The sequence below is a fragment of the Brassica napus genome, chromosome C5, assembly GCF_020379485.1.
Source record: "Brassica napus cultivar Da-Ae chromosome C5, Da-Ae, whole genome shotgun sequence".
NCBI lineage: Eukaryota > Viridiplantae > Streptophyta > Magnoliopsida > Brassicales > Brassicaceae > Brassica > Brassica napus.
Window position 1 is genome coordinate 26,182,739 of NC_063448.1, and position 60,948 is coordinate 26,243,686.

General features: G+C 36.1%; 4 protein-coding genes and 1 long non-coding RNA gene across 11 annotated transcripts in view; 2 read left to right on the forward strand and 3 right to left on the reverse strand.

The window, feature by feature from the left end:
• Positions 1 to 1,762, reverse strand: part of LOC111206041 (zinc finger A20 and AN1 domain-containing stress-associated protein 2) — a 1,780-nt gene extending 18 nt beyond the window's left edge. Inside the window, exons 1-2 of one of the 6 annotated variants that reach the window (XR_002658319.2) lie at positions 1,524 to 1,762; positions 1 to 799 (exon numbers count right to left, since the gene is read on the reverse strand). The exon at positions 1 to 799 is cut by the window's left edge and continues 18 nt beyond it. Coding sequence is in view for 1 of the 6 variants with exons in the window: in XM_022702333.2 (XP_022558054.1) it covers positions 447 to 804; positions 1,534 to 1,577 (402 nt within the window). In the remaining 5 variants the exon portion in view is untranslated. Of the gene's footprint in view, positions 805 to 1,520 lie in introns of all 6 variants that reach the window. The other 5 variants (XR_002658318.2, XR_002658320.2, XR_002658317.2 and 2 more) reach the window with 5 other exon arrangements.
• A 495-nt stretch (positions 1,763 to 2,257) lies between these two features.
• LOC111206571 lies at positions 2,258 to 4,631 on the forward strand. 2 transcript variants are annotated; one of them, XM_022703811.2, is made up of 4 exons: positions 2,258 to 2,614; positions 2,858 to 3,619; positions 3,695 to 3,856; positions 4,032 to 4,631. In XM_022703811.2, the coding sequence occupies exons 1-2, from the start codon at positions 2,258 to 2,260 to the stop codon at positions 3,521 to 3,523; spliced, it is 1,023 nt and encodes a 340-aa protein (XP_022559532.2). In that variant the 3' UTR covers positions 3,524 to 3,619; positions 3,695 to 3,856; positions 4,032 to 4,631. The 2 variants fall into 2 exon arrangements, with proteins under 2 accessions (XP_022559532.2, XP_022559533.2); XM_022703812.2 differs by having other exon boundaries at positions 4,141 to 4,631.
• Positions 4,632 to 4,780: 149 nt separating this feature from the next.
• Positions 4,781 to 6,098, reverse strand: LOC111206149. The gene is made up of 2 exons (XM_022702521.2): positions 5,028 to 6,098; positions 4,781 to 4,918 (listed from the first exon to the last, which is right to left on the reverse strand). The coding sequence occupies exons 1-2, from the start codon at positions 5,235 to 5,237 to the stop codon at positions 4,781 to 4,783; spliced, it is 348 nt and encodes a 115-aa protein (XP_022558242.1). The 5' UTR covers positions 5,238 to 6,098.
• An 18,986-nt stretch (positions 6,099 to 25,084) lies between these two features.
• LOC111206225 (AP2-like ethylene-responsive transcription factor PLT2) lies at positions 25,085 to 31,658 on the reverse strand. The gene is made up of 8 exons (XM_048758676.1): positions 31,008 to 31,658; positions 30,329 to 30,776; positions 30,146 to 30,228; positions 29,968 to 29,976; positions 29,791 to 29,879; positions 29,611 to 29,684; positions 29,388 to 29,515; positions 25,085 to 26,120 (listed from the first exon to the last, which is right to left on the reverse strand). Exons 1-8 carry the CDS (start codon positions 31,144 to 31,146, stop codon positions 25,393 to 25,395), a joined length of 1,698 nt encoding a protein of 565 aa, XP_048614633.1. The 5' UTR covers positions 31,147 to 31,658; the 3' UTR covers positions 25,085 to 25,392.
• A 10,051-nt stretch (positions 31,659 to 41,709) lies between these two features.
• On the forward strand, positions 41,710 to 59,795 carry LOC111206473. The gene is made up of 3 exons (XR_007323497.1): positions 41,710 to 46,710; positions 48,592 to 48,673; positions 48,745 to 59,795. It is a non-coding gene; the product is annotated as an uncharacterized LOC111206473 (long non-coding RNA).
• Positions 59,796 to 60,948: the final 1,153 nt, after the last annotated feature.

A 60,948-nucleotide genomic window follows, 5' to 3' on the forward strand; every position in this document is an offset into this window, starting at 1 on the left:
TTTTACATATGATGCAGAAAATCAAATATGATACAGACACAAAGGAGAAAGCCTAACAAACATTAACCTCATAAATAATAAGGGAAACACATCATACCACATTTTTTAAGAGCACATTTCTCTGCTTGCAAACAAAAGATAATAAAAAAGTTTCATACCAAAAGAGAATGGAAGAAGCTAAAGATCAACACACTTTTGGCTCTTCAACCATTTATAAAAACCTTTTTTAACATGGACACACCTTCAACCAGAGAGACAGGAAAAAGGAAACCGAATGTCGAGTTTCAGATCTTGTCATGCCTCTCTGCCTTCACAAACGGGTTTGCTTTAGTATGTGAATCACCAATCGGGTCAGCTTCTTGCGCAGCAGCATGGTAATTTAAGGAGCAGTTGTGTACGTCTGCATAGCGGTGTGTCCCGCAGTTGAATCCAGTCAAACCAACCGTTTATTGCAAGTAGTACATCAGCTTGGTCCTTCCTTTTGGTTTTGCTACAGCTTCTAGTGCTACAACCTCTGCAACGTCTTGCACATAGGATGGCTGTACAGACACAACCATTGGCTCAACGGATTTGGTTTCAGCATCAACCAACGCAGCAGTAAAGGTTTCCTTTATGATGTTACTGGGTGATGATGTTCCAAACATTGATGATGCAAACTTAGCCCCTTGTTCCTGTTGGAACAACACAGCCTTGTGACACTTTGAACACATGTTGTTTGTGGCAGAACTTCCAAAGAAACCACAGTTGTTAACACACAGCTCGGGACCTTCGGATGGGCTTTGGTTGTCATGGTCTATTTCTGCACTTAAAAACAGTCATCCTCAGTTTCAGTACATTCATGTTCACACCAAAGCCTAATAACACAAACAGATCCTACTAAAACCTGATTCACAATCATAACCATACGATACCCAGCCATACTGCAATAACTAAGCTACCTTGGAGCTAATTTCATTAAAGCACACCTTATTCCACAAAAATGAAGTGTAGGAGAATCATTTAGAAACAGTGAAGCATCTAAACTCCTATATATCCAACACAACCTTTCTTAACAGAAATAAAAACGATAAAAATAGCTTTTAACCATACAAAACCCACAAATCAAATCATTAAACAGGCGAGAATCGCAAAAATAATAATAATACAAAGCCCATATAGCTCATCTCATTTCCACTCAACACTACCTTCCTTCACATTATTGATAATAAGTTAGCGTTTCATATCAGAACAAAGGTTGAAACTTTTTCCAGCAATTCAATTCAAACCCCAAAGACAAACAAAACCCACATGAAAATACTACGTACCGATCAAATCATTAAACATTTTGATATGAGCCATAATTATTTAAAAAAAAAAAGCTATTAACCTGACACCCCAAGAAGCCTTTGATCGATTGGTTACTAAACAAATGAAAAGAGAGACAAAACCCCACCACGTAAGAAAAGCCTCCAAAACACAAAAGGGGAAATCGAAATTGAAACTGAAAAAATCATAAAGCAAAATAGAAAGGACGAAGAGACCACTTTACAGTACATATCTTTCTGAAGAAGATCGCCTCTGCTTAAGAGATCCAGCATAAGCTGAGAAGTAAGAGGAGGGGCAACAAGGTCGGCTTTTCTAGTTTCTATAGCAGATTAGATCTGGAATATGCAATTGCACGCTTCAGTTTTGTTTTATTTTCTGGATATCAGTTCAACGGAACAAGTGCTTGCCTACCCCTGGATCTCATGAATCAATCCAGCAAAGACATGTTATAAAACATGGAATGAAAATAATATTGTTTAAGTGGAAAAGTAAGTAAAAGACCACAACACCTTAGGAAAATTGAGATATTTACGAGTATAATCTAGTTCTATCCGGTTCCAATTAGACATATTTCGTGTTGTGACCCAAACCAAACAGAAACTGTTAGTTATTTTTAAACCGAAGGAAACCCAGACGGAATTCGAAAAACAGACCGATTCCATCCCCGCTAATCTAAATGCCCAAATTAAATTGAGTAAAGAACCCTGATTTTATATTCCACTTGCACAAAGGCAAATCGATTTCTCCCAAAAATCCTCTCTTAGTTGGAAAAGAGAATCATCGAGAGAGAGGTGAATCGAGATGGTTGAAACAAGACGGGGTAAGAGGAAGGAGAATCCGACGATTGTTCAGACAAACGAAGCGGAGAAGAAGAATCGAAAGAAGAAAAAGAAGACGGAGACGCCAGAGGAGCCAACGACAGTGACAGATGGGGTTCTGTTGAAACCGATAAATGTACTCGTGGAAGCTGCGGCGGCTGTTGGTAAAGAAGGGTCTCAACCGAGCAAATGTTCTCCAACTTCATCTAGTGGAGCATCACCATCGGAAGAGGAGGAGGAAGAAGACGCAAGTGAGCAGGAACTTCCAAGTGAGCATGCGGGAGATGATGAAAAGAAAGAGGAGGGCTCTGATGAAGAAACTGAAGGAGAGGCGGGTGGTTCTGAAATTGAGTGAGCTGGTTGCCTATGGAGAGGAGAATGACGGTGAGGATGAAGTCGGATCCGCTGATGTCCCAGAGGATAAGGAATTGGAAGGTGTAGTAGAAGGTGATAAGGATGTGGACGAGGAGGGGAAGGAGGACGACGACGAGGTAATAATTTAGGATTTTGAATCGTAGTTTTGTTTTAATTGGTAATGTTTTGGTGAAGGAAAGAAAGATGTGTATAACTAGGAATTATGGTATAACTATACGTAATATTAGTATAACTTGGTGAAACATTGAGAAAATTGATAAAATTAGTAATAGGTAGGTATACGAGTGAATACTATATTAAATTGGTAAAACTATTTGGATTACTTGTATAACTAACGGAGAACTAAATGTAACTTGCAGGAATTTGAGCCCACCAAGGCAATCAAACCAAGTAGAATGTTCTTCTATCATACAGAGTACAAGAAACAGATAAAGCTAGAGAAAAGGTGTTTGATAGTAGACGTTATTCAGACGTTTAAGACTCTGAAACCGGAGCCAAGCAATGCGGAGAAGAGGTGGTTTGAGGAGCATCCACAGTTCCGTCACTTGTTCCATATGAAACTGGACGCAAATGCAAAGAAGAAGAGCTCAAACCACAAGGTTCAGGAATTGTGGATGTTGTTACTGCGTACTACCGATGTCGCGAGGAGAAGAGAAGTGTGGTTCATTGTAAATGGTGTTCCCATCCGTTATGGGCTGAGGGAACACACATTGATATCAGGCCTAAACTGCCGCAACTATCCTCTCGGATACAAGCAGTTTGGTGATAGGAAATTTGTAAAGCGTCATTTCAAGGAGGGAGAACCAATAAGGTTGGAGGATGTGAAAGCAAAGCTGGTGGAAATGGGACCCCATAGAGATAGGCTGAAGATGATGGTTCTATTCTTTTTAGGAAGTGTTATTTGTGCGCAAACGAAAGTTGGGCCAGGAGCCAATGATGTATTGGAATTTTTTCAAAGAGATGTGGATGATCTCTTGACTTCTGCAAGACGTTTCCATGGGAGAGATACTCCTTTGATTATATAGTCAAGGAGATCTCGCACACAATGGATCATTTTGGAGGATTGGTGAAAGAGAAGACGCTATATATGGCCACTTTCAGATTTTTGTATTCCACTAGAGGTAAGAAATAGAACATTATGACATTATCAGGTTATTTATTGTATTGTTAACTCTTTAAAAATGTTGTTTGTGTAGCTTCTCACTTTCAAGACAATTCCTAAGTTGGGAATGAGGTTTAGACAACCAGTTGAAGAACTTGATGAAGAGTGTCCGAGGGTGTGCCAGTCAACGTTCAAAAAAACTGAAATGAAAGGGAAACCTCTTGCCAGTGTTAATTGGGAACTGGATAGTGTTAAGGTAAGTGTTTCCTCCTACAAATTTCATTCATAATTGGGAATTTAAGAAAAATTTGTGAAACTGGGATAATTTGGTTAAACTGTTTGAGGAAAACTACGGAAAGATGAATAAAACTAGGATGATTTGGTAAAACTGTTTGAGGTAAACTGGAATAACGGTCAATTTTTTATGTTAGTCACAAGATATTCACAGCATCCTGCCTACCAGAAATAATGAAGAAAAAGCTCTTTTGGCCGATCTCACAGAACCATAGGATGACGTTGATGTGTCTGATCTTGCTGTAGAGAGCTGGGAAAAGCGTATCAGTGAAGGATATCCAGTTTTTTTTCAAGACATATATGAAGAAGACACTGAGGCGCGAAAGGTAAATGCAGAAGAGGCAGTCCTTGAAGGCATTGGTCGAGAGGAAGAGGTGGCAGAGCAGAAGAAGTTGTTGGAGGATGTGATAAAAAAACTGGAAACTATTGGAGATCAGCTAGAGGTAGTGGTGAAGACGCAAGATAAATTTGAGGAAAGGTTGGACGCGCGTGAGTCCGCTGTGAAGGAAGCTCAGAAGGGGAAGGAGAAGGAGAAGAGGAAGTGAAGAAAAGAAAAATAAGGAACTTGTTTTGTTGTTTCGGCTTGTAAAAGTATTTTTAACTCTATGCTTTTCCTGGATATTTAGGAAGTTGTTTAGTGGATGTTACAATTACGGGATCGTTTTAGGACGTTAGAATTTCAAATTCATGATGTTGCAATTTGAATTTCATAATAGATCATGGAAGAGTTAACAACATGATTAACACATAATAGATATTAGATTAGGTCTTAATACAAGTCTTAAACAAGGAACCAGCAAGGGAAAGTTTTAAACAAACAAGGAACAAAAAGAAGACAAACAAACAAGGAACTAGACGGAACCAGACCAGACATGGAACAACATTATTATGGATGGGTAACACGCTTAAGCTGGTCCTTGAGCTTGTCAATCTGTGCATACATCTCATCCACACGACTCAGCATGCCCTTAACATCTTCCTCCATGGCGAATACCCATGAATGACAGAAGTGGAATCCATCATTCTGCATATGGAAAGCAAATTGAAACACTAGTTAATAACCGAAACCAATCAAGGAATCATCACTCATATTCATACAAATAAAATCAAAACCCTAATTAGATGAAATGTACCTCAAACTTGGCGCAAGTGAAGTACCTCCTTCCAGGCAGAGTATCAAAGTCACCGGGAAACTTTATAGCCGGAGAAAACTTGTTGACGATTCTTTCTCCACAGAAACATCTGGTCAGAATCCCGTGATGGGCGTCGTTGATGTACCCACGCATGTCGTTTTCTCTCTTTGCTTTCTTCATGTCACGGTACTCCTCGTCTGGATGCGTCATGATTCAGCGAAAACAAGAGAAAGTTGGATTCTTTTTTAGAGAGGGAATTCAAAGAGAGACGGATGGATAAGAAAAAGTGAGCTGTTCCGGTTGGGATTGGGGAGACAGTTATTTCGATATAGGAAAAATAAAAAGAAACAAATGTTTTAAGTGTTTAAGCGGGAAAACAATTTTCATTTCCCTCCACTCTATTTGTTCTTAGTTATACAAAAGATACTAGTTATACTAAATTTGGTCATAGTTATACCTTTGGTGGTTTCTAATTTATTTAGTTTTACTAATCAATATAATCAGATATTTTAGTTTTACTCTCCAATATTGTTTTCTAAAATGGTACTTATATTGTTGTATACAATAATAATTTGCAAATACATATAACTCGAACATCTCATTTCTATGTAGTTATTCATGACAAAAGTGTGATTGGAGTGGTAAGGTTTTATAATGCACATATATGACATTTCTTAATTTTTCAATTACAATTATCACATTTGTTTGGACGATAAGTTATTGTTGAGAACTCAAATGTAAAACTATGATAACCGAGTTTAGATATAGATAATACTAATGTCATTTGAAAACAAATAAGAGAGGTATAATAGTCAAGTTTTGCGCAGTTGTCCGAAACAAACACAAGACAAACAAACAACTTCATGCAGGGGGAGGACCACCATTTCCAAATAACAACCAATTAAAAAAAAAGTTTTGCCTTGCCCGCCTTTTGTTCTGGGTCCTTTTACGCATTTTTCCACAAGAAGGTGATATCACTCAAATTACCCTAAAGAGTGATTTATACTCTCTCAAATAAGAGGTCGAGTTGTAATACTTGGGATCGAATTCACAGGGAGGTAGAAAACCTAAGGAATCTAATATGATTTGTTAAGCAAGAATGTTTTTAGAGTTTTTAAATATAAATTGCAGTTTTTTATATTGAACAAGTATTTGTTCAATAGCAGGTTTGAGGTTTTGGTGCTTAAAAAAGAAATAGCTAGACTTAGGGTTTTTATTCAGAAAACTTGGGATTATAATCCTACAGATGCCTAATGAGTTGCATGCATGATAATGTAAAGCTCAACTACTTGATCAACAAGTCAATCAGCTCTCGCATGTATTGACTTGTCTATTAACTAGATCTAATGATCTCAACTGTTTTTATTTTGATCAATAGAAAGTGTCGATCGATAATCCTATAGGGATATCGATCGATACACCTTTTGCACCGTCGATCGATTATTCAAGTGTAATATCGATCGACGCACTCTGGTCAAGCTTTATGCGTAGGTTGAATGAAGGCTCATTAAGCTCACTAGATCAGCTCTCGCCTTGCTCATAGCAAGAAACATAGTTCTATTAGAATGTTTTCAGGATGAGAATAAAGCTCTCGCTTTTATCAATCAATCCAAGGGCAGGTTCTAGGTAGCTAATCTAGACACATGCATTAATGAACAATCCTAAAGATGGTTATCACAACTCAGCAATCTATAGTTGGGGCTAATCCCTCCTAACCTATTTAAACCCTAAAATCTAACAATGGAACTACTCAGACATGGCTAAGCAATTCATAACAGCAGTTAAGTATAAAAACTTCATTAGAATAGTAAATAGATATTAATGGAGTTTCAATCACAAATTATAACTTTGGATCTTCTCTCCAATCTATTTAAATCATAAAAACCTTTGCTGTGAAAATAGTAAAACAATGAAAGCACACTTTGCCTCTAACATGGCGGCAAAGCTTATATAATTAGGGTAAAACTCGTCAGGGGTAATCTTGTAAAATGGTGAAGTCTTGGGCTTCAAGTCGGCTGTGACCAAACGGGCTTTCTGCGGGCTTCACTGTCGATCGATACACAGATGTGATCGATTCTTACTCTCCGATATCGACCGATTGTCGAGCTCGATGGTCATCTCGGGTGCTTGCTCCAAATATCTCCAAAATGCTCCAAAATTATCACTTATCTCCAAAACACTCCTTATCTTATAAATATAATAAATAGACTCTATAATATAATATTTATTAGTAAAAATACCTATAAACTATGGATGAAAATGGGTCAAATTCATAGTCTATCAACTCCCCCAGACTTATCCTTTTGCTTATCCTCAAGCAAAACAAACAGGCAGTCTCTCTGAAAGGGGTTTTAAAAACAGCAGGGACTCACATGATTTAAAACTTAGAATCATCACCTCTACAATATTGCAATCCACATCTAAGAAGTCCTAATCACAAAAGTACATTATACCATATCCTAGCTTAGCAACCAAATTCATCTAGCCAACAACTTAGCAAATCTTGTCTTTCATTCCCCTCTACCAACCTCATTTCTCAGCATAAAATAAAAAGGAAGGCTTTACCTTGGGAGTATCGACCACAGGATGCAAGGATTCTCAAACAAGTATCTGGACCTGCAGGTAAACTTTAGTTTCAATCATCTCTCTCTACTAATTTTCTCTCTTAGTCAAAGTCTGCTTATATGCAAGATCATTGACCAAGATTGGACAGGCTTCCATGAATCAAGCCTTAATGGTGGTTGCCACCAAGTCATGTTCACTTCTTTTTGACATATATCCTAGGATTATTTATGAAGCAAGCCTTAATGGTTTTAGCCACCAACTCCTGTTCTAATCCTTTACCTATGAAATTCTTATGAAGCAAGCCTTAATGGTTGTAGCCACCAAGTCTTGTTTGAATTCCTTCTTAATAAATCTCTATATATTATAATAATAAATATTTTTTTATTCTATTTATAATGTATATTTCGAAAATAGAGAGAGAAATGGTGATAAATCTATATACACAAGGCTTTACCTTCCAGACTTGTTTTGAAGAATCTGATCCCATGTATACCAAGCCCCAAGACAAGCAGTTGTGTCAAGTTTAGTGTTGGAGGTCAGCTTTGGTTCCTTCAAAACAATCTCAGCAAGAGTGGATAGTTGACAGGTTGATCCACTTTAGTATCTTTAGTATTATCTGCAATCAGTAAGTCTAGAATGGTGCTAAAGAGTGGTTAGATATCTAGCAAAATCTATAAGTTCATAATCCCCTTCTTGACTCAATAATAACTTAATTTGAAAACATTTTAATAGACTAATAAGTAGATAAATATCAGTAAACCTTTCCCCAGACTTAAACTACAATGTTCCCAGTGTAAATTCAGTCGGAGCTATGGTAAGAAATAAATCATAAGGACTCAATGTAACAAGTAAGAACGATATACCAGACCGAAATGAATGTTGACCGATGTAAGGATGTTGATATCGGTCGACGCAGGTAAGGCAATGTCGACATTTTGCATCGGTCGATACTGATGGCAATGGTCTACTCGGATCTTCTTTTTATTTTTTTTTATTTTTATGACCTGCAATAATTAAAAACCAACATAAATAGTATATCAATAAAAACTTAATAAATATTACCTAATAGTGGGTTGCCTCCCACTCAGCACTTTGTTATAGTCATTTAGCTTGACTTTGGAGGTGATTTGGCTAGTAGTGTTGAGAACTGGGACTTGTTGGAAAACAAGTATCCATCTCTTCTTTGCGCTTGTTGAACCATGTACGAGTGAAGTCTCTCATTGCTTCATCTCCTCTGTGCCATTTATCTTTCATTGCTGCAGTTGTGTTTTCAATCCTCTGCAGTCTTTCACCAAGACTCTCAAGGGTGAACTGATGTCCAAGACTCTCAAGGGTGAACTGATGTCTGGTAAGTGCGGCGTAAGTGTCGGCTGAGATCTCCTCTCCAAGGTAATGTGTGTTGGACATGTCGGATGTCATCTTTGGTACTAGCCGGCCTCGGTTTGTAGCGTTGTCGACCGATGTTCGGTTGTGAATGTCTGTCGATAGGTTGGTGCGTCTGTCGATCGATAGTGATGCTTCTGGCCGATGGGCAATGTAACTCTGTATCTCCACCAACTCCCCTTGTATAGTTTCAACCTTGGAGGTCAAAGCACTAATGCTAAGATCCATTGGGAAATAGATGTCATCACATCTCCCATCAAGCCTCTCCTCTGTAGTTTCCAGACCTCTATAGATCCCTTCTACCAACTGATCTATCTCTTCTCTGGTGTGGAAATCTGGTTGAGACTTCATCGTATGTGGGCGTGGCGGACTGTTATCGATCGATGTTGTCAAGCGGTTGTCGATCGATGTGTGATGGTGCCTGTCGATCGATGTAGGTGGTCTGATGTCAATCGATGGTGGTTGTCTTCTGTCGATCGATGGAGATCGAGCAACGTCGGTCGTGTGTTGAATTCTGGCTATGTCTTGCTTCATATCCTCCATGCAAGTAGTTAGCCAACTGATACTATCATTCAATGGATAGTAGACACCATCAAGCTTCATCTGGAAGGCTTCTTTGTTCCTCTCATGTTCCCCACAGACTCCATAGAACATCTCATTGATCTCGTCCTTGGTGTAGATCTCTGGTACCAACTTTGTATGTGTGAATGAGCTAGCATGTTCAGGAAGACATATGTAAGCTGGCTCATCTCTTGAAGCTCTTTCCAGAAGTCTTCTGATATCCTTGGTGTGAACAGGAATTGTGCGTCCATCTAGATCTTTGGCGTACCTCTGATCATCTCTGTAGACTCCATACTCATCTTTCTCCTCCCAGTAGAATTTCCTGTTACCAAGAGGTCATAAGCTCTTCTGCCAAATTCTGGCTGTCTGTCGACCGATGTTGGGACGTCAACTTCGATCGATGGTTGAGTTGTATGTCGAGATCGTTGTATGAAGCTATTGTCTATGCCACCAGCTGTGTCATAGCACTCCTTTGTAGCCTTCTGTTCTGGATTGATGCGTTGATGCATGAACAGATTGTCTGCTCCATTGGTTGTATGAAGGATATCTGCAATATCTTCTCGAGATACGTGTAGTGTGCGTCCGTCTGTTGATTTTGCGTAGCCATAAAGGTTCCTGAAAATACCAAATTCGTCTGGAGTTAGATACTGGTTATCTAATTTATCTTTTTCGCTTACAGTGGTTTTCGGTATTGGACGGTTATCGATCGATGTTGCAACGTTGTTGTCGATCGATTGTTGGTGACGTATGTCGATCGATTGTTGATTACGAGTGCCGATTGGATGGCTGATACGAGTTCTTTCCCAAGCAGCTTCTTCTGAATCTGATCTGTTTCATCGCGTCTTTGCATGTTGAGCAGCTCCTCGTCTGTGAAACTATCTTGTAGGTTATCTGCTCCTGGTGTGTAGGTTGATGTTTCTACTGCAAAGCTCGCGTGGTGATGTTCATCTGCCCAACTGCAAATCGAGTAGTTTCCTTCTCGCGCACGGTTGAAGTAAGTGTCGACCGATTTGTAGTAGGCAGTATCGGTCGATGCTTGCTTTCGGCATCGTTGTTGAGGTTGAGTGTCGATCGATAGCCAGCTCGTCATGTCGATCGATGGTGCATTCTTTTTCCAAGAGGAATGATGTAAGAGTCTATCTTCCTCATCAAGGATGGCTCTGTACTCAGTAGCTCGTTCCTCCTCATAGTCTTCATCATACTCGTATGTATGCATATTTTGTCTGGTGTAAGCGGCAATATTGGGGTTGTAGTAGTCGTTCTCTCAATCATCTGGACGACTATCGACCGATTCGTCATGTGGTATGTCGGTCGATTTCTGATGACCACTGTCGATCAATGTTGCTGTGTGAGTCTCGGTCGACGCTGAGTATTCAGTTTAGTACTCGTTTCCACAGCGGCAAGCTGTAATGATTCCTGGATCATTGATTCTTCTGGAGATCGTCTGTGGCTTCTTGACTGGGATAGGGTCGTAGTGGGCATTGGGATCGATGAGTGTTAGACACAACTGGTTGGTTTGCAAGTTGCACACTGCTCCCACTGTTGACAAGAAAGCTCTCCCAAGTAGCAGAGAAGAGTTCCAGTTTAACTTGAAGTCCAAGACATGGAAATCAACTGGAACTAGGGCATTACCAATCTGCACCTCTAGGTCTCTCACAATTTCTCCTGATTTCCTTTGGGAACAATCCACAAAAGTGAGCAATTCCTGCGAAGGCTCCACCTGCAGACCCAGATGGTCTGCCATAACCCTTGGTAGGATGCTGACTGATGCTCATGTGTCGCACAAGGCATGTGGGAACTCAATACCCTTCACCGTGCATGGTATTGCAAATTACCCAGGATCACTCTTCTTCTTCAATGCAATCCTCATCCTCATCATTTCTCTAGCTTCACAAAACATTCTCCTGATGTCTCTTCTTTCTCTCTGGTTTCTTTGAAGAACATCCACAATCTGTGGGTATAATAAGCCTCCTCGAATGGCTTATGTAGAGGAATCTTGAAGACTCTCTTTCGGAAATTTTTCTTTTCCTTTTCATTAGACCCCCTCTTCAGATGTTTCGCCACTCTTTCATTTCTTCTCCTTAGGGTTCTTCCAGTAGAAACCCTATCATCTTCCATAGGATCTTCTCCATCATCTGAAGGTGTCATGACGGGCTCTGGTGGGTATTATGAAGGTTTGGGTTTGGGCCTGAGTGCATTAAGTCGTGCAACATCTATCTTCGGCATCTGCACTCGGTAGGTAATAGGGGCTCGTCGATCGATAGGCGGTGAAGGTTGTCGATCGATATTGGCCTCTGAGTGTCGATCGATGTTGTTGTTGGCATGTCGATTGATTCAGACGTTATCAGGGCTGGGCGGATGTGGGTGTTTTGCTGCAAACTCCTCGTGAGTTAGAATCTTCACGGCATTGCAAGACGTGGTTGACTCCGTAGGCGTTGTCGATCGATGCTCAGGAATTTCTGTTGATCCATTTGGGTTGGTGTATGTCGATCGATGTTCGGTGTCTGGCGTCGATCGACACCAATGCGATCCGCCGAAACTCATCAAACTCTCTACCTCGAAATCACCTTCTTGCAGCTTCTCTTCCTTCACCACTTGCCAAAAATCATCCTCAATGATGGCATTCACGTGGTGTTTCATCACATCATCCCCTACTCCTCTTGTTGAGGCTTCCTGCCTCCTAACAGCATCTCCTGTCTGCACAACCTGCATCTCCATCTTCTTCACATGAGTGCTCAAAGTCTCAAACGTTGTGTTCAGGATGGTGTAGACAGAATCTATCTTCCCATTGAAAGTCCACTGTCATTCGCTGTTGTGCTTCAAGAACCCTATCGAGCGTCTCTTCAATCTTGCTTTCTTGAGTAGGGGGCGGTGGCTTCTGGTAGTAGGAACTTCCATAATTCCTGTTGTTGTTGTAGTTGTTGTAGGGTTTCTGGTACTGTGAGTTTTGGTTGAAGTTACTCCTATTTCCATAGGAGTTTCTGTTTCCACCCTGGTTTCCAGAACCTTGGAATCCAGTTCCACCAATGTAGTTCACCACTTCTTCATCTGCTCTACCTTCTACAGCTTCTGCATCTTCAACAAAGCTAACATGCTTCCTGAGAAGCTTGTGAACACTCTCCAGTTTTGCCTTCACTTCATCCATCTGATCATTCTCAAGGATGGTGGCAGATCTTTTCCTCTCAAAATTAGTGTTCTTGGTGTTGTTGCTGGATGCTAGGTTTTCAATCACCTTGACTGCCTCTTCTGGATTCCTGGTGTTGAAGTTTCCATTGCTGGAAGCATCAAGACCCATCTGGTACTGCACCGCGATGCCTTTGTAGAAAGTACTGAGTAGTTGTACTTCATTGAATCTGTGGTGTGGACAGTCTCTCTGGTAAGACTTGAATCTGATCCAAGAGCCTCTGAATGATTCCGCAGGCTCCTGAGTGAATGTAGCAATCTTGCTCCTCAAGTCTTCAGCACGCGCCTCATCAAAGAAATTGCATAAGAATGCATTCTTGATGTCGCTCCAGGATTTAAGAGATCATGGTTGTAACTGCTTGAACCAATGCAGAGCTTCTCCAGCAAGTGAGTACATGAACAGCTTGCATAACAGGTAGTCTTCAGAGACTCCCTCGGCTCTAATAGCAGAAATCATATCCTCGAACCTCTCCAGACGGTCCATAGGATGCTCGTGGGATAATCCATGGTAGGGCAGCTGTCCCAAAAGCGTGTAGTACTGCACTTTCAACTCAAAATCTCTCTCAATGGTGGGAGGAAGGATGGCTGATCTGTTGGTGTAGTATCGATCTGGACGGTTGTAGTCAGCCAACATCTTGGGTTGCGCAGCCTCATCTACAGGTAATGTAGTACCTGTAGCAGTAGCATCAGGCTCAGGGATTGCAGCCCCTTGAGCATATATTCTCTGACCTGCTGCATTACGCAGATGACCCTCCTGGTCATGCAGGTCTTCATTGTTGTCGCGTACAAGTATCAAAGGCGCAACCATACCTCGCGGCTCAGTATCGATCGATGTCCGAGATGGAATGTCGATCGATGTCGGATGAAGGATGTCGGTCGACAAAAGGTGAGTGTTGTCGGTCGACAGTGGTGAGCGAGTATCTGTCGACGAGACTGGTGTCTGGGTCGACGGTGGTTGAGCGGAATCGAGCAACACAGAAGTGTTGTTGTCGGTCGATAAGGAGCGCGCTGCCTTGCGGATCGCCTATTTATTAATTTTTGTTAAGTTTGAGTGGTATCAAATTTGGCGCCGTTGACGGGGAGCTTTGATCGCCTATTTATCTAATTTTTGTTAAGTTTCTGACATAAAATATTTCTTGGATTTAAAGGTACATGCCCAACAGTACCAGAAGCAACAAGGAAACTCAACTGATCGACCGACAACAACACTTATGTGCCGCTCGATTCCGCTTAACCACCGTCGACCCAGACACCAGTCCTGTCGACAGATACTCGCTCACCACTGTCGACCGACAACACTCACCTTTTGTCGACCGACATCCTTCATCCGACATCGATCGACATTCCATCTCGGACATCGATCGATACTGAGCCGCGAGGTATGGTTGCGCCTTTGATACTTGTACGCGACAACAATGGAGACCTGCATGACCAGGAGGGTCATCTGCGTAATGCAGCAGGTCAGAGAATATATGCTCAGGGGGCTGCAATCCGTGAGCCTGATGCTACTGCTACAGGTACTACTTTACCTGTAGATGAGGCTGCGCAACCCAAGATGTTGGCTGACTACAACCGTCCAGATCGATACTACACCAACAGATCAGCCATCCTTCCTCCCACCATTGAGAGGGATTTTGAGTTGAAAGTGCAGTACTACACGCTTGTGGGACATCTATCCTACCATGGATTATCCCACGAGCATCCTATGGACCATCTGGAGAGGTTCGAGGATCTGATTTCTGCTATTAGAGTCGAGGGAGTCTTTGAGGACTACCTGTTATGCAAGCTCTTCATGTACTCACTTGCTGGAGAAGCTCTGCATTGGTTCAAGCAGTTACAACCATGATCTCTTAAATCCTGGAGCGAAATCAAGAATGCATTCTTACGCAAATTCTTTGATGAGGCGCGTGCTGAAGACTTGAGGAGCAAGATTGCTACATTCACTCAGGAGCCTGCGGAATCATTCAGAGGCTTTTGGATCAGATTCAAGTCTTACCAGAGAGACTGTCCACACCACGGATTCAATGAAGTACAACTACTCAGTACTTTCTACAAAAGCATCGCGGTGCAGTACCAGATGGCTCTTGATGCTTCCATCAATGGAAACTTCAACACCAGGAATCCAGAAGAGGCAGTCAAGGTGATTGAAAACCTAGCATCCAGCAACAACACCAAGAACACTGATTTTGAGAGGAAAAGATCTGCCACCATCCTTCAGAATGATCAGATGGATGAAGTGAAGGCAAAACTGGAGAGTGTTCACAAGCTTCTCAGGAAGCATGTTAGCTTTATTGAAGATGCAGAAGCTGTAGAGGGTAGAGCAGATGAAGAAGAGGTGAACTACATTGGTGGAACTGGATTCCAAGGTTCTGGAAACCAAGGTGGAAACAGAAACTCCTATGGAAATAGGAGTAACTTCAACCAAAACTCACAGTACCAGAAACCCTACAACAACTACAGCAACAACAGGAATTATGGAAGTTCCTACTACCAGACGCTACCGCCACCTACTCAAGAGAGCAAGATTGAAAAGATGCTCGATAGGGTTCTTGAGGCACAGCAGCGAATGATAGTGGACTTCAATGGGAAGATAGATTTTGTCTACACCAACCTGACCACAAAGTTTGAGACTTTGAGCACTCATGTGAAGAAGATGGAGATGCAGGTTGTGCAGACAGGAGATGCTGTTAGGAGGCAGGAAGCCTCAACAAGAGGAGTAGGGGATGATGTGATGAAACACCATGTGAATGCCATCATTGATGATGATTTTTGGCAAGTGGTGAAGGAAGAGAAGGTGATTTCGAGGTAGAGAGTTTGATGAGTTTCGGCGGATCGCATTGGTGTCGATCGACGCCAGACACCAAACATCGATCGACATACACCAACCCAAATCGATCAACAGGAATTCCTGAGCATCGATCGACAACACATACGGAGTCAACCGCGTCTTGAAATGCCATGAAAATTCTAACTCACGAGGAGTTCGCATCAAAACACACACATCCATCCAGCCCTGAAAACGTATGAATCGATCGACATGCCAACAACACCATCGATCGACACTCAGAGGCCAATATCGATCGACAACCTTCACCGCCTATCGATCGACGATCCCCTATTACCTACCGAGTGCAGATGCCGAAGATAGATGTTGCACGACTTAACGCACTCAGGCCCAAACCCAAACCTTCAGAATACCCACCAGAGCCCGTCAGGACAATTTCAGATGATGGAAAAGATCCTATGGAAGAGGATAAGGTTTCTACTGGAAGAACCCTAAGAAGAAGAAAGGAAAGAGTGGTGAAACATCTGAAGAGGAGGGCTAATGAAAAGGAAAAGGAAAATTTCTGAAAGAGAGTCTTCAGGATTCCTCTACATAAGCCATTCGAGGAGGCTTATTATACCCACAGATTGTGGATGTTCTTCAGAGAAACCAGAGAGAAAGAAGAAGACATCAGGAGAATGTTCTGTGAAGCTAGAGAAAAGATGAGGATGAGGATTACATTGAAGAAGAAGAGTGATCCTGGGCAATTTGCAATACCATGCACGGTGAAGGGTATTGAATTCCCACCTGCCTTGTGCGACACAGGAGCATCAGTCAGCATCCTACCTAGGGTTATGGTAGACCATCTAGGTTTGTAGGTGGAGCCTTCGCAGGAATTGTTCACTTTTGTGGATTGTTCCCAAAGGAACTCAGGAGGAATTGTGAGAGACCTAGAGGTGCAGATTGGTAATGCCCTAGTTCCAGTTGATTTCCATGTCTTAGACATCAGGTTAAATTGGAACTCTTCTCTGCTACTTGGGAGAGCTTTCTTGTCAACAGTGGGAGCAATGTAGAACTTGCAAACCAACCAGTTGTGTCTAACACTCATCGATCCCAATGCCCACTACGACCCTATCCCAGTCAAGAAGCCACAGACGATCTCCAGAAGAATCAATGATCCAGGAATCATTGCAGCTTGCCAATTTGGAAACGAGTACGAACCTGAATACTCAGCATCGATCGAGACTCACAAAGCAACATCGATCGACAGCGGTCATCAGAAATCGACCGACATACCACATGACGAATCGGTCGATAGTCTTCCAGATGATTGGGAGAACGACTACTACAATCCCACTATTGCAACTTACACACGGCAAAATATGCATACAGACGAGTATGATGAAGACTATGAGGAGGAACGAGCTACTGAGTACAGAGCCATCCTTGATGAGGAAGATAAACTCTTACATCATTCCTCTTGGAAAAAGAATGCACCATCGATCAACATGACGAGCTGGCCATCGATCGACACTCAACCTCAACAACGATGCCGAAAGCATGCATCGACCGACACTGCCTACTACAAATCGGTCGACACTAACTTCAACCGCACGCGAGAATGAGACTTGGCAGTTGGGCAGATGAACATCACCATGAGAGCTTTGCAGTAGAAACAGCAACCTACACACCAGGAGCAGATAACCTACAAGATAGTTTCACATACGAGGAGCTGCTCAACATGCAAAGACGCGATGAAACAGATCAGATTCAAGCAGAAGATGCTTGGGAAAGAACTCGTTTCAGCCATCCGATCGACGCTCGTAATCAACAATCGATCGACATACGTCACCAACAATCGATCGACAACAACGTTGCAACATCGATCGATAACCGTCCAATATCGAAAACTACTGTAAGCAAAAAAGATAAATTAGATAACCAGTATCTAACTCCAGGCAAATTTGGTATTTTCAGGGTCCTTGATGGCTACGCAAAAGCAACAGACAGACGCACACTACACGTATCTCGAGAAGATATCGCAGATATCCTTCAGACAGCCAATGGAGCAGGCAATTTGTCATGCATCAACGCAGCAATCCAGAACAGAAGGCTACAAAGGAGTGCTATGACACAGCTGGTGGCATAGACAACGGCTTCATACAACGATCTCGCCATAGAACTCAACCATCGATCAACGTTGACGTCCCAACATCGGTCGACAAACACCCAGAATTCGGTAGAAGAGCTTATGACCTCTATGGTAACAGGAAATTCTACTGGGAGGAGAAAGATGAGTATGGAGTCTACAGAGATGATCGGAGGTACGCCAGAGATCTAGAACGACGCACCATTCCTGTTCACACCAAGGATATCAGAAGACTCCTGGAAAGAGCTTCAAGAGATGAGCTTACATATGTCTTCCTGAACATGCTAGCTCATTCACACAGACAAAGTTTGTACCAGAGATCTACACCATGGACGAGATCAATGAGATGTTCTATGGAGTCTGTGGGGAACATGAGAGGAACAAAGAAGCCTTCCAGATGAAGCTTGATGGTGTCTACTATCCATTGAATGATAGTATCAGTTGGCTAACTACTTGCATGGAGGAGATGAAGCAAGACATAGCCATAATTCAACACGCGACCGACGTTGGTCGACCTCCATCGATCGACAGAAGACAAACACCATCGATTGACATCATACCACCAACATCGATCGACAGGCACCATCACACATCGATCGACAACCGCTTGACAACATCGATCGACAACCGCTTGACAACATCGATCGATAACAGTCCGCCACGCCCACATACGATGAAGTCTCAACCAGATTTTCACACCAGAGAAGAGATAGATCAGTTGGTAGAAGGGATCTATAGAGCTCTGGAAACTACAGAGGAGAGGCTTGATCGGAGATGTGATGACATATATTTCCCAATGGATCTTAGCATTAGTTCTTTGACCTCCAAGGTTGAAACTATACAAGGGGAGTTGGTGGAGATTCAGAGTTACATTGCCCGTCGACCAGAAGCATCGCTATCGATCGACAGACACACCAACATATCGACTAACATTCACAACCAAACATTGGTCGACAACGCTACAAACCAAGGTCGGTTAGTACCAAAGATGACATCCGACATGTCCAACACACATTACCATGGAGAGAAGATCTCAGCCGACACTTACGCCGCACTTACCAGACATCAGTTCAACCTTGAGAGTCTTGGTGAAAGACTGCAGAGGATTGAAAACACAACTGCAGCAATGAAAGATAAATGGCACAGAGGAGATGAAGCAATGAGAGACTTCACTGGTACAAGGTTCAACAAGTGCAAAGAAGAGATGGATACTTGTTTTCCAACAAGTCCCAGTTCTCAACACTACTAGCCAAATCACCTCCAAAGTCAAGCTAAATGACTATAACAAAGCGCTGAGTGGGAGGCAACCCACTATTAGGTAATATTTATTAAGTTTTTATTGATATACTATTTATGTTGGTTTTTAATTATTGCAGGTCATAAAAATAAAAATAAAAATAAAAACAAAAAGAAGATCCGAGTAGACGATTGCCATCAGTATCGACCGACACGAAATGTCGACATCGATGGACATTGCCTTACCTGCGTCGACCGATATCAACATCCTTATATCGGTCGACATTCATTTTGGTCTGGTATATCGTTCTTACTTGTTACATTGAGTCCTTATGATTTATTTCTAACCATAACTCCGACTGAATTTACATTGGGGACAGTGTAGTTTAAGTTTGGGGGGAGGTTTACTGATATTTATCTACTTATTAGTCTTATTAAAATGTTTTCAAATTAAGTTATTATTGAGTCAAGAAGGGGATTATGAACTTATAGATTTTTCTAGATATATCTAACCACTCTTTAGCACCATTCTAGACTTACTGATTGCAGATAGTACTAAAGATACTAAAGTGGATCAACCAGTCAACTATCCACTCTTGCTGAGATTGTTTTGAAGGAACCAAAGCTGACCTCCAACACTAAACTTGACACAACTGCTTGTCTTGGGGCTTGGTATACATGGGATCGGATTCTTCAAAACAAGTCTGTAAGGTAAAGCCTTGTGTATATAGATTTATCACCATTTCTCTCTCTATTTTCGAAATATAGCTAATATATAGAATAAAAAAAATTATTTATTATTATAATATATAGAGATTTATTAGGAAGGAATTCGAACAAGACTTTGTGGCTACAACCATTAAGACTTGCTTCATAAGAATTTCATAGGTAAAGGATTAGAACAGGACTTGGTGGCTACAACCATTAAGGCTTGCTTCACAAATAATCCTAGGATATAGGTCAAAAAGAAGTGAACATGACTTGGTGGCAACCACCATTAAGGCTTGATTCATGGAAACCTGTCAAATCTTGGTAAATGATCTTGCATATAAGCAGACTTTGACTAAGAGAGAAAATTAGTAGAGAGAGAGGATAGGAACTAAAGTTTACCTGCAGGTCCAGATACTTGTTTGAGAATCCTTGCATCATGTGATCGATACTCCCAAGGTAAAGCATTCACTTTTATTTTATGCTAAGAAATGAGGTTGGTAGAGGGGAATGAAAGACAAGATTTGTTAAGTTGTTGGCTAGATGAATTTGGTTGCTAAGCTAGGATGTGGTATAATGTACTTTTGCGATTAGGACTTCTTAGATGTGGATTGCAATATTGTAGAGGTGATGATTCTAAGTTTTAAATCATGTGAGTCTCTGCTGTTTTTAAAACCTCTTTCAGAAAGACTGCATGTTTGTTTTGCTTGAGGACAAGCAAAAGGGTAAGTCTGGGGGAGTTGATAGACTATGGATTTGACCCATTTTCATCCATAGTTTATAGGTGCTTTTACTAATAACTATTATATTATAGAGTCTATTTATTATATTTATAAGATCAGGAGTGTTTTGGAGATAAGTGATGATTTTGGAGCATTTTGGAGATATTTGGAGCAAGCACCCGAGATGGCCATCGAGCTCGACAATCGGTCGATATTGGAGAGTAAGAATCGATCAATACTCACATATGTGTATTGATCGACAGCGAAGCGCGCAGAAAGCCCGTTTGGTCACAGCCGACTTGAAGCCCAAGACTTCACCATTTTACAAGATTACCCCTGACGAGTTTTACCCTAATTATATAAGCTTTGCCGCCATGTTAGAGGCAAAGTGTGCTTTCATTGTTTTACTATTTTCACAGCAAAGTTTTTTAGGATTTTTATTGATTTGAGAGAAGATCCAAAGTTATAATTTGTGATTGGAACTCCATTAATATCTATTTATTATTCTAATGAAGTTTTTATACTTAACTGCTGTTATGAATTGCTTAGCCATGTCTGAGTAGTTCCATTGTTAGATTTTAGGGTTTAAATAGGTTAGGAGGGATTAGCCCCAACTATAGATTGTTGAGTTGTGATAATCATCTTTAGGATTGTTCATTAATGTCTTTGTTTAGATTAGCTACCTAGAACATGCCCTTAGATTGATTGATAAAAGCGAGAGCTTTATTCTCATCCTGAAAACATTCTAATAGAACTATGTTTCTTGCTATATGCAAGGCGAGAGCAGATCTAGTGAGCTTAGTAAGCCTTCATTCAACATGTGCATAAAGCTTGACTAGAGCGCGTCGATCGATATCAGACTTGAATAATCGATCGACAGTGCAAAAGATGTATCGATCGATATCCCTATAGGATTATCGATCGACACTTTCTATTGATCAAGATAACGACAGTTAAGATCATTAGATCTAGTTAATAAACAAGTCAATACGTGTGAGAGCTGATTGACTTGTTGATCAAGTAGTTGAGCTTTACATTATCATGCATGCAACTCATTAGGCATCTGTAGGATTATAATCCCAAGTTTCTTGAATAAAAACCCTAAGTCTAGCTATTTCCTTTTTAAGCACCAAAACCTCAAACATGCTATTGAACAAATACTTGTTCAATATAAAAACTGCAATTTATATTTAAAAACTCTAAAAACATTCTTGGTTAACAAATCATATTAGATTCCTTAGGTTCCCTAGCTCCCTGTGAATTTGATCCCTAAGTACTACAACTCTACCTCTTATTTGAGAGAGTATAAGTCACTCCTTAAGATAATTTGAGTGGTATCATTCATACTAACAGAACTTTTGCCAACAATCGACAGTTTATCAACCAGTTCTGGTTTTCCACTACTCTCCACAACCAAAAGACATCTTTGGTTCTCTTTATCCGTCAACGTTAGGTAAACCAAAAGATCCTCATCATCATCAATATTTAAAGCTCGCTCACATCCTACCACAAACAAAATGTAGCAGATTTTCAGTTTTTCCTTACGTTCATCCAACCCAAGCTTCTTATACATCCTCTCTTCTATCATTGGTAAAGTGATATCCTCCACTGAAGTCTTCACAATAATACTAAACATGCGTTCTTTGAATTGAAAATGAATACTAACATGATTGCTCATTGTATCTTGCCAAAAAAAATGGAACACACTCAACAAACTGAATATAGTTATCCAACGTTCTACCTGTTCTTCCCAGTATTCTCAGTTATCCAAAGTTTTACCAGTTGTTCCGAGTAATACAACTTTACTACAATTGTCTAGAACAAATTGAATTAGATTCAGCTGCAGATCGATCTACCTCCCATTCTACTGCCAATACACCGCCATTCACCCACTGAAATACATTTCATACCAATTGATTCAGAAACGAATCAATGACGTTGAACATTACTCATAATTCGAATCCATTTATAATCCACTACAATGTACTGGAGAAAGAGTTTGATTCCAACCAGAGATCAAAATTTACCAATTACTCCACCGGCACCGACGGAATGCTAGACGTCGGGAAACGATTGTTCTACACCGTCGATAAGCTTCGGGAGAGATCAGTCCACGCTGAGCTGCGGGATGGATTGATGGAGGAGGAGCTGCGGGATTTCCAATCGGAATTTCCTTTTCCTCCCCTTTTAATTATATATTTTTTTAATATTCGATACCCAACCAAACCGATGTGGATTTAACCTTATTGAAATTCCAATTCCTAAACCCAATTGACATCAATTCCACCTGATTTTATGTTTTTTCTTTTTTTTTTTTCAAAAGACCAGCTTTGTCATTTCGCATTTCATTAAAAGGAGATGGACATAGGCGATTTCAGAGGGGCATAGGCGATTCTTTATTCAGAGGGGGGCAGACAAGATGATGTTCCCAATTCAACTCTCAACTGATTAGTTCAGTTGTCATGAGTTTTTATGAATTTATTTTGTTATCAGTTTTTCATATTTTAGATATTTGCATTATATATATATATATATATATATTACTAAGTGAAGACCTCCGTCTTGCGCAGACGCAAAATAAATATTATATATACAAATTACTTTTACATATTATTGTTTATTTTGTGTTAATTATGTATTATGAAATAATAAATATATTGAATAGTTGAAAATCGAGTAACTATTATGTATAGAGCTTTTTTTTTTGAACAATAACTGGAGTAATCATATAAATCAAAATAATTTATTTTGTTTATTTACAATAATTTTTGTTCGTAAGTAAATAAAACCAATAATTTTATTTATTTTATATGTCATATAATTAAAGATTGTGACATAGATATATAATATATTTTAATATGGATATTTATTAATTGAGGTTTCTTACTCATATAATCTTATTAACATATGTATATTTTTGTACCAAAAAATTAAACCATTAATCACAAAATTTTTAGTAAGAGATTTTTAATACTTTTTAGTAATTAATAATCGTTTTTAAAAATTCAATGCAAATTTCAAAATTAAATTATCAAGGTCTCAAACACTTTTGCAATGAAAATTTTGAAATTAACATATTTATGTATTTTATATGGTATATAGTTTAATTTTGATAATATTAATATATATATATATATGTATATTTAATCTGAATATCTATTAAATGAAACTTTTTATTCATATGATTTTATGATCATATGTATCTTGTTATAACAAAAAGTTAAACCATTGATCACAATTTTTTTAATGTGAGACGTTAAACAATATTATGAAGCTTCCACAACTCAGATATCATCTATGTACCCCGAACGGAGAACCTACGGACGGATAGCTTGGCACGTAGTGCTAGGAAACAACCGTCTTTCGTCGTTCATATGGATGCGGAGTTGCCGATCTGGTTTACAGAGTCAATATGAGTCTGTAAATGTCTTGTTGTCAAAAAAAAAAATAACATATAATAAAAAATTCTAAATTTGTTATTATATGATTAATGTGATTGTTTAGTATCTTTTAAGAATATGAAATTAAACAAAGTGATGAAAGATACAAAAACTGTTATCAAATATTTATTATTTGAAATCATTAATTGTCATATATATGTTAATCATATTAGGTAACTATGTAACTTTTATTAAAGGAAAGAAAGGAGAATATTTTTTTGTATACTACTAATTAATTTTATATTCGGTTTAATAAAAAATATAATATATGTTTGGATTGACTAAATAATTTTTTTAAAAATTTTAATAATTATCATATTGATGACATGTGGCTAAAAAATAATGTTGTAATATTTCTCAGTTAATATATAATGGATGCATGTTAAGTCTAGAAATGCTGGGAACGAATGTTAATTAAGTCAAATATAAAGAGTGCTTTTGGAATAAGACCATTGAAAGAACCAAGGAGCCAAGGAGGTATATGGCCGTATGGATTGTTTCGATGCAGTTTTTATTATGGGTGAATTGGATAATCATATTTCGAAGGATTTAATTTTAATCCGGTAATGCAAACACAAAATCAGTTTTGGATGTGGAAAAAAAAATTAGAGTACATAGAGTTAGCAAAGACATTCCATAAAGTTGAAATCAAAAGTGGTAGAAGAGCATCCTTTTAACATGATTTTTGGTCTCCTTTATGTCGTGATGAATTTTTTGGTGTGCATGATTACATTGATATAGGTATCTTAGCAAATACAATGGCGAAAGAGGTTACAAAAAGTCTATTGGATTAAGCTTAAAAGAAAAAAAAAACTTGAGTTATAAGTTAAAGACCTAATCTACCGAATTATAGTTATATACATATGGATCAACCGACCTCAAAACCGTAATTATATCAAGTTTTATAAATTTAGAACCGTCCATAAATTTGAAGTATAAGATCCTATTATGAAGAGTGGAATCAAAAATATGTGTTTATTCCTCAACAGTCATGATATTTATACGTTTACAAACTATAGAGGGGAAAATACACACTAGATGTCTGAAAATTCTGTTTAGGTTTTCAGCTGGCACATTATTTACATGTTAGATACAGGAAGATACAAGTTAGACTCAACTTTTAAGCACTTCTAAAAGTCAATTAAGCTATACTATAAAATTGATTGACCTAACAACTGCACATATTTGTGAAGTTTTGTGGTGAATTTTAAGCAAAAAAAAACTATGTGGAAGAGACAGCAAGTTTATTCACATGCAGTGTAATATAACACTCAATATAGTTAAATTTGTTGGCAAAAAAGAGAGTTAATTTTTTTTCAGAAATAAGGTATAAGAGAATAAAACAGAGGGAACATAAATCTTAATTATAAAAGGAATTACAGGTTTGAGAAATTAGTCAAAAGGGTTAGCTTTTAAACAAAATTTGGGCACGTATCCATCTTATTTCAGTGCCCATAAAACACTAACCCTTGAGGACTTGATTAACCGCCGTCTACAAATTCATCATCTTCGCCGTCAAAAGTGGAAAAAAAAATCAAAAGCCTCTGCTAATCAAGAAGACTCCAGCCGATTCTAAACTACTTGGTAAACAAGAAAATAATATCTATCATTCAGAACCATACCTTGCCTCGCAAGAAACACAGAAAATAACCGTTTATTCATTCCACATTGTGAAGACACCTCCTGGATTTGACCCCTGACCATGCTCTGCATTAGTCCATCCTTCATACCCTGTGGCTTCACCTGAAGGAGGCATATCGTAATCAACTTTAACCGTGGGAAACTCTTCCTCGGCCGATGTTCCTACTGTGGAGGTTGACCCAATACCAATCCCATTGTTTCCATAAACCGCTGAAGCGTTGTTATTATCAGAGACAAATCCGTGAAGCAAACCAGGGTTGCTCTGAAGATAAGCATTGTAGAGTTGCGAGCTGTGACTAGAAGACTGCAAGCAATTGTTGGTTTGTTGTTGGTGAAGATGAAGCTGCGTCTGGATGTAACTGTAGGAATCATGAACGTTAGTATTATACTGTGAGACATCGTTGTTCTGTAGGGTAAGTAGAGGCTGGTGATGAAGATGCTCAAAAGGTTGTTGAATGCTTAGTGGGTAAGGTTGAAGCTGAAGCCCAGAGCTAGAGCCGCTCGCTGCGCCGTACTGATGGAAATTTGAGCTGAGGGCTATCATTTCCTCACGTTTTCTTGATGATTCTAGAGCTTGAGCTTCTTTGAGCCGTTTAAATGCACCACCTCCTATAGGAAGTGTGTTGCTCTCTAGGATAGCTTTTACATCATAGCGGTTAATCTCAAAATTCGTAACCGCGTTTAGACCTCGAAACTTTATTGCAGCTATGTCGTATGCTTCTGCTGCTTCTTCCTCTGTGGCTGACAAAGGCAAATGAGAATATAAGAATGACAATCTATTTACGTGAGTAGTTTTATTCACATCTTCGATAAAATATATACTTATTATAAAAATCAGTGTTATTTTTTTTTTGCAGTATTACGGACATTCTGACGGAAAATGAAATCCTCAGAATTTCCCGAGGAATTTCCGAGGAAATTCCGAGGAAACCCAAATTTTGAGTTTCCTCGGAATTTCCTCGGAATATACCGACGGAATTCCGAGGAAATATCAATCCGTCAGAATATTCCGAGGAAATTCCGAGGAAAAATGTGTTCCTCGGAAAAAACCGATGAATTCCGAGGAAATATTATAGGGATTTTACAAAATTCCGAGGAAATTCCGACGAACTAGTGATCGATCGATGCGTTTTTGGATATATACCCATCGATCGATCACATTGTTACGCTTTGGTCCATCTTAGTGATCGATCGATGCGTTTTTGGACATAAATCCATCGATCGATCCATTTATAAAAAAACATTCGAGATTTTGAAACCCCAAACACTAGTTCCTCGGAATTTCCTCGGAATATTCCGAGGAAATTCCGAGGAACACTTGATATCTTCGATAGATCGATGGGATAATCTCATCGATCGATCACATTGTTACGCTTTGGTCCATCTTAGTGATCGATCGATGCGTTTTTGGACATAAATCCATCGATCGATCCATTTATAAAAAAACATTCGAGATTTTGAAACCCCAAACACTAGTTCCTCGGAATTTCCTCGGAATATTCCGAGGAAATTCCGAGGAACACTTGATATCTTCGATCGATCGATGGGATAATCTCATCGATTGATCACATTGTTACGCTTTGATCCATCTTAGTGATCGATCGATGTGTTTTTGGACATAAATCCATCGATCGATCCGTTTATAAAAAAACATTCGAGATTTTGAAACCCCAAACACTAGTTCCTCGGAATTTCCTCGGAATATTCCGAGGAAATTCCGAGGAACACTTGATATCCTCGATCGATCGATGGGATAATCTCATCGATCGATCACATTGTTACGCTTTGGTCCATCTTAGTGATCGATCGATGCGTTTTTGGACATATATCCATCGATCGATCCGTTTAAAAAAAAATTGACGTTTTGAAACCCCAAACACTAGTTCCTCGGAATTTCCTCGGAATATTTCGACGGAATTCCGAGGAAGAAAATGGTTTCCTCGGAATTCCCTCAGAATATTCCGAAGAAATTCCGAGGAAATAGGGTTTTTAAACCGAAAACAACGTTTTGCGGTTTGAATAACACCTATATAACCCTTATTAAGTGTCTTACGTTCATTATGAAGTCAAAAATTTGTTCCTTACCCTATAATAAAACACTTTTCCGATTGTATGAACGAAATCCCCACAACATAAGAGAAACACTTATACACTTTAATGAACAGTAAATGGAATACTTACAATTCGTTTTGAAATTTGTTATTTCATGGTTTATGCTCATCTATACAAAGAATCCTCAATGGTATGCATTACAATTGTATAAGAAATGAAATACGGCAAAAAAAAATTGATGTTTTGAAACCCCAAACACTAGTTCCTCGGTATTTCCTCGGTATTTCCTCGGAATATTCCGAGGAAATTCCGAGGAACAATATAAATTAATAGAAATACATGCACAGGATATTCTTTTTCCTCGAATTAATGAAAATATTCCGAGGAAATTCCTACGGATATTTAAGTGGCCGTCGGAATTTCCTCGGAATATTTTCATTTAACCAGGCAAACAAGCCGCCAAATATTTCGCGAAAATTGAAATTGAAAATACTGAGAGAATTCCAACGGAAAATATCCGTCGGACCCAAGGTTTTATAAACTCGAAACGCATCTTCTTCCCCATTTCTCTCTTCTTCCTCTCCGGCGATCTATCTCTCCTTCCGGCGTTCTCCACCTTCTCTCGCGACGATCTCTCCGGCGAATCCTTTCCATTCTCTTACAAATCATGTAAGGACCCTATCCCCCTCTCTTAGGTCCTATTTGTTAGGTTTTTAAATAGATTTGATGATTTTAGAAGGTTTTTGATAGATTTTTGTTAGGGTGATGGTAGGATTGTGATTTGTTGTGTAATAGGTTTAGAATTGTGATTTGGTTGTGTTGAATTGATTTAGAACTTTTTTTATAAATTGTTCATTATTTTTTTATTTATAAAACATTTTTTCTATATAAATTCGATTTTACAAAACGTTTTTTATATAAATTCGATTTTTGGATTTATAAAAGATGATTTCATATTTATAAAAATATTTATATTTATTAAAACTAATTTTGTATTTATAAAACATTTTTTGATTTATAAACACTATTTTTTATTTTTGTATTTATAAAAACTATTTTTAAATATACAAACCGTTCTTTGCATATAAATTCGTTTTTTGGATTTATAAAAGATGATTTCATCTTTTGAAATTAATTTTGTATTTTTTTGATTTATAAACACTATTTTATTATTTTTTGTATTTATAAAAACTATTTTGTATTTATAAAAAGATGATTTCATATCTATAAAATATTTATATTTATAAAACTAATTTTGTATTTATAAAACATTTTTTGATTTATAAACACTATTTTATTATTTTTTGTATTTATAAAAACTATTTTGTATTTATAAAAAGATGATTTCATATTTATTAAAACTAATTTTGTATTTATAAAACATTTTTTTTATTTATAAAAACTATTTTATTATTTTTTGTATTTTAAATATGTTTTCTATTTCAATTTTAATTTTATATTTTCGAATTTCAATTTAAAAAAATAAATTTATAATTTTTTTTTTTAATTTTGGAAATATTCCGAGGAAGTTTATCCCTCGGAATATTCCGACGACATCTTCCTCGGAATATTCCAAGGAATTTCCGACGAACCTATTCCAAGGAATTTCCGACGAACTTGTGGTCCTCGGAATTCCGTCGGAAATTTCCGAGGGATTTCCGAGGAAAGATGAATTTCCGAGGAGTTATTTCCGAGGACTTTTTTCGTCGGTATGTCGTTGGAATAGCGTTATCCCGACGACATACCGACGATTTTTTCTCTCAGTATGCCGCTGTTTTCTTGTAGTGGTGTAGTGCGGTTCATAGGCTAAAGTAGTATTTAAAATTTGGACAAATAATTTTCTCATAGTTTTAGAAGGTGTTGTAACACATAAGTACTGAAATAAGAGTTTTAAATAAATATTTTTATATTAATATGAATATGTATACAATATAGGATAAAACAGAATGTACTTACTGAAAGTTCCCAAGTAGAGATCTTTGTTTCCAGCAACTCGGCCAATCCTTGCTTGCCATCTTCCATGTTGATGATGCCTTGTTACTCCTCGATACATCGATGCACCACGCGAGAATCCGCTACTTTTCCTAAAATGATTAAGAAGTTCTTTGATTAGAAAACTACATACATATATATATGCATACGAATACGTTCAAATCTAATGAAAAAGGGTTAAGACAACCTTCTAATAGCAGCCACAAACTCTTGTCTCGTCATGTTTTTCATCTCCTCAACTTCCTTCTCATAGTTAGTAATCTAAAATATGTGAAAACGTAGGAAATTATAACGATATTATCAAATCATTACTACCGTTTAGAAGCTAATTAGAAATATATAACCATGACAATTTGAAATAACTTACCGGAACGTTGGTAGTAGTAGAGGGGCCCCAATATTTGAGTGCAGCTAAATCATATGCTCTTGCTGCTTTCTCTTCTTTGTCATACCCACCTGAATGTATTTATAACTCGATTAAAAAAATTCTTAAATCAAAGTATATATAACGGAGACCAAGAAAACAATATTAATGTATACTCACCTAAGTAGACTGTAGAGATTTCGAAGAAGTCCAAGATTCAAGCATCAAAACCATAAGAATGATGAGGAACATAAATAGCATATCTATAGTCCAAATTAAATATTTTTGCAGAGATGGGACCAAAAGAGGAAACGAATTAAGCAATTAAGAAATTAATAAAATACATGACTACACTTACCTTGTCTTCCTTTCCTTGATTGTCCTTCTCTTCTACAACTATTATCCCAAAGATGAGCTTCATATCTACCGGTCCATCTATGTCTATAATACCAAGAATAAAAGATAAAATATTTATATACATTTCGTTACTAAACTTTAAAATAAAAAGTAAACAATACTTTAAGACTTATATCATTAAGACCTTGTAACGCCACGATAGATAGAGGTTCGTTGTCCAAAAGTTTCCACGGTCCGTCTCGGTGCAGCTTCAACGATGGTTCCTCCACTTATGTTAGTAGTGCTACTACTATTATCCGCGCTGGTCTCAGCAGGCGAGGCTTTAACGGCCGCCGCTGCGGCAGCGGCGCCTCCGGCACTTCCCATTGAAAGGGTGAGAGATTGCAAATTGTGGGCACTCTCTTGAAGCTCATAGTTATTAGGAGTGTTAGAGGCACAAGTGACAACGGTAGGTAACAGACTATTGGTTTGGAAGTAGTAATCTGAGTCATTGGTTTGATGAATGTCGTTGTACGGTACGAGGTTGTGGTCGGCTTGATGATTGTCCGACTTGCTAACTCCTAAGAAATCAGCCACTTTTGGAATCTCTCCTCCTTCTCCGCCTCCACCGTGTGGATTGATCATATTCCATTCTGAGAAAGCATACAATGCTTTTGTGAAAGCAATTAAAAACAAGAATCTGAAAAACGCATGGTATAAACATTTCCGTTTTTAAACATGTGCTACTACATTCGACTAGATTGCGATTTAAAACCAGTTACTATATTGTTAATGAGTGTAGAATTTGGACCCTCGTAACAGATATATGATAAATGAAACGATTTCAAATATACATGAACATATGTACGTGTGCGCGCATATACCTTGGTTTTGAAAAGAGTTGTCCATATTGTCGTTGACCAAGCCGAGATTGAATTGAGAGGTCTGTGAGGAGTGGATGTGAGGAGGCAAAGAAGAATGGGTTGGTGATAGAGGAAAGGCAAGCCAGTTGTTAGAATTCATTATATTTCCTTCCTATGAAAATCAAATCTTAAATCACTTTGATAAAATCTGGAATAAGGGGACATAAATTGATTAGAGACGTATCATAAGATAAAGACAGAGAGAGATTTAAGCTACTTTAGTGAAGAGAAATGTTACGATGAAGAGAGTTACCTATCAAGGATAGACGGGAAGAGATCTTGTTTTGCTCTCTATGTATGGCTGCAACACAGTCGCAAACTTGTACTTTCTCTCTCTAAACACACACTCTCTATCTCTATCTCTCCGATAACTTGAGGGGTTTAAACAAATTAAATTAGACGAAGATATTTGTAAAACTCTTAAAAATAGAGGGAGTACTTTTTCGGAAGCTAAACAGGTTTTCAAGTTAAACCTATTACATTAAATGCTCGCTTTAAATTGTTTTTAAAACCTCAACAAAGGATTGCCGCAGTTTTATTATCAACCATTAAAATTATGCAAGAATAAGTGTAAACTAGATTAAGACCTGCGCCTTGATAAACATTATATATATAAATTACTTTATGTATTATATGTTCTTACATATTATGAAATAATAAATATATATTGAATAATTAAAAGTCAGTAACTATTACATATATGATTAAATTGGTGCGAAAATATAAATCAATTTTATTAATCCAAATAATTTTTTAAAAAATTTGATAGGATATGTAATTAAATTTAAATGATATTAACATACATAGTATATTTTTAATATTAATGTCTATTAAATGATGCTTTCTACTCATATATTTTTTGATCATGTATATCTTTAATAGCAAAAATTTTAAATTACCGATAACAAAATTTTCATTGTGAGATTAATAATTTTAGTAATTTATAATTTAAAAAAATTTATCAATGTTAGTTCAAAACTTTTATCAAAAAAAATTATTCAAAGTGAATTTTGATATTAAAATATTTATTTATTCAATATGGTTTATAGTTTAATTTAGAATGATATATATACATATATATATTAAATATTAATGATTAATTAAATTAGACTTTTATTTATATGATTTTTTAATCATTTGTATTTTGTCATAACAAAAATTTTAAACCATGGATCACAAAAATTTGAATGTGAGACTTTTAACAGTTTTAGTAATTTATAGTCATTTTTTAAAATTCAAAATATAACATATACAGAAAAATTTAAATTTTTATAATATGGTTATTGTGATTTTTTTAAATTATTTTAATAGTTCAAAATTAAACAAATTTAATAGAAGATACATTATTTTTTTATCAGATCTTTATTATTCAAAATCATTAATTGTCATATATCTTTTAGTCACATTAGACAATTCTGTAATCTTTATTTAAAGAAATAATAAATGACATTAATAATGAATTTATGGTTAGTTTAAAAAAAAATTTATTATATAATTAGATGGACCAACATATTTCTCTAATGATTCTAAAAATCATCCTAGTGATGACACGTGGATACAAAAAGAAGAAGTAATGTTTCACGAATAATATATAGGGGATATATTAAATAGAGTTTTTATCTGATTGTTATGCACAACCACATTATTATATCAAAATAATAACTTACTCAGAAGTATATATCTTAGATAGAAATATAGTAGATATATATTAAATAGTATATCTGCACAACCACATGTTATCATATCACAATAATAGAATGAAATGAGGCGAAAGAAAAGTGACTAAATTAAATGTTACACTTCACATGTTTGATCATGCATCTGGGATACGATACTGCGATAAATTTGGGACACGAGTGTCGCGAATAAGACAAATCTACGCTTCCAACCGGAGAAAATCCAAACCCTAAAAGCAAACAAAATCAAAATCACTTATACTAAAACCAAAAATTTACCCCACTTGGATTATCGGAACTCACGTTCCTCGTTTGTCGCGATTAATGACTCCCCAAAGCCCAGCATTCCCACACTCTGCGAATCATCTCCCACTCTCTTACCATTGACCATTCTCTCTCACTGCATACACATGTACTTACATATCCTTAAACATGTGTAAGCACACGGCTACGCATCCGTATACGTTTACGTGTACATACATGCAATCACATTGAAATGACTCAAAGGTATATACATACAATTGGATCGACCCTTTTAAACTATGCTAATATATTTGTAGACCCCAGAGTTTGCTATTCTGCATGTGTTCAAGGACATACAATGCATGATACAATATTATATAAAGCGCATAATTTATTAATACTTACTAAGAATATTTGGAAAGAGTGAAAGTCACTCTTCGTTGACGTTCAAAATAATTTGAATATATGTAAGATGAAAAAATTTCAAATAGCTTAGTAGCATTTAGAAGCATAAAACTATTTCATTTATTTAGTTTTCACCTGTAAAAAGGATATTAGAAAATGAAAAAGAATTGGGGTGGGATTTTGTTTTGGTCTTCCCGAGTTTAAATCTGTTGACTGATTGATTGGACTTCGCACCCGTCAAAGAGAGATATTGCTAGTATTTTAAGATTAAATAAAAATAACATAAAATTAATATAACTAATTGTCCAGTGCACACTTTTTTTTTCCAACTGATACTATATTAAACAGAGTTTATTACAAAAAAAAACATAAAAGCCCAGACAAAAGGGAATATAAACCCAACATCATATATTTAAAGATCTAAGGTCCAACAAACGGCTCAAATACTAAAACACGTCAGAAGAAGATTCGGTGGTCACGTGTTAACCGCTCGAAGAGGAGGGACACGTGTTGGAAGCAGCCTCCACCGTCTTCACCGACTGAGATTCGTCGCCGGAAACCTACCGGAGATAGTAGCACGATCACAAGCCCACCAGTTTCAGGGCATACACCGATGAAGAGCCTCAATCGACCAGAGTCGAGATCTCCTCCATCCCCACACCACACGCACACAAAGCTTTACCCAGATCGGAATCATCACCCAGCGGAGAGCTTCCTCGACCTATTCGAGATCTCATCCGCCTCAACGAGTCACCAATCACACACCAAACATACTTTTTCCTCAGATCGGGAGAATTTTATAGGATAACGCCAACTTTACCGTAAGAGATCAAAGTCGGAAGCAGAGCCGGCCGCCTCACCAAAGAAGAAAGTGATGACGCCAGAGTCATAAGCCAGCCACCCGGTGCACACGATTGCCACCGTTGCCGGAGAGAAGTAAACCAAAAAAACTACACAGTCGCTGGAAAACGTAAAAAAGAAAAGAAACAAGCTATTTTGACGGTGACGCCGAAGGCGCGCCACCGCCGGAAAAACACAACCACCAGCCGGAAACGATGAAGAAGCTTGTATTGTGCTACTAGGACTATTTAGTAGTGTGCCTTTGTGTCATCCATAACACAGTTCCTATTATTGTTTGTGTAATTGATAAACTATAGTTTAATTTTAATTTTAATAAAAAATAATAATTTAACATAGTATAATTTTAATTATATTTTAAAAATTTAATACCTGTAATTAATAAATGTAATTTTATTAATAGTTTAATTTTAATAATTTTAATTTTAATAGTTTAATTTTAATAATTTAATACGTGTAACTAATAAGTTTTAGTATAATTTTATTAATTTTAACATAAGAGAGAAGTAGTCAATATTTAATACTTTTTTTTTGTCATCAACTTATATTGACTCATACTGACTCTGTGAACCAAACCGGAAGATCTGCATCCATGTGAATGATGAAAGACGGTTACTTCCTCACACTGCATGCTAGGCTGTCCACCTTTGAATTTTGCGTCTTTGGTACATAGATGATTTCTGATCAGAGAAAATTTTGTTTCAGGATCTTAATATCTTCCAAATAACTTACAAAAACTGGTCATTCTTCTGGTTTTGGAACCATTTTCACCAATTGAGAACAATCTGTTGCAAACGTAGCCTGAAACTGACGTAAGTTCCTCATACATTCTATATCCCAAAGTGCTCCGCATGAAGAGGAAAGAGACTAGCCCGAACATTCTTCGCCCTCATCAGCTCAGCAAATCCTTCTAGAGAGCTGAGCCAACCATGTTCGAAGAAAATATTATTCTCTTTCCAGGAACCGTCTGTGAAACACCATCTTCCTGGAATTGATGGTAGGGTTGTAACATCTACTTGTAGTACTATCCTATGTTCGTTTAATATATGTGCCTCAGCCCAGAGTGTTGATTCTGTTTCTGCCAATTTTAGTATTTTCCTATGATCAATGTCCAGATTACTGAAAACTTTATTATTCATTTCTTTCCAAATGTAGCATAGTATCCATCCAAACTGATGATCATCTATATGCGGGAAAACTTTCCATAAAAGATGATCCATGTTTGTGAAAAGAGAACTTGTAGAGAAAATAGCTGGATTTGATGGTATCTCTGAGAGAGCCCAAACTTTAAGTGTTGGAGGACATTTAAAAAACACATAGTTTATCAATTTTTCATAGGCTCTGCATCTTGCACAACATATATCCTCTTGTATCCCTCGCGCTCGCAGATTCTTCTTGACTGATATACACCATGTCACCAATTCGCGTAGGAAATGTTTTATCTTTGGTGGGCGCCGTATTTTCCAACAGAACGCCTTCAATACATCAATTGTGGGTCCAAACAGTAGTGGTGGTCTTTCCTTGTATGGGTAAACCCGTTATACCTGATATCCTGATTTAACTGTATATTTTCCATTTTTTGTGAAATGTCATCCATCCCTATCTATCATCTGAATCCTACTCAGTGGAATGCTTTCTATAGTTTTCACATCATGTGGGTCCACCAAAGCCTGAATTGCCTGCGAGTTCCAAGTTCGCGAAGTGGAATCAATGAGAGAGTCCACTGTGAGGCCTGGGTAGAAATTGTGTAGGTTTTTTATTAGCTGGTCTCGGGCGAGTGGTTGGGAGCCATAGATCATTCCATACAAATATATATGATCCCGATTCCACCCTTTTGATTAGTCAGTATTTAACAATAAACAGTAGGTCTGAGCATTTTACCTGATACCCGAATCTAAAACTGAACCCCAAAAATCTGAATAGAAATCTAAACCGAAGTAGCAAAATACTCGAATAGGTATTGAGTTGGGAGAAATTGGATATCCGAACTCGAACGGGTAATATCCGAATTCGAATGGATATCCGAAGATAACCGAACATATGTATACTTAATAGGGGTGTTCAATCTGGATATCGGTTCGGTTTCAGTTCGGTTTTTTCGGTTTTTCGGTATTTCGGTTAGTAAAATATAACTACCATTCTAAATCCATATTTACTTCGGTTCGGTTCGGTTTATATACCGTCGGTTTTTGGTTTATTCGGTTTTATACCAAAAAACATAATTCTTTATTTTAGGATCATATTATATGAATTTTAGAGTCTTGTTGTCAACACATTCATTTATTAAAAAAATATTATAAGTTTAAATAAAAGAACAAAAGTAAAAAATGTTTCTATCATCTAATAAAATAATCAAATCTATAATTAAAATCAAAGCTCAAAATTTTGATAATAAAAATAAAAAAAACAAAAAATAAAACAGAAGCATGAAGCACAAAAAATAAGTTATTATATTCTTTCATATTTAGCGTTCATCAAAGTCATGTTTCTTCTATTAAACACGAAACTCTATTCGTTTATAGATAAAAAAAATTGTGAAGATTTTCCACTAATTGTTTTCATCAAATTTATAATCTTTATTTCAATTTAGTCAATGCTAAATTAAAGCAAAAAGATCAAAAGAAGACTAAGAAAATAAGAAGCATGTTTGCGATGAATTGTTATTTAATTATAGTTCAAGTGTTTTACAAATCGTGACTATTTTATTATTGTAAAAATATGGTAATAGTTATTAGCAAAAAAATTAACTTATGATTTTCATACGTTGTTATAAAATATATACATATTTACATGTTTCTATTTTTTGATCGGTTTTATTCGGTTTATTCGGTTTTATCGGTTATATACCGAACCATATCCAAATCCTACGATTTTTTAAAAATCATATCCATTCGGTTTGTATGGTATATACCAAATCCAAACCATATTATCTATTTCGGTTCGGTTCGGTTCGGTACGGTTCGGTTTTGCCATATTGAACAGCTCTAATACTTAACCATATATTTATAATTTACCATTTTGTTTTATTCAAATATTTATATTGATGTTATACATAGCTAAAAGTCATATAATATACATATAATTGCGGATAAAGTTATTTACTATTCACTTAAAATGCATGTCAAGCTTTTTGTTTCATGCATTAACAAAATTGCATTCAAATTCTCAAGACAAAAACTAAATTAGTGGTTTTTATATTTCCAAAATTTTGTTTCTAAACTATTAATCGTTGAATCTATTAACTTTTTAAAAAATTAGTTAAATTATTTATAAAATTTAAAGTATAAAAACTTGAGTAATGAAGAATTTTTGTTTTTCAAAATCTAAAATATCCGAACCCGACTCGAAATAATCAAACCCGAACTAAAAATATCCAATCCGACCGATATCTTAAAATATCTGAACGAATTATAAACTTCTATACAAAAGTACCCAAAAAACTAAAATATCTGATCCGAATCCGAACATGTATGAGAACGCCGAAGTTTACTAAACAGTATATTCCATTCCCTTCATCAAGAAAAGAAAACCATTTCCCATGCAAAGACCACTGAGTAGTTTATTAAAAGAAAAGACCACTATAGTATTCGTTTGTACTAATTTTAGTTTTCCTACTCTACTTCATAAGATAAATTATTACATTTATGCATACATTAATTAATACATACCCCATTTGGCATTTATGATTACGGTACATGTATTGACTAAATTTAATGAATAAAAAATTTATTTTGTTCTTATTCGATTATTTGGTCTATACAGTAAATGTTAATACATTTTAAGTATAAAATAACAAAATAAGATTAATTTATTTAAAAATATTAAGAAAAGCTAATAATAAAGTTCACTATGAATAAAAACAAAATATAATATTGATTATATTTATATAAAATTTATATTCATTATTATTAATTTATGTTTATATTGGGATCATATATTTATATAAATTTTTCAAAAAATTCTTATTTTATTATTTTATCAAATTAAATCATAGTTAACAGTACTAATCTAATTCCTTTTTCTCGTCTAAAAGTTATTTTATTCTATATGTTTATCAAAGACAATAACATGAAGTTGATACGATAGATTTCATCAAGAAACCAAACCAAGCTCTTGAGACACAATCTAATCCGTTAGAAAAAATGATTTGACTTATACAACTACAATATAAATAACTGATGAAGTCAGACCAAAATTTGGTTAAATACTATCAATACATTAACATCAGAATAATAGTGTTCTGAACATTTTAAACAATTGAAATGCTTTCCAACGTTAAAATGGGTTGTAGTCACGTTCATTGCCTATACTAATCTTATTTAGAATCGCTGAAATTTATTAATTATAACTAGACGTAACTCGCGCGCATGTGCGGGGATGAATTTTTTATACTAATTTTTGTGTTTTAACATTTGCAAAATTACAATCTTTATCGACTGTAAAATGACAAATATATATGTTGGTCTCTTAAATGTACTGTCGTTGTCGAAGAGTTAACGTATTACATCTCATTTTAATTATTTTAAGACTTCATATACAAAAAAAAAAATAAGTTTTGCGGCTGACACAAATCACTAAAACTAGATAATGTAAACTAAGAACTATTTGATTTATTAAATGATAAACCATAAAACATATAATAAATAGTTCAAATCTCTTATTCTTACAATTACAATAGCTATATAGGATAGTTAGGAAGAAACAAATATTAGACGAATGATCAAATATATTCTTCGAATAAACTCAAAAAGAGGTGATTGAAATCTTTTTATGATGTTCATTACAATCTCTCTAGAAATAAAAATCAAAGCTAAATATTTTAACCTAATTGATATAATATATATATATAGTGCTTCCAATATTAAAAATCACATCGATTTGAAGAAGTGTATTTCTGACATTGTCAGGATCAAATAACATATTAGAAATCATTTATTTTAAAAGATACATGTATACATAAAAATATATACGTTAGAGTAAGCAAATAAATCAAACCAGTGCCTTTTGTTTATTTACAATCATGTTTTTTGAAAGTAAGTCAAAAAAATCATTTTATTTACTTTATATGGTATATAATTAAAGTTTAGTGATATTGATATATATAGTATATTTTAATATAAATATTTATTATTGATACTTCTCACTCATATGATTTTACTTATATTTGTATATTTGTTGTAACAAAAATTAAACTGTTAATCACAAAATTTTTAATATGAAATTTTTCATACAAATTTCAAAATTAAAATATTAAGATATCAATAATTTTTCAATGCAAATTTTAAAATTAACATATTTTTATAGTATATAATTTAAATGATATTAATATATATATAATATGGATATTTATTAATGAGACTTCATATTAATATGATTTATGATCATTTATATTTTGTTTGAACAAAAGAAAAATTAAACCATTGATCACAAAATTTTCAGTGTGAGATTTATACTATTTTTAATAATTTATAGTCTTTTTAAAAATTAAAAATATAACATATAAGAAAAAAATCTAAATTTTGTTTATTATATGCTTAATATGATTGTTTAATTTCGTTTAATAATATAAAATTAAATAAAAAGAGAGATGATGCAAAAATTGTTATCAAATATGTATTATTTATAATTATTAATTATCATATATATGTTAATTATATTAGGTAATTTTGTAAATTTTACTTAAGAAAATAATTGAAAATAATTTTTTATACACTAATAATCAGTTTGATAGATAGTTTAATAAAAATATAACATATATTTATATATATCAACTTTTTTTTTAAATATTCTAAGAATCATCTTATTGATGACACGTGTTTAAGAAAACGTGTTATAATGTTCTAGAATTAATATATAGGAGATGTTTATTAATTTACTAAATATTAATTTATAGAGTTTTTATTGTATATAAATCATTCGCTCCTTTCTACATTGATTAAAATTAAAGTTTAACCCAAAAGGGTCATTTTTGGCAAAACTATAACACTTGATAGTAGAACAAAAATTGTGAGAAAAAGATGGATTTCCATTTTTCGCTTTCTTCCAAACTGAACTTACTCAGACTGCAGCGTCTCAGATAATCAATGCTCCCAGAATCTAAAGAATACTAATCAAATAAAGAAAATAATGCGACAGTGATCAACTGATCATATGATTGTATATGTAAGGAAACGGTAATCTGATGCATACTATTTTAGAAGATTTAAGTAAAATAATGGACAAACAAAAAGGAATCACATGTTGCCATTTGATGACATTTTCCTGCCAAATTAAGAGCATTTTTCCCAAGTTCAGATATAGTTATTAATATAAAAATTAAGTGCATGTTTAAAATCTAAAGATCCAAGAAATCAATTTATACATTGTAATTATTCTAAGAACTTATAACAATCACAACTGCAATTAACACTTTATTAGAGTATCTCCAAAAGACACTCTATAACTTATAATAATTAATATTATTGTAATATTTTAAATGTGTGCTTAATTATTTACAAAAAAGTTTATGAATTTAAATTGATTATAATAAATATAAGACCATAATATAAAATACAAATAGTTTTGAAGTTAAGTTTGAAGTTTTGATTTTGGAAAATAACACTTTTGAACTTCAAATTTAGAGTTTTGGAAACTTCGTAATAGAATGTATTTTTGAAGATGCTCTTATCTTTAAATGTTTACTTCTAAATTTAATTATTTGTAAAGTACTTACCAAACTAAGTTCATCTTTAAGTTAATAAAGCAAAAGGCGATAACAACAAAAACAAAGTAAAAGGCGATAGTAGGAATCAAACAAAAGAAGAGAAGAAAGTGAAAATGTTTATGTTAAATAAACTGAGTGATTAGAAAAAGAATAACTTGATATACTAGAAATAAACATACAAGTTATATAATTATTACATATCAAAGCGTAGGGCTAGGCATAACCAAAATCCAAACCGAATCAGGACCAAAAAAACTAATCCGTTATCCAATCCAAAATGCAAAAATTGTTCCGTTATCCAATCCAAAATGCAAAAATTGCCGAACAAATCTTGTAAAATAATATAAAACATACCCACATGCAAAATGTTTTTAACGAAACCTAACGATAACTTAAATTCTAAAATTAATAGTCAAAAAAACATGTAAAACATATATGAAATACTCCAAATCATCAATTAAGTTTTTATTTTGGTATGATACATATATATATATATATATATATATATATTAAAAATTAAATAAATACTTAAAATATCAATTATCTATAAATAAGTACTCATCATTTGCTTTTTTAAAAATAACAAGTTTACTCCATCTAGTAATACATATTATTTAGAAACTATATTTATTGCATTCTTATATTTACTTTACACTTGTAATACAATCTTTGATCAATAAACTATTTTTGATGTTCATTTTTCATTTGATTTCGATGTTGATTTCTCTTAAGCCTCAAGAATCTAAGAAATCTAATTCTTAAATTCTTCATTGTATGAATCCAACAAACACGTCATTTTTTATTCAAACAGTTGGCGCTAGAGGGAGGGGCCAAGGAGAACTATCTTAGGAGTATATCAAACTTTAGGAGAATCCTAGATCTAACTTCATCTCAAGTTGGTTTCTAAAAAAAAAGAAAGGGCTTTCTCACCCACGAAAGAGCCCAAGATTCTCATCAGCTTGCCGTCTCATCCCTTGGCTCATGAAGATTTGGTGGCGCGGCTTCAGTCTTGGTCCGCCGGTGAGGTTTGTCGAAATCAAGCCAGAGCCTTGGAAGGTCAACGATCTCGTGGCCACGGGAAGAAGACGACGACAGAGATCAACGACGTCGAAGCCGCTACTTTCCGATACGGAACGTTGAGAAGGACGATCAGAAACGCTCGGACGCCATTGACGGATAGGTCAAAAGCTCTGACGTTCCTCACGAGCTTCTCAACATGTTGAAGGACATGAAGAGAGGCCTCGATTCATTTCCAGAGCAAAGAACATAAGAGTGACGCCGCATAAGTTCTCGATTTCGGATCTGCACACGTCTTGTTCGACGAATTGATTCAGAGAGTTCCTAATTGCATTGTTTCTCCTCCTTCCTCCAGTGTCACCACCGCGACGGCGCCTGGGCATGTTGTTTCTCCGGCGAGTTTGTTTCATTCCGATAAGGCTTCTGTCAAGTCTAAGGAAATGTTGCACGTATGATACGTTTGCGATCAAGGTCAAGTCTTCGCTCGGTTTCTCAGTTCCTCGCAAACCTCAGGTTAAGGATTCAACACTTGAGAATAAGAAAGATGAAGCCTAGCTTGATTGAAGTATCTGCCGCGATGGGGAGTGGATGAGTCTCAACGACCAGAGCAACGCTGTTCTATTAACGAGGTTTAAAGAAACCTCTGTCAAGTCGGATCCAGATGATGTCGAGATGCTTCGTTCCTCTACTTCAAGCCTTTGTACAGCTGGTGTTACTAAATCATGTCAATGGAGCCATTCTGGTCACAAGCACCACACCGAGAACTTCAAGCTTACCGTTCATTGCGAGATGAACTGGTTCTCTATTTTCTCTGCTCTGTTACGTGATGCTGGTAACCTTGTCTTGCTGAAAAACAAGGAGGAGATTGTTTGGGAAAGCCTGCTGATACTTGCTTCTGAACCGAAAGCTGGAAGCTTTTAAGATGCTTAGAGCTGCTAGTGAGAGCTCTAGGTCTAGTTATTATAGCCTTCACATGGAGGGTTCAGGGAAGCTAGAGCTGAGGTGGGAGAGTAACATCACGATCTGTCTAGTAATTATAGCCTTGCGACGAGACCACTGTAGCAAGCTCTGTCTTTTCCTTGCGACAATATCGCCAACACCAGCTCTGTCTCTTCTTTACGACAAGATCGTTGTGTCCCACGAAGCCCAAGTGCAACTCTGATCTTTGCTTTTACAGTACGAGATTCAAATCAAGCTATAGCTTGCGTACCAAGATTCAGCAGCAGTCATCTCTAGCCATCAAAGGCACAAGCTTTCTGTTGGACGCTTGTTTCTCCTTCACGACAAAGATAAGTTCTTTTATAAGCTGCTCATTCTCATATAATTATTGCTTTATTGCTGGTAGCCTATGATATTAATTATTAACAATTATCATATTATCATGCACTCACAAGCATTAAGTAATAATGAGTTCTACAGCCCGCTTATTGCTTATGCCAAATTTGGTTATGTCTTTTGGTTTATATTGATCTAATCATGATCATGCCTTTTGTGAGCCAGCGATCGTTGAGCCAAAGACAAGCGGCTGCCACCATCATGTCCTCATGCTTCGAAGGACGGCCCTTAGCTACGAGCTTGCCGGAAGCGGTACAAGCGGAGCAAACCAGAACGTTTCTCAACGTCATCACAGCCTGACGAACATACAAGCCATCGGCACACACGATTTCAACACGAGACTTTGGGTCGGCAATAGTTCGGTAAACTTGTATTTTAGGCACGAGTTTAAATTGAACTTACTTGTTATTAGGCATGAGTTTGCAGTCGACTCGCTTATTGTTAGACACGAGTTTACAAAAACTCGCCTTTGGCTAGGCATAAGTTTATAAAAACTCTCCTTCTACTAGGCACGAGTTCTCAGTAAACTCGCCTTTGTCTCAGCGTGAGTCCAGTAAACTCGTCTTTCGCTAAGCACGAGTTTAAAACAAACTCGCCTTTTACTAGGCACAAGTTCAAGTCGTCATAGGCATGAATGTGTCTAGTTGATTGTCTAATAAATCATATTCGTAAAATTCATAGAGATCGACTTCATCTCTCTCTACGAACTTGGAGGGTTTACTGTTGGGGGTGGATTTACATCCTCCCTCAAGGTCCATTGGACAATAAATTAAGCTCATTTTACTATGAAGTCCTAGCTTCTTCTTTGTATAAATATAAATACACCTCTCTTTATCAAGCGAATCTTCTCTTTTCCACTTAGATCTAGAACACTTCTTATAAAAAGTTTATGGATTCTTAGATTTACTTTACACTTGTAATACAATGTTGATAAATAAACTCTTTTTGATATTCATTTTCCATTTGATTTCGATGTTGATTTCTTGTAAGTCTCAAAAATCTAAGAAATCTAATTCTTAAATTCTTCATTGTATGAATCCAACAAACACGTCTTTTTGGTTCAAACAAACAAGAATACAATCCCAATTCACTATCTTGTCTTACATAGAGACATATTGAAATTCTTACATAGACTCAACTACATGCTCATTTTCAAGGTTTAGGAAACCATTTGAACCAGGAATTGAAATCGTAAATCTTCAATATAATCACTATGTGGTAACATCTGCCAGAATCAGAATATCGAAGTATCGAACTTAAAACGGATCTGATTATGCTGAAAAATTATTCTTTCCTCAGTTACGTTTGAATAATCATTTGGGACAAGACTTATTTTCTTAAAACATCAAATTTTACATCTTACACCTGCTAATACTTTGAACCATTCCTACCGAGACAATTTACATGCAATATGTTGAACACATGCATGCATCCTACATATGCATCAAAAGATGTGCAAAACCTTGTATATGAGTTTAAGTGGATGCTAGAATAATATACATTGAATCACTGTCAAAGTCAAGTACATATGAACATATGATTGTGAAGTATACACCTTTTTGCTTTCAAAGATTTTAATTTATCTAGTAAAATGCAAAATAAATACAACATGACACCATTTATGTAATATCTCAAAACCGAGCCTCAAAAATTATTGCAAAACTTAGGTTCACCTCCTAGAGTGAACCTTTAAATTTACATCTCATTCTAGAACCAATCAAAGTACCACGTAGATAATTAATTAAAAAATATTAAATTTATTTAAAAATAACTAAAAAAAGAATAACGCCAATTTTAACGACGATGACGCCGCTACCTAAACCGTAAACCCTAAATCTTAAATTCTAAACCCTAAACTTTAAATCCTAAACCCAAACCCTAAAACCTAAAACCTATACCCTAAACCCAAATCCTAGACCATAAACCCAAATTGTATACCCTAATCTCAAACTGTATACCCTAAACCCAAACCATAAACCCTAAACCCAAACCATATACCCTAAATTTAAATCCTAGACCCTAAACCCAAACCTTATAGCGTATAGGTTTAGGATTTGGGTTTAGGGTTTAGGGTATACGGTTTGGGTTTAGGATTTGGTTTAGGTATAGGGTTTGGATTTAAGGTTTACAGTTTGGGTTTAGGGTCTAGGATTTGGGTTTAGAGTATGCAATTTGAGTTTAGGGTCTAGGATTTGGGTTTAGGGTATATGGTTTGAGTTTAAAATTTAAGGTTTAGGGTTTAGAATTTAAGATATGGGGTTTTCGGTTTAGCCGGCGGCGTCAGCGTTGTTAAAATTAGCATTATTCTTTTCTTTTAAAAAAAAAAAAAAATTTAATAGTTTTTAATTAATTATCTGCGTGACACTTTGATTGATCCTAGAAGAAGATGTGAATTTAAAGGTTCACCCTAAGGGTTGAATTTAAAGGTTCACCCTAGGGGTAAACCTAAATTTTGTTCCAAATATTATTAGGTTTAAAAGGAAACCGGCTAGGATTTACCTCAATTTTTCTTATAAATAGAGGTTTCCTCTCTCTTTTTCTACAAAACAAAACCACGGCCAAACTGTGGAGAGATTTCGAAAACCAAAACCTTAGCCGTCAAAATACTTCTCCTCTATCTCGCCTCTTCTCACTACAAAAAAAAATAGCGTCTATTGCAACATAAAAATTACAATGTCTATTTTCGTTATGATTATTACAATATTTTTTTGCAATAATAAATATTATTTACAGTTTCATTACAAATTTATTGCAAAATAACAACTATAACGGACGTTACATGTTTTCTTTACTAAATTTCAATTTTTTACAACATAAATAAATATCTTGTGAATTTTGCAAAAAGCATTCAACACTTTTGAATCATTGCTAATTTGCACACACAAAAAATATGTGGCAAAAATGTGAAAGTGATTATACTTTTATTATATAATTTTATAGAAAAAATTAAATGTTTTTTGTATATTAATTACAAGAAATATATAATATATATTTATATTTTATATTTAAATATGTACACTATATTTTTAAAGTTTCAGGTTGTTAAGATTTGTTAACAGTTTTATGTTATGAATTTTATTTTGTTTTGGTCTAATATGGTATGGCTTACTTACTCCTATTCGGAAAAGGAAATTAGACAAAATAATTATTTAAATATTTTTCAAAAATAATTATAAAATAACTATGCTATAAACGTAACTTTTATCTCTTCTTTTTTTCCCTTTAATTCAGATAAAGATAGGTCCAAGGTCTTTATCAAAAAAAAAAATTTAGTAATTTCAAGAAAAATAAAACTACACACATACCTTCTTCCAAATCATTAACGGAAAAAGACTTCTCATCTCTTTAATTATCGACATACCCCCCGAATCTCTTTCTCCACTTTTTGTCATGAAACAGAGCATATTACAGCAGGTTTCATATCACAGTAAGCTGACTCCATCTTTCTTCCTTTGATATTTCTTCTGTAGGTAATGTACTAATGTTACAATTTCCAGAAACGAAAAGAGATATAAATAAAAAAGAGAATTATATTATACTTCTGTTTTTTGTGGTCAAAACTTTCTCTCCTCAAACCCTTCTCTCTCAACTTTCTCTCTCGACATCAGCTTCCGTGACCTCCGGCGCGTGTGCCCTACCGCCACCGTCGGAGGGTTTCTCTTCCCATTCGCCTTGTTTTGCCTCTTCTTCCACCTCCGTCTATCCCTCTGATATGTCGACTCCCTCTGGAGAAATAGCGCCACCGGCGAAAGCTTCCGGGGCTGGATCCGGTGTTCGTCTAGATTTCTGGAGATGTCACGAGGTTGGTGAAACGGATGTGGTTAAGTGGTCGGATTTTTAGGGTTCATTGTGGGTTTCAAGTTTTCCCCTTTCTTGGCTCACGTTGTACGAGACGGCGGCGCGTGGTGGCGATTCCGGGGCTCCTCCTCCAGATCCGGTGTAAGTTCTATCAGATCTACTCCATATGGTCCGGTGTGAGATGAGGTAATGGTGTTTGGTACGGGATTTCTCCTCGGCGTCTTGGTGGATCTCAGCCTCTCCTCCCATTGTCATGAGAGCTTTGGAGATTTCACTACTCGAAGGCGCGCTCTTAGGTAGTGGTTACCGGTGCGTGCCAGTGCCCCTACCGTTAGGCGCGTGGAGATCTGATGAACTGAAGCACGGTGTGGTCGTATATGGCCCATTCGTCACAGTTGGGAGGATCTCCTTCTCATCTCTGAAGTTTCTGTCAGGTTCCAGCTCTAGTTCACGGGTGTTACTGCCGGCTAGTTTTCATTGGTGTTCGCTCTTGTTCTTCACGGAAAGATAGTCGTCTCCTTGCTACCGGAGCGACCACAGGCGTTGTGAAGCTAACTGCCTTTCGGTTCTCGATAGCAGCAAGTGGTGAGGATGGTGTCAGCTTGGGTTGTCTCCGTTTTGCAGGTTTCCTCGGTGGTACTACTTGTCGAGCGGGCATTTCCCAGTGTCGAGGCTATTTCATTTGAATTTCTTCGACAGTGACGGTTTGTTTAGCGTGTTCAGGTCCAAAGAGCCATCTGGAGTTAGTAGTAGTTGCTGTCTCAGGCCCGTCTTCTTGCTTGTTCTTAGGTTAGTTCGTATTGTAATTATCGACTCCAAGCTTCATCGTCAAAGAACGGACTTCTAGCTAACGGGTTCGGAGCCGATCTTTTGGATTCCCCATTACTAGGGCTTAGATGAGAGAGACGGTCGAGTTGGGGATGGTGGTTCCCTCCAATGGTAATCTCCGTTTTCGATCTTCTGAGTCTTGGTCAATGGGGTGAAGACAAAAGTGTCGGGTAGTCCTCAAATCTGTGTGTCGGCGCCTTTTTGAGAAGGAAGTGAAGAGGCAGTGGTCGGCTTGCCTTTCGATTAAGTCGGCGTCGTTGGCCGCGGATCTACGGTGATGATGAGGGACCTGGAACGGACCCTTGAACCTAGATTTTTTCCCTCCCATTGTTTTTAGCCTACTTTTTCTTGTACCTTAGTGATAAGCCTAATATATTGCTGAGGATTGCTGTTTCTTCGTCGGTTAGCCGAAAGCTTTGTTCCGGTGCCCAGTTATGAGTTGTGTTTTTATTATTAATATTAATCATTAAAAAAAAAGAAAAAAGAGAATTATTGACCTCTGTTTTTTCATGACGATCCCTCTTATCTTATGTTTCTCTCTGCATTTATTAGCTTTATAGTTTAAGTCGTATAAGGATTGAGTTGTTTCTCTCTGCATTTATTAGCTTTATAGTTTAAGTCGTATAAGGATTGAGTTTTAAATTATTTGTTTAACCTCTGTTTTGATCCATTAAAAAAACAGATAATTGTGTTGCTGTTTCTTCCTTGATTGAACGGCTCGGAACACTTACGTACTTGTTGTCATACGATTCTGTTCACACTCGGTAAGTTTTGTTACATGCGCTCATGATACATGTTCTTTATGCATTGAATTAATGATTTATTCAAGGTCTAGATTGGTTGATCGCAGATTTTTCAAAAATTCAAATGTCTTAGAGTAATGATAATCATGCTATGAGGCAGTGGATGTACGCAAGAATTGATCCTAATACCAATCAAGTCTCTAATGCATTTATAGAAGGATTGAAATATTTTTTGGTTGCTGCTAAAAACCATGTTTTATTTACTCAAAAACAGAAAATATTTTACCCGTGTAGTAAGTGTGAGAATAGAAAATTTCTTGATGAGCAAACAGTCGTCGGCCATTTATATAACAGTTTGCCCATTTTTAGTAAAATTTTACACTCTTTCGGATTTTCTACCCAATTCACTCGAATGAATTGTTTAGATTAGTCCATCGAGTCTTTCTTTTTTTTCTATAAACCCACATTTTTATTCTCCTTTTAGACCAAGCCTTTTTTGTGTTGAAAGTTCTCTCTTGCTGAGAAAGATGACCCTAGAAAAGAGCGTAATAATGGCCCATGACATTACAGTGTCATACAAAAATTTGGAGTAGTTGTCTGTACAACAGTAAATATGGTACAAATTGATTTGCTTGCCGTAAATTCATCTCTTTTTGAGTTCGCGGGCTTGAGACCAAGTACATATATGAACTGAGAGGATTAAACCGAAGTTGTTAAATAAGATTGATGGACAGAGTCGGGAGATTCGTAGAGTTGATATCAAAGGTTTCAATGCCAATTACAAATGCAAGATATTGGAACCACTTTACTTATGCGTACTGGTCAGTAAAACTTAATGAAAATTAGCCTCAAAAATATTGCAATACCGGCGACTTTAAATTTGCTTTGTCTGAAACTGGCTCTACAAATCTGGTTCTGTACAGTTTGGCTATCTAAAGAATGAAAACAAGAATTTGTCCATCAACATAAACCAATATATTATAAAATTGAGATGCATTCAAACTCTCATATAAACTTTGCATCTAAACCTAATACTTCATGGGCTTTTAGTCCATAATCAACTATAGCCTTAGATTTCACACTTGGTAGAAATGTTTAATAGCTCACCACTTGTTTATAAACTTCTGCTAACTAATGATACTTTCATCTTAAAGCCATTGAATAAGTAATGCATAATTAGTTTTCTATAGAAGCGACTAAAACTGAAGTTTTTAACAATGTATTCTTTTAAAATAAAAACTAGACATTGATCCGCACATTCGTACGGGTAATTTTTCATTTTATAAATATATATTTTTCATATTATATTTTGTATATAATCATTTTTGATAATATAATATTGTGATTTTCAAAATAAATAAATAGATAATATATAGTTGTAGATATAAAGTTTAATATATGTTAACAATTTCATTTTTATATAAAAATGTTACATAATTTATTAATTTTTATTTTTATAAACTGTAAATGATATTCTAATTCCTATAAAAGATGAATGATATTTTTATTTACTTAAATGAAAATATTATTTTATTTATGTTAATTTACCAATTCAATATAATTTTCGTATTTAATTCATTTATTACTTCTATTTAATACAATATGGACTATAATTATAAAATTCATAAAAAATATCATATAATTTATTTTGTTTTGTTTTTATAAAAAATTATTTAAAATTAGTTTATAGTAATATTATATTACTAATTATGAAATTAATCATTCATTAATTAAAAAAATGTTTAAATATTTATAAGATTTGGTTAGATTATTTCTCATCAGATTTTATTATAACTAAAAATAAAATTTAAATTTACAGTTAAAATTAATTTATTATTAATATTCTTATAGTTATTTAGATTCTTTAGAAATGTTAATGCAAAAATCAAATAGATATATGAATCTAGTATGACTATTTTATAGTACATAAAAATGGTACTTCTCTTTTAATAGAGAAAATAAGAAACCAAAAAAGATTCTAAATGTGTGATAAAAAAAGGGGCCTTACTACTTTTAGGGAGATGATCTTCACGCCTAAGTTCCACTTTGAGATATGATTGTGGTTCTCTGTTGTATTCCACCTCAATTCTCACATTCTCAAAACCGTCTCATGTTTATGGATATTGTTTTCTTTGCTATAAATATAAATAACAAGTACTTTCTTGACACCAAAATAGTTTTCTTCCAAGAAATTGATAGATAACGATCAAGATAAATATATTCTCAGTTTAGCAAACAACCTTAAGAGCATCTTCCAAAGTAACATCATTTTTAATTGAAAGGATCTCTCTCTAATCCTCTCTCTCTAATCCTCTCTCTCTCTAAAACCTCTCAAAACCTAAATCGCCCTTTTCATCTTCTCCGGCTGCGCGGCACGGAGCCGATTTCCTCCCTTCTCTCTCTCTCTTTTTATTTTTCTTTGCCTCTTCCTCTTCCTCTGTTTCCCTTCCCGGTAGGTCAACTTTCTAGAAAGTTCATTCGGTTTTTGTGTTCAGATCCGGGCCCTGGTGATGGCTCTTCTTTTCGGTTGGCTTTCTCCAGAGACGCGACGAGGCTATGGGAACTAGGAAGCGGCTGGGGTGGATTTTAGGATGGCGGGAAGTAGATTGGCGTTTTTCAGATCTGTTTGGTCCGATATACTTCCAACTGGAGGTGGCAGCACGTGTAGCTGAATCTGACTCACCCAGTTCATATTTTCTTGTTTGGGCCTGTCTCGGTGTGGTGTTTGGTTCTTATCCTCCGCCTTGGTGTCTCGGCGAGAATTCCCTCTCCTCTGCCCTCAAGTTGTCCTTTGGTGGTTGTCTCCATCAAGGCGTGTGTAGATTTATCCCCATTTGGTGGTGTCAGATAGTGGTGTCTGATGGCGTGTGTTGCTTCTTGGTCCTGGGGTCATGTGGAGGTGTCTGGTACTTTGGCGTCCTCTTTTCCGGGAATCTGTTACAATCATTGCCAGGTTCAGTTCATGGTCTTGTTTGGAAGGGAACTCGGGCCAGAGTTTGCTCTCTCTTGGTTTTGGGGTCTTTGGGTTCGTTCTTCATTGGCTTCTCGTCATCGTTCTGTCACCGGTGGCTGAGTTTAGAGTCTGAAGAATCATCACTTGTTCTAAGTGGTGGAATGTGTGGAGATTTTGACAGGTTTCGGGGGCCATCGATTGCTCTGTCCTCTCTCCATGGCGGCACATTTTGGACATCTCCATCCCAGTTATGAAGATGTTTCAGTTGGCTATATTCGGTAGGAGCTATCTTTTTCTTTAGTTGCAGGTACCCTTTCCCCTCACAGAAAGGCGGCTTCACGTCAATCCGAGTTTTGCCTTGAGTGAACGCATCTTGGTGTTAGGTTCGTAGTCGTCCTAATGTATTGATTTCTTGGGTCTTTGTTGACTCTCTCGAGCTTAAGAGTTAAGACACATTCAGCACTGTATGAAAAATGGGATGCATAGCTCCTTACCCAGATTAACCGATCTAGTAGTGAGGAACAAGTCTGATCCGGGGATGTTGAAAACCATTCCGACTTTGTCGTCTTTCTGAAGCCTAGCTATAGGATTGTGTTGTACCGACTTTGTTTCGATTTACAGTAATGTGTTCGTGATGCCTCTTTGGGAAAGCTAATAAAATGTAAAAAAAATTCATTTTTTTAATTGGCAAAACTTCAAATTTAAAATTTAGGAGTGTTTTTTTTTTCCAAAATAAAAACTTCAAATTTAACATTAATTTTTCTTGTATTTTACACTATAGTTTTTCTTATTGATAAAAGTTAATAAAATCATAAATATTTTATATAATCATAAAAATGAGAACCAATCAGCGTTTGTTCAGTACCGAATCCTAATGGTGCTAAAGTCTTTGACAAACCTTCTGTAGAAACCAGCTAGTCCATGAAAGCTTCTAACTTCGCTCACACTCTTAGGACTTGGCCAATCTCAGATTGCTTTGATCTTTTCTTCATCCACCTTGATTCCTTGAGCTGTAACAACAAAGCCTAAAACACAAGGTGATTTGCTCCAAAAGTACACTTTTTAAAATTAGCAAAAAGAGTTTCCTTTCTAAGCACTTCAAGAACAGATTTCAGATGCTTAACATGCTCATTCAAACTCTTGTTGTAGATCAGGATATCATCAAAATAAACTACCACAAAATGACCTATGAAAGCTCTAAAAACATGATCCATCAATCTCATAAAAGTTCTAGGTGCGTTTGTAAGTCCAAATGGCATAACAAGCCACTCATACAAGCCATGTTTTGTTTTAAAAGCAGTTTTCCACTCATCACCTTCTTTCATCCTATCATCAAGTTTAGGAATATGATGCATGTACTTTACAGTGATATTGTTGATGGCTCTGTAATCTACACACATGCGCCAGCTTCCATCTTTATTTGGCACCAAAAGTACTGGAACAACACATGGACTCATGCTTTCTCTGATATGGCCTTTCTCCATTGACTCATCAACATGCCTCTGTAGTTCCTTAGTCTCTTCAGGATTGGTTCTGTAAGCTGGTCGGTTGGAAAGAGAAGCTCCGGGAAAAAAATCTATTTGATGTTCAATCCCTCTGACTGGTGGTAGACCATCAGGGCTCTCTTCTGGAAATACATCACTAAACTCCTGCAAAGGAAACTTAAACTCACTCGGTAGCACCGGTTCATGGTCGGAAGAAGTCATTAGTGCACCTTTAAAGACAAACAAAAGCATAGACTGTTGGAGATACATAGCTTTCTTAACCTCACTGTTTTTGGCCATGAGGTGAATCTCCTTGTCTTTCTTTCTATCAGGTAATTTCTCTTTGTCTTTAGCTTCTTGTCTCATGAGCTTGAGTTGAACTTGGTCTTGATGAACCTCATGAGGTGATATGGGAGTGAGAGCAATCTTCTTCTCCCGATGGGTGAAAGATTGGCGGTTCGTAAACCCATCATGAAACTTTCTTATCATACTGCCAAGGCCTTCCAAGGAGGATATGGCTAGAGTCCATAGGCAGAATATCACACACTATCTCATCTTGGTATCTCCCAATGGTTATATGAACCATAACTTGTTCTGTGACCTTTAACTCACCATCTTCATTCAGCCACTGAAGCAAATAAGGTCGAGGATGTTTTCCAGTTTTCAGACCAAGCTTTGCCACAAGAGATTCACTAGCCACATTAGTAAATATTCCACCATCTATAATCAGGCTGCAAACCTTATTATAAGCATTACAACGAGTGTTAAAGAGGTTCTCTCTTTGATTTGGACTGAACTTTCAACGATCTTCTAGTGACCAGAAGCTCTCCACGCACTAGATATTCTACAGCTTCTTCCTCAGTAACATCATCCTTCTCGTCCTCAGAGATCAGTTTGCCATTCTCAAGCAATATCATGACCTTCTTGTTAGTGCACTCTCTAGCATAGTGACCAAAACCATGGCATTTGAAACACTTCACATCTCTGGTTCGTGTGGCTGCTGCCTTCCCTTTGTTATCTCGAGCAGTCGCCTTTGGTTCTTCTTTTGGTTTCACAAATACCTTGTATTCTTTACCATAAGATGATCTGGTTGTGTTACCATAAGAGCCTCTAGGATTCAGTTTCCTCTTCAACTGCTGCTCAATGAGAGTTGCCTTGTGTAGAAACTCATAGATATCCTCATACTCCTGCAACTCCAATCTATCTTGAACTTCACGGTTGAGGCCATCTAGAAATCATGCCATAGTTGCCTTAGGACTTTCTTCTACAGCAGCTTTCATCAATAGGATTTCCATCTCCTAGTAGTAGTCTTTTACACCTCTGGTTCCTTGAGTAAGTCTCCTGAGTATTTGATGAACTTCCCTACTGTAATGACCAGGAACAAGTGTTTCTTCATAATAGTTTTGAGTTCAAACCATGAAGACACTTGTGGCTCTCCTGTTCTCCTCCTGGTTGTAACAATCTGATACCACCAATGTAGAGCATAACCATTGAACTCAGTAACAACTAGTCTCACTTTCTTAGAGTCTAAAAAATTCTTGCAATCAAACACCAGTTCCATCTTTTTCTCCCACTCCAGATACGCATCAGAATCGTTTATACCACTGAAAGTTGGTATACTGAGCTTGAGGTTGCCAAGGCTGTCGTCAGCTATGTCTTCAGCAACTCCGCGTGCCGTGCGCCTAGTTTGAGAAGTTGTCCTTACTGATTTGGCATCATCAGTACTACGGCCAGAAGAGGTATAAAGATCCTCATTTTCTTCAACTACTGCAGGTCGCTTGCCCTTTCTCTTTTTTCTAGCTGCTTTCCTAGTCTGTGAAGAAGTACCCAAAACATTGTCAGTAGCAAAGGAAACTCTTTCAAATTGAAGTTTCTTATCCATTTCTTTCATCAGTGTAGCCATCATGGCCCCCATCTGAATTTTATCAAACTTAAAAGTGGGTGTTTCATCTCGTTAATGGCTCCCATCAGACATGGCTTCCTGTTAAGAAATTAAACAAGAAAGATTAGCACATATATGAATAGTTGAAGCCTCACAATCTCTCAAGTGTTTCTCTCTTATATTTTTCAGTGAGTTTTCTATGTGAATCCAGTAGCTCAGCAACAAACAAAGATCAAACTTCAAAGAACAAACCCCAACCCCAAAACAGAAGAAAGAGATAGACAGATTGCAAGATTTTTGTTTGCAAGAGGCATTAACACCAAGGCTGGATTTCTCTTCAGCCGGCTGGATTTCTCTTCAGCCAAGTTGGATTTCTCTTCAACTTTTCTTTTGATTTCGTTTTTTATAGTGGTTGGCCCTCTTGTAGATACAACAGATAGAAAGATAAGAGATTTCTGAGAAAATTGCAGAGAAATTGTAGTGAATACAAAACAGATTCCCAAAACAGAGAAGAGAAGTCAAAAAGTTTAGAATCAAACCCTAGATCAAGAGCCTTCAAATCTGCTCTGATACCACTTCATGAATCCCTTATGAGGAGATCTGATTGTCCCTGTTTCTTTTTTAAGGAAGATCAGATGGTTTGAGAGAGATATGGGTTGATTTCGATGATGATGGATGGATCGATTGGATGATCTTCAGAGATGATCTATGGAATGATCAAGTATTGTGTAGATGTGTCTAAGATCAAGATAATGAACTCTACTTGTGATCAAAAACAAGTTTTGCTTGCAGAGAATGAACTCCTAGCAATCAATGTTCAAAGATGAACAAAGGATTCACAGATATGAGCAAGTTTGTTTGATAAAAAGTGAATCAATTTTTTAGAAACACGGCAGAGTTTAAGTAGAGAGAAAGGAAGAAGAAAACGAAAAGTCCTAAAAGAAGGCGGGAAGTCTAAGTCGCAGAAAATAATAAATTATGTAGAAAAACTAAGTAAAACCAATGACTGAATAGGTGAAGAGTTGGTTTGGCTCCTTGACTTGATTTCCGACTTGGTTTAGGTCTGGTACCGAGTAAACCAAAGCAGAAATCGATTTCCTCAGTCTTCTGGTTTGTGATCTAGTGATTGGGCCTTTAGACAAGCACAATAGATCTTTGTCTTGATTAGTTTTGGCTGAGAAAGTCATGTCTAGTCCATCATCAGTTTGGTTCGGAGTCTGAGTATCACCGAGTCCATTTAGCTCCAAGTCAGCTTCACAGTCACCTGATTGTTGCATCCACTCAGTTTTATCCATAGAGTTGTATCCACGAGTTTCTGCGCCCACCAGTTCAGCATCCACGGAGTTGCATCCACAGAGTTGCATCCATTTCAAATTATCTTCTAGCTCGACCATGCTTGCATCAGTCAGGGCTGAAAATAAGTTTAGAGAAGTCAATAGTGTACATGCCTTGTGTTCTTGTGGAAACAAAAGAAGCAGATTCTTATGAACTTTCTATTTAAGAAGGGCGAGCTTCCGGTTCGGTATCTCGGTCTACCACTTATGCAAAAGGCATGAAAACGCAAGACTGTCTCCCTTAGTGGAAAAGATAAGAACTCAGATATGCTCTTGCACGAGTCGTTTACTCTCTTATGGAGGTCGATTACAGCTCATAAATGTTGGTTGTAATTGATTTTATTGAAAGGGTGTATGTGTTAACAGTTGTGACTTTTAGTTAGTTAGTTTTTCTAAGAGTTCTAAAGAGAAAAGACGCAACTCTTAATTTGTAATAACACAACTCTATTAAAGAGCTACATTGAAGAGATACAATCAAGAGATGTAAGTGTTCACTTTGTGTTGTTTCATTTTCTATATAATCCCTTGTTATTGTGATGTATAACAATATGTTCAGATTTCTATTTCTAATAATAAAAGTAAAGCTCTTGTTCCTTAAGAGATTCATCTCTTGTTTCTTTGTTATATTTTAGAAACCTTAGTTTCTTTTACATGGTATCAGAGCCTTATTGATTCAAGGGCCAACTAAAGAGAGAAGCAAGTATTTGTAAAAAGGATTCAAAGAAAAATTAGAAAATGATGGAAGCAACAATACAACAAGTGATTCCCATATTTTATGGAGACAAGTATGATTTCTCACGCATTAAGATGACAACAATTTTCAAAACTCGAAAATTGTGGACAGTGGTGGAAAATGGAGTTCCAACCCAACTGGCACAAACATAAGAAAATCCTAGAGTATTGCAACTGAGAAATCAATGGGAGGAAGCATCATCACAAGATATGATGGCACTATAAATTCTACAAACTGTTGTGTCTGATAAGATATTCTCTCGTATAGCACCAGCAGTTACTTCAAAGGAAGCATGGGATGCTTTGAAATCTGAATTCCTAGGAACTCCACAAGTACGATTGATCAAACAGCAATCATTGAGAAGGGAGTATGAAAATTTGAAGATGAACGAAGGTGATAACATCACAGTTTCCACTGAAAATTAATTGATTTGTGAAATCAATTAAGAGTTCATGGTGAAGAGAAGTCGGATTATCAGATTGTCCAGAAAATTTTGATATCTCTCTCAGAAAGGTTTGACAGCATTGTGGCTGTAATGGAGCAAACAAAAGATTTGACTTCGTTGTCGGTAACAGAGTTAATAGGAACTCTGAAGGCACATGAAAAACATATGGAAAACCAAAGTGAGAACATGCTGGAAGGAGCTTTTAATGTTCAGCAAAGAAGAAATTTTTTTGGTTATAAGCCAGAATATGGAAAAAGGTGATGTGGGTTTTGTAAGAGAAACAACCACACATAAGCTGACTATTGGAAGAAACAGAATTTGGCTGATCAGCAAAGAGGTTCAAGGAACCATAAAGAATGTTACAACTGTGGAAAATTTGGACATTTCTCAAGAGATTGTCGTTCGAAGAAATATGAACAAGCAGAGATGGGTATTGAGGATGAAGAAGATGAAGATCACATGATATTTAGTGCAAGTGAAGAGTCAGAAAAAACCAAAGACGAAGATTTTTGGTTAGTGGATAGTGGCTTCACATGATACTCCTCTAAACAAAGCACTGTCAGAGTTCGGTCTATACTCAGTTCCTAGGATGATTAAACAGTGCTACATGTAAGGATTAGAGGATAATCATTTGCTTTTAATGATTTGTGTCCATATCTTTGAGATATGAATGGAGTAGTACATGATACTTCTCTAAACAAAGCTAATGAAAAATCACCTTGTGAATATTAAAATGTAGCTGTTTCCAGGAGAATGAAAGAAATGATATATTCTCCAAGTTCACTCATGATTAACCAGAACTTTTTACGGCCAAAATGAACACAATATAGAACCTAATCTATGAAAAAATGAAATTGTATTATAGTTATTGTCTAGGTATACATCAAAGCCCGGGTAGTTCAAGACATCATGTTCACTACTTGGCCGAGTAAATCCGATAGCTACTAACAATGTCTGGTTCAATGCTGAAAGATTGCTACCAACTCATCATGCAGTGTTTTTTTGTTTATACTCTCAAAGGTCGTTTTTATCCACTCTTTTTATCTTTTCGAGTATTGTTTAGGTAGTCAAGTATGTCAAGTCTATCGAGTCGTCTAGTGTTTAGAGTCATTTCTATTCATGTGTGGGATTGTTGGAACTGTTTTTTTGGACAAATGGATATGACCAATATTCTGGTGATTTTTCCGAGCAACTTAATTGTCGGAATAACCGGATTGTGGAATAGTTGGATTCCTTGTTATGAGCATTGTAATATAATGTAATCATATGTCAAAAAAAAGTTCGTTTGAATGAGAAATGAAAGATTAATATGAAATTATTTGTAGAATATTTATATTAGAAATATGAGGTGAAAATCATCTTGTGTATAAAATGGAGAAATTAAAACAAAGTTAAAAAAACTTTGTAAACATTTTGGTGTATTAAGAAAAGAGATACTTGGGCTAGACTGAATTTTGGATTAAACCACTAAGATTTATTTGTCTTAGCCCAATATCTTTTGCTAATTATTTTACTAAATAATAAAGCATAAGATCTCTTTGTTTCTCATCTTTGACTAACGTCTTTGATCAACAGTGAATTTGATTTTGGATTCAATGCTGTAACATATGGAGAATAAATTCAGCTCATGATAGAATCAAAATAAAAATCTCCATTTAGTGCTTTGTGATGCACATTATTTCATGGGCTATATAAAGCCATGCCTTTCTCATTTGATAGACACGTCGAACACAAACAAAAAAACAGTTTCTCCCATTTATTTATTTTTGTGTCTGACAGTATAAGAGTATAGCATAGATATAGGTTTGATAGGTTATGGTTCTCATGTGTTGTGAGACTGAAAATATAGACAGTTATATATTTAGATTCTTAAATGTATCAAACCTTCATACTATGAGTATTTAAAAGATTAAGGAAATAGATCTGAATCTCGACTCTACTTAAGTTCTTTTCATTCCAAATACGGTATTATGTTGTTGTACTTTTTGTTCATATCATTTGTAATTTTTTTTTAGCATATCAAATTTGCTCATCTTGTAAATTGGGTGCCTACAAAAGACACAGTTTAGCAAATGGACTAGCTCAAAAATCGATGTGATGCCTTCAAGAGGACTCTATGATGGCTATTGTGGGCATTGATGCCACTTTGTGATCCTTTATAGAGACTGTTTCCTTTTGAGAAAGGAGTTAGAGCGCCATGGTAGCCTAAATGTGGGAAGAATTTTTGGTGGCCTCAAGATTAAGGTCCCACAATGCCTTATAAAAACTTCATGATCTGAAGAAGATATGAAAAATTGATTTATTTGCTTTAATCATTAAGCATTTGCCTCTTGGTAATGAACTAACAAAAGCCAGTGTTCTCGCCTGTTCACTCAGTATCGGCACCTTATGAAGGCATGCATAAGATCTTATGATCAACAAGCTGATAGCTAAGTGGCACAGAAACATTAACAGGAATCAAGTTTGTTCAGTGGTGGAAAATCAAAGCATGACCATCCAGCCAAAAGCTCAAAATCACAAAGAACATATGCATTTCAGTGGAATTGAAGGAAACATTGTCGAAATGATTTTTTTTTTGAAGACTTGATGAACATCTCAAGCAGAAACAGTGACAACCAAATGTTTAAGGGCACAATGGATTCAAATTCGACAATAAGAGTATAACCGGTTTGAGTTTTGATGTCTGATTCTCCACAGTTTAATATCGCATCATTTGACGGTAGACAGAAACATCAAAACATTTATAGTTTTTCGTACTCTTAAATCATCATATGGTAGGGTTCTTATTTACTTTTATGTGAAAATAAAAAGTTAAAACTTATACAGTAAAAAAATATAAATTAATAATGTTGGCACTATGATATTTTATCAATTTACAGAGTTATTAATTTATAAAGAGTATCCATTAATGAATTTTTTTTATTTTATAAAAAAAAATTATAAATGAACAAAATAACTGATTTTGTCGTATATAAATAAATTACATCTTTGAAATTCGAATTTCACGTTATTTTTATTGTATTATTTTTTGTATATAAAATATGTTTTATAAAACTAAAATTAGGTTTAGATATTATTTTACTAAATATTAGCAACATATATATATATATATATATATTGAAGTGCTAAGAAAATATAGAGGTAATTCTATTGTGAAATAAAGAAAATAATATAATTATTTGTTTGTACTTATATAAAATGTATATATAGAAAAATTATTAATTTATGATTTTAACAGAAAATTATTATTATCTTATTATTTTATCGATTTGTATCTATTTTAAACAAGTACAGCTCGGGACCGTAAAAAAATTATTAATTTATAGTGTTTATTAAGTTATCGAATATTAATTTATAGAGTTTATACAATAAGATTCTAATATAATGCAATCACAAATTATTGGATTTGTAAATCTATACTAATAAAATGGACCTTTTGAGGCTCCACGGAGCGTCCACATCAGC

What these genes read in the sequence shown, in the direction of transcription:
- LOC111206571 (XM_022703811.2), top strand. Translation starts at nt 2,258, where the DNA reads ATGTACTCGTGGAAGCTGCGGCGGCTGTTGGTAAAGAAGGGTCTCAAC. An exon ending in GGAAGGAGGACGACGACGAG is followed by an intron (nt 2,615 to 2,857) that starts GTAATAATTTAG and finishes TGTAACTTGCAG; the next exon opens with GAATTTGAGCCCACCAAGGC.
- LOC111206149 (XM_022702521.2), bottom strand. Translation starts at nt 5,237, where the DNA reads ATGACGCATCCAGACGAGGAGTACCGTGACATGAAGAAAGCAAAGAGA. An exon ending in TCACTTGCGCCAAGTTTGAG is followed by an intron (nt 4,919 to 5,027) that starts GTACATTTCATC and finishes TTCCATATGCAG; the next exon opens with AATGATGGATTCCACTTCTG.
- LOC111206225 (XM_048758676.1), bottom strand. Translation starts at nt 31,146, where the DNA reads ATGAATTCTAACAACTGGCTTGCCTTTCCTCTATCACCAACCCATTCT. An exon ending in ATCTATCGTGGCGTTACAAG is followed by an intron (nt 30,229 to 30,328) that starts GTCTTAATGATA and finishes TTGGTATTATAG; the next exon opens with ACATAGATGGACCGGTAGAT. An exon ending in TTTGTGGCTGCTATTAGAAG is followed by an intron (nt 29,516 to 29,610) that starts GTTGTCTTAACC and finishes TAATCATTTTAG; the next exon opens with GAAAAGTAGCGGATTCTCGC.